Consider the following 72,089-nt stretch of genomic DNA (forward strand, 5'->3'; position numbering starts at 1 on the left):
ATGATCCATAATCGACCCCTAGACATGCCACCTTCGGATGACGGAGGACAGACTCATTCTGTGAGAGCATGATGGTTCTACTAATGAACCCGAACCTGTATCTGGCAGCAACATTCAAGTCCTTTTTCTTGATCGGTGCACCTACCTCAATCCATCTCGAAGTGGCATCAGAGAGTAGAGGTGTCAGCCAACCCTTAAGTTCCTCTAGGGTCTTCTTCTTGACCAAGTTGGGGTAATCATGCATGAAATACCGAGAACACCCAAGTAATGCATTTATGTCTAAGCTCTGCATTTCACCTTTCGAACTTAAACCATCACCTCATCCACCGACTTGAACATGCTGGCCTTCTTCTTCTCTTTAGGGACAAGCTTTTCGTATGTTGCATAAAACTCCCGGACCCAAGAAGGAATATAAGGGCCTAGGGGTTTTGTAAACACCTCAAATTTGTGGAACTTCAAGGTGTTCCATACCTCAGGATATCTGTCGACCACACCGTCAGTAGACAACCGCTTCTCTTCTAAGATGGTCCTCGAACCCTCGACCTTTTGTCTATTGAGTGACCAGAAAGGTGGACCCAGAACTGGTGGTGCCTGGACCACTGGCAGGAGGAGGAGGCGTATGAGGCATTGGGATCCTAGATAGATCATTCATCGACTTGGAGCGTAACTCCGCTCTCCACGCCTTCAGGAGATGGTCATTTTGCGGCTCAGAGATTGAAGCCGGAAAACTATCCTTAGACTGACTCTCACTGCCGGAGGGAGTGAGGTATGTAGAGTAGATACCCTCACTATTAGAGCTCTCCTCCACATGTGTCAGTTGCACAGGGTCCTTTGCCCTTGCCCTTTCCTCCTTTTGGAGGAAGTTTAGTTTTCAGGGACCGGGAAGCAACAACTTCCTCATTTATAATTATTCCTCGTGCTCGCTTCCTGAGCAATTGATTTCTACCATCGACTTTTGGTCTAGCCATACCTGCAAAACAATGTGGAAAATGTTAGATGTAGTTAAGAAATATTTCAGGGAAACAATTGTAGGAAGACTCACCGAACACCTTTGGCAAGCCAAGTCGGGCTGGCCGAAGCTTCCAGAAAGAAATGTGTAAAAATGCAGGACAAGTCAGCGATGTCCAGGGCCATTTAACGGATCACCAACAACTTTTAGCAAACTAGAAGTAGCTCGCTGAAAGTTACAGAACAATATTAGGAATTAGGGGCGCAGAAGGGCGATCAAAAAAGACTTTCGGCGAGTCACCAGTGAACTAGGCATTTCACCAAAAGTTACAGAACTTAAACCATTAAAAGAGAGAAATAAAAGGTGATCAAGAGGGACTTAGGTGAAACGCCAAACCACTCGGTGAGCTCAACCCAACTCGCCGAATAGTCCAACCTGCCAATTTTTCACCCCAAACTTCAAAATCTAACCTACTAATACGCTCAAATTACACCTCCCTAAAGAAGTATAAACGATCGTCGTTAAATAAAGAACCCAACTTGTAGGTTGGGGTCGATTCCATGAGGAATATGGTTCAGACTTAAATTTAACTCACTATAATATCCGTTTAGTCAAACTATTTCTGAGACAAGTAATTAAAGGGGGGGTTGTGTAAGCAAATAACCATTTTTTGATCAAGTAACAGGTGAGCAAGATTAAAACTTTTGATTATCAATATGAGAGAGAAACTAGGGTGTATGTGTTCCCCACAAGATTTTGACGCGGTAATCGTAATAATAGTAATCCTTTCATAGTGTTTTACATGCAAAGTTTGTAAGATAGGTATCCCTAAGTGATTGGTCCTCCAAGTAGGGAATTTCACTATGCACCTTCATCCGGCTACGAGTGTATACTTTACTAATCCTTACCTTTACCTCAGATTAGACATCACATCAATGTATGGCTTAGTTTTCACCCTCGCACCAATTGACATTAGACTATTAGATAGCATCCACTAAATGTCTGTTGTTAATTCTTTTCTCATTAACTACCTCCTTGGTCCAGCAAGTAGCAACGAGGCGAGTTCTAATGCGTCCACTCGTTAAAAAGAATTGTAAGTGAAAGAGTTACCAATACATGCATAAACACTATTCAAGAGATACTTAATTCATACGTTGTTAATTGTTCATGGTTCCCACAACCCTAGTTGTAGATTTAGCTACTCATGCTTGAAAGAACACAATTCATGTTTTAATAAAGAGAATTCACGAACTTACGATTAGAGTAGAAGATACCCAAAATTTCCAATTGAATTTCAAAGTCAAAATCTTGTAAAACGAAATTTGGAAATCAAATTGCCAAAGTTGCAAGGTAATTCAATAAAATACCAAGAACTAAAAGTAAACAATAATGTCTAACCCCAAAAAATGAGGTTTAAATACCCTATTTTTTGAAAAACATGTCCTAAACATAAAGGAAACAAAGTAAGGAAATAAACAGTCTGGACGCAATTTATGTCGATGACACGACCTACGGACCGTGGGTCGACCTATGGTCCATAGGTCACCTCGTGGTTCAACACTTAGCAAATTTTCAGCAGGTACATGAACCTTCACTCTCAGATCATCAACGACGGACGTGCAGGACGGACCGTAAGTCGACCTACGGTCTGTCAGCCCTCTTTCGTGGGTCCACACTTAGGATTTTTTCATCAGGTACTAGAACTTCAACTCTCTGAACCCATTCGACGGATGTGTAGGACGGCTCGTGGGTCGACCTACAGTTTGTTAGTAACTTGGTAGTTCCACACTTGGTCAGAATTCCCTAATACCATAGGCTTGCCCTTATTTTCACCGATTAAACTCTCCAAACTAGTTGCTAGGATCACTATAGGACTTTAAGTACAGTTAGTGCTCAATACCATAGGCTTGCCCTTATTTTCACTGCTTAGACTCTCCAAACTAGCTGCTAGGATCACTATAGGACTTTATTAGCTTGTAACGTAGGCTCAGGGTCAGGTATGGTAGATTTGGGTACTTTTTAGTGACTTTCTGCCCTCCTTGACATTACATTGGCATTTTACCTCTTTTCTCAACCTATTTTTGATATCTTTTCATTGTATTTTCTTTCCCTTGATTTTCTTCAGCACAAATGTGACTTTTGATTTTGTTGCTCTTATTTTTCACTTTCTTTTTTTTCTCACTTTATTTTTCTTTATTTTTTTCAGCACTTTTGGTTTTTTCATCTTTTTGCTTCTTTTGCACATAGTCACATCCTTTTCTTTTCTATTTCTCTCTTAAACATAAAACTCTTTTCATACCCTTTTTTTTGGGTTTCCTATTTCATTGCGACCCTCAACTTATGTGTTTAGCATGAGTTGATGTGCACAATATGCGTTGTCGGACTAGGGCCAAGATCAAGGTAACTTTTGAATTAGCCACCCTTAACTTAGGCTTTTGGCCTAAGTCAAGGTGCACATGTCCAAGGAGGGACCAGGGCCAAAACAATTATTTTAGGGAAGGTGAGTTAGGTGAATTGAAAGAAGTGGTCTATATTAGGCTTAAACATTTGGATCAAAGGGAACATTGATTTCATTTGGTTGGATCATTTTAGGCTTGAGTGGACTTGTTTGAACAAGGGCCTATGATCATTTCCTAACTTCTATCCTAGATTATCTCAGCAGGAGCAATAAGGCAAGTTCTAGATTGGCAGACACTATATGAACATTCAAGCTTTCCTCACACACACTTGGCACATTGTTTCATTATCAGATTATTCGATTACCCAGTTCATACTTTAGCTTAATTCATAAGGTCAAATCGGTTCCTTATCATGTCACATTGAGATCCAACACAATCATCTTATCAAACCTAATGATATAGCACACTTCACACTTTTTTGGACGGGGATCATTCTTTTTTCATGCTTTTTATGCCATCATGCTTCCATTTTTCAAGTTACTTATACACATACATTCCTAAACATGCCGGTTCAACAGAAATTAAAACAGTTTCTTGGGGGAAAAGAACACAGGCAAGAAAACCCCAAGAGAGGATTATGAGTTGGGTTACTCAGCCTTCACCCTATCACTCACAATCCATATACCCCACCCCAACAAAATAAAGTGCAATTGTCCCCAATGCACAAATACAAAGATGAAACAGAGAGTGAAGCAAAACTGTGGCGCATATGCACCGAAGATATCTCAAGAAGCGGGTGAGTCCGGTTTCCCGGAGCCTGCTGGATCAACACTAGGAATGCCATTAGTAGCCTCCCATCAACTATCTCAGCACCCTCAGTAGTGCTCACACTAGTGGATGGGACAACACCTATCTCCTTGCCCGCTGCTGTCTCATCTCTTTCTCTAATAACGATGCCCTTGTAGCCTCTTCTAACTGCTGACACTTTTTTTCCCTCAATCTCTGAGCCTCAGAATCATCAGAAATATGACCGGAGCGGGGGCGCTTCCCAGCAGCACGGGAAAAGTGCGCTGGTGGTATAGAATTACTAAATAGGGCTGACATCACTGCAATAGCATCCTCCACTATAGGGGCAGCCTCTGGTGCTGACTCGAGAGGTGCTAAGAGGGCATTAACATCAACACAAAAGCTGGCGAACTCCGTATGGAATGTAGCCAAATCATTAGTCAGGGCTAGCCTCTCTAAGACTCGCAACTGTAATGTATCCAGGCGGTCATGAATGATCTGATTCTTCTGGTCTATCAATTGCTCCATCCTTGCCTCAGACTACTCAATAGAAAGGTGCATCCACGACATATATACTGAAACAGTGTGGCCATCAGTGTCTCCAGTTTTAGAACTTAAGCTAGATGAACGGGAGTGGACCCTAAAGGGGGAGTGGCTTAAGACGAGCTAGGGGCCTGACTAGTGGCCGAAGACTGAAGAGCCTGGGCATCCGCTGTAGGGGCTGGAGGGGCAGTATCATCAACCTGCATCTGCTCCATATCCACAACAAGATCATCTCCTAATAATGGGACCTCAACCTGTGGCTCCCTGTGAGATGTAGCTACATTGGCATCATCCCGAATAAGCACGATATCCAGAGTCTTGGTTGCATTAAGCAACCAGTCACAGTGCCAAATGGGGACAGAGGCATCCTTATAGAACTCGAAGATGAGGCATGGGAAGGGCAGGGTGGTGGTGTCCTTGAAGGCCCTCTCATGGATCTTTGCAATCAATATGCGGGCAAAGTCTATCTCAAGCCCCGCTACCATAGCTGCAACCATCTCTGCTTGGTCCCATATGACCACATTGTCCGCCTGAGTAGGGGACACACGATTCCGCACTAGCAACCAAAATAATTTTGTAGTGAAGCTCAGTGTAGCCTTCTTGATACCCAAGCTAGGAGTCTGGACCCACTCAGCTCGCTCTCCATCCATAGCAAGATGTCATGCTAGCCACCTCAAAAGTGACTCCCTCTGATCGGTATTCCTCTGAAATGCCCCACTCTGACAAAGTATTGGCTGAGACATAAATGAACCTACGGAGGGTGGTCTCAGAGATGTCAATTGTGCAACCCCGTACTAGTGTGGCCTCAAGTGGAGGCTGAGCTACGGGCTTGGCCCGTTTGTTGATGGAGTTTCTCACGGTGGCTGCATAGGAACCATAAAACTCCCAGACTATCTCCTCACTTTAGGACCCTGGGCTCCGTGCCATCTATTCACATCTGTGCCTCTGGAAAAACTTGTGGATGACTGGAGCAGTGTGGAGGCTTCCTGTGAGAACACGACGCTCCTCAGTGACAAGTTGGGCCATCGTATCGTGCTAATTCTGCATGCGAGCATTGGTGTAGATCTTGTATTAGCCCTCTACGCACCATCGGTTTAGCTCCATAGAAACTGTTGGAGATTCAGAATAAGGGGTACTCATGTATCCCTTGTGCTATCAGACTCGGATGAAGACGGGGTGCTGCCGCTGGAGCTGGAGCCAGATGGGGACCCTGAGTCAGCTTGTGACCATTGGGGGGCAGTGACCACATCGGAGTTCACCTACCAAGCTCTGTTTCGTGTAGTGCAGGAAGCAGTGGGGGAGGTCATGGTGGGAGGTGGAACATACTGCCCATTTGTATCCTCATCGATCAACCGCATAGAAGGTGCTACCGACTTGGATTTGCCCTTCGCGGCATATGTGGGAGTTTGCTTAGGAGCCATGATACCTGTGGGAGCTTAGTTAGTACCAAAACAAGCCAATAAAACACATGGAAAAATTTTAGGACAAGAAATGAACCAAAACAAAAAACTAAAAAAAATCTGGATAGTAGCTGAACTGTCGACCCACGGTGGGCACCTACAGTCCATCGATGGAACAACGGTCTGTGAGTCCCCTCCGTGGGTTAGATGGTTGAAAATCAGGTCCCAGATATGGGAACCACGGATGTGCAAATTGGTACGTTGATGGAATGACGGACCATAGTCCACACCGTGGTTCGACACTTAGTGAGAAGTTTGTGTGCAATTGAACCACAGACTCGACCTACGATTCGTAGAGTGACCTATGGTATGTGGACGGGGGGTCGTGGGTTAGTTCTGTGCTAGGTTTCCAAACTTGACTCAGTTTCAACCCATACCATAGGTCACTTTACGAATCGTGTCAAGCTAATCATGCATTTCAACACAATATATGGTAGTTTGTCATTCTTATTGTTCTGATTACACATAAATCAACTTTTTAACATATCGAAACATACGAACCCTAAGTTAAAACTTCCAATTCGACCTTTTATTTGAGTTAGTTGGTTTTAATTAACTACACACTCACATACAATCATACCAAGGGTTTTTCTAACTTATAACTCAACATTCAATCATAAAAGGGCGTCTGAGTCGGGTCAGGTAAACCCTAATTTTGGAACCATGAGACCCCATCGATGGTCGGTGGGTTGACTTATGGACCGTAGATCAGTCTAACACTTAGAAAATTTAGAAAACATACCTCAGATCTACAGACGCCAGACACGGTCCGTGGATTGACCAACGGACCATCGATGGGTGATATACCGTGAGTTTACGATATTTTTAATACATTTCACTTAAGAGTTGTGTGCGTCTAGGGCCTTTTTGTATTGGTTTTTATGTGTTTTTATCATGTTTTGTAGGAAAGATGTTTAGGCGCGGAAGTAAAGAGACAACTGAAAGAAATGCAGAAAACTACATCTATGGAGGTGATCTATGTACCGTAGGTCCATTGACGCTCCGTAGATGGTGATCGTAGATCAGCATGCAAGGCATGGAAGGCAAATCTGACCAAGTGTAGAACCACGGTGGCCATTGACGGTCCGTATATTGATCTACAGACCGTACTGTTGATCCGTAGAATGATACTGCGAGGGTTCTAGTACCTGATTTTTGAAGATTCTAAGTGTGGAGCTACGAAGAGGGATTGACGGATCGTAGATCGATATACGATCGATACTGCAGTTCTGTCGTTTGCTTCAGAGAAGCTGATTTTTGGAAGCTGAAATATTTTCTAAGTCCTGGCTGACGGAAGGGACTCACAGACCGTAGATCCATTGACGGTCTGTGAGTCAGTCTTGTGGAATGAAGACGCGTGCCTGAACAAACTTTCCTTATTTTATTGCCCTTTTAATTTAGGACTTGTTTTCTATAAATAGGGCATGTAAACCTCATTTTTAGGGGTTAGACTTTATTACTTTTATTCTAGTTCTTGACTTGGGAGATTAACTTGCAACTTTAGCAATTCTTAATTTCCTAAGTTCGTTTTGAAGACTTTAGTGTTGCAATTCAAGTTGAATTTCTGGGTTTATTATTCCTCTTACGTAAGTTCATAATTCTTTCATCTAAATAATGAATTGTGTTCATATGATTATGGGTAACTAAACTCCACAACTAGGGTTGTGGTAACCATGAGCGATTAACAAAGTATGAATAGTAACTAAGAAATTCTCGAATAGTTGTTGCATGCATTGATAATTCTTTCGTTTAGAAGTCTTTTTAACAAGTGCACGCGTTAGAACTCGTCTTGTTGCTACTTGCCGGACCAAGGAGGTAATCAACAAGAAAAGAATTATCAACATAGATTTAATTTGATACTGTCTAATAGGCTAGTGTCGGTTGGTGCAAAGTAATAACTAAGACAAACATCGATGTGATGTCTAATATGAGGTAAAGGTAAGGGTTAGTAAATTATACACACGTAGCCAGACCAAGGTGCGGGCTGAAATTCTCTAGATGCCGGACCAAGGATTTAGAGATACCTGACTTATCACTTTGCATGTAGTACACTAAGAAAGGATTGCTATTAATAGGATTATTGCGTTATGAGCTTGTGGGGAACACGTATAACCTAGTTAATTCTCTCATCTTGATAACAATCAAAATTGAGTTTTGTTTACTTATTACTTAATGACTTCTTACAATTTGTTTCACGAATTCCTCCCGTTTAAATTACTTGTTTCTGGAAGTAATTTGACTAAATGGACATAATTGTTGGTTAAAGTGGTCTAAACTATTTTTCTCGTGACCCCAACCTGCAAGTTGGGTTCTTTACTTGATAACGATCGCTTATGCTTCTTTAGGGAGGTGTAATTTTAGCGTATTAAATTTTGGCGCTGCTGCTGGGGAATTTGGCTTTTAGATTTATTTTAACTACATTATGGAACTTTAGTCAAATATTTCTTAATTTTGTTTTCGTCTCTCTCAGTTTTTGACTCTAGTGTATGCCAAGTACATAGAGCCAGGGTGAACCACTTACTCTTTACGATCCAGAGTTGAACCGAACTTTGCGAAGAATGAACAATCCAGGAATTCAAGTTAATCATATTGGAGGCAATCTATGTGATGAAGTTGAGTTTCCACCTCTGAGGGTAGTTGGTGGGGACAACCAGGTTCCAGATGGCAATCAATTGGGAGATGCATTGAGGGTGCATGGTTCACTAGGCCCACGACTGCTTGAACACTATAAGGGCAATGTCAATATTGCTGACTCTGATGGACCTCTTGTCCTACTCCCTTTGCCTCTGGGGCACACAATTGTAGTGACAAGTAGCTTGATGCAGATGCTTACAGCGTGGGGCTTGTTCTTGGGATCGCCATCGGAGGACCCACATGCTCACATACCGAAGCTAAGGGTGGTTTACAAAAGCTGTGTAGGTCAACCAGACTTAGATATGGATGTCATCGGATTGCGAGTGTTCCCTCTATCACTGATAGGCGATGCTGCTGTATGGTTCACTGAGCTCCCTTATAACTCAATCTACACAAGGGACCAACTAAAAGATGTGTTCTTAGCAAGATATTATCCAGTGTCCAAGAAGCTCAATCACAAAGATAAGGTTAACAATTTTGTGGCATTACCTGGAGAGTCTGTGAGTAGCTCTTGGGACAAATTCACTGCCTTCGTAAGAGGTGTTCCAAATCACCGTATTGATGATGAGTCGCTGAAGGAATATTTCTATCGAGGTCAGGATGACAATAATAAAGCAGTGCTTGATGCTATTGCTGGAGGTTGATATGGTGAGTGAACATATGCACAGATTGCAGAAAAACTGGAGAAGATCTCTCGCAACAATAAATCATAGAGCACTAAGAGGTCGGATGCTGGGAGAAACACATTTACCATTCATGCTACAAACAACCATTTTGCGGATGAGATTCTTGAAGAGATGGCTCAGATGAGGACCGAGTTAGGGTTGGTATTGAAGCATGTGAACGGAGGTGCGGAAAAGGTAAATGCTGTGAACTACTTGTCTAGAACTCCACCACCAGTTGAAGAGTGTTACTATGAAGAAGATACTTATGCGGTGAATGATCAGATGGGGGGTTTCTGACCAAACGTCCAAGGATCCAACACGGAAAATTGGCACCAAGGTCAGGGAAATCAAGGTCAGAACTATGGCAATTACAATCGGGATAGGAATTTCAATCGCGATAACAACTACAATCGGAACAACTATGGCAGCAGAAACAATCAGGTTGGACCTTATGTTCCCCCTCAAAATCGAGAATCTGGTACTAGGGAAGTTGGAGGCAATATGGCGCGTATTGAAGATGTGATGCAGAAGATGATGAGAAGGTTTGATGCAACTGATGAGAATGTGAAGGAGATGAGAAACGACTTGTCTGGTATTGGTCAAAAGGTTGATGCCCATGCAGTGTCAATAAAGCATCTAGAGCAGCGGATGACTCAATTGTCCACTACAGTGAACCCACGTCAACCTGACACTCTTCCTAGCAACACCATCCAGAATCCAAAGAATGATGGTCATTGTATGGCAGTTACTACTCGAGGGGGTAAGCAAACCATAGATCCACCTATGCCGTCTGTGGTGGATGGTGAGATTAGAAAAGAAGATGATGTGGTAGAAGTTAGAGAAGAGTCTGACAATGCGATAGAGAAAGAAACGGAGATATCTCAGAAAGTGGTCCCCATACCTAGACCTCCACCACCTTTTCCACAGAGGTTAGTGAAGAAGACTGAAGATGGTAAATACCGCAGGTTTATTACTATGTTGAAGCAGCTTTCCATCAATGCTCCTTTGATAGAAGCTTCGGAGAAAATGCCTTGGTATGTGAAGTTTATGAAAGATATGGTGACAAAGAAAAGGTCTGTGAGTTTTGAAGATGATGATAGATTGCAACATTGTAGCGCTATTGCTACAAGGTCTCTTGTGCAGAAGAAGGAAGACCCTGGTGCTTTCATTATCCTATGTACTATAGGGTTGTTACACTTTGCTAAGACATTGTGTGATCTTGGTGATAACATCAACCTTATGCCATTGTCTATATATAAGAAGTTGGGTCTAGGGGATCCGAAGCCTACTACAATACGGTTACTTATGGCCGATCGATCCGTGAAAAGGCCCATTGGTGTACTCTATGATGTGCTAGTAAAAGTGGAGTCGTTCATCTTTTCGGCAGATTTTGTGATTCTTGACTGTGAGGTTGATTTTGAGGTTCCCATCATCCTTTGCCACATGGCGTGCATTGGTTGATATGGAGAAGGGGCACATGAAGTTCAGACTCAACAATGAAGAAGCAACTTTCAGTATTTGTAGGTCCATGAAGCAGAGTAATGAGCTCCAAACGGTATCTGCTATAACTTATAGAGTTGAGAGTGGAACAGAAGTGCAAATTGAAGAGAGACTTGGTGTTGAGGCACTAGGAGCAGTTATGATGAATTTCGATAGTGATAGAATTGAAGAGTACAATGAGTTGGTGGCTTCACTCGACATGTGCGAATATCAATCAAAACCAAAGAAGTATGAGTTAGACATGAAGAATTGTAAGTCTCCACCCGCAAGACCATCTATTGTGGAGGCACCGAAATTGGAGCTCAAGGCTCTACCACCGCATTTGAGGTATGTACTCTTGGGTAGAGATAATACTTTGCCAGTCATCATTGTGGCAGATTTAAATGCAGGACAAGTAGAGTGCTTGGTGACTGTGTTAAAGAGGTTCAAGCGAGCTATTGGGTGGACTATTGGGGATTTATTGGGATTCCTCCCTGTATTTGTTCCCAAAAAATCCAACTCATGCTAGATCACAAACCTAGTATTGAGCACCAAAGAAGATTAAATCCACCTATGCAAGAGGTAGTTAAAAAGGAGATCATTAAGTGGTTGGATGCTGGAGTTATCTATCCCATTGCAGATAATAGTTGGGTATGTCCTGTTCAATGTTTTCCTAAGAAAGGTGGGATTACTGTGGTTCCTAATGAGAGAAACGAGCTTATTCCAATGCGGCTTGTGACTGGATGGAGAGTCTGCATGTACTACCGGAAGCTAAATGCTTGGACAGAAAAAGACCATTTCCCTATGCCATTCATGGATCAGATGTTGGATAGACATGCTGGTAAGGGTTGGTATTGTTTTCTTGATGGTTATTCGGGCTACAATCAGATATCTATAGCTCCGAAAGACCAAGAGAAGACCACCTTCACTTACCCTTATGGGACTTTCGCATTCAAACGCATGCCCTTTGGGTTGTGCAATGCTCCAGCGACCTTCCAACGTTGTATGATGTCGATATTTCTGATATGGTGGAGGACACTATTGAAGTATTCATGGATGATTTCTCTGTGGTAGGTGACTCTTTTGATCGATGTTTGCATCATTTGGCTGAGGTGATTAAAAGTGTGAAGATTGCAATCTGGTGCTAAATTGGGAGAAGTGCCACTTTATGGTGAAAGAAGGGATAGTTCTAGGTCATCAGATTTTTGAGAAGGGCATTGAGGTAGATAAAGTGAAAGTTGAGGTAATAGAAAAACTTCCTCCACCTATCTCTGTAAAAGGTGTTCGAAGTTTTCTTAGGCATGCAGGTTTCTATAGGAGGTTCATCAAAGATTTCTCTAAAATTGCACATCCATTGTGCAAACTGCTCTAAAAGGAGTATAAGTTTGATTTTGATAATGCTTGTCTGAGAGCATTTGGAGTGGTTGAGCTTGAGAACAGTGAAGGAACAAGGTTCATTATTAAATGGAAAATGATCAAGATCTATCTGGGAAACGCAGAAAGTGTGCAAGAAGTTGTTGAGGCCTATCATCTTGATGAAGTCTGAGTAATCAAGAGGCCTGCGTTGTGCCGTGACGTTAAATCAAGCACTGCTTGGGAGGCAACCCATGATATAAAATCTAGCCAATAATAGGTTTTTGTTTTCCGTTTAGTAGTTTTCTTTGTTTAGTTGCTTCTCTGTACTCATTTAGATAGTTGTTTTCACTTTTTTTTAGTGTTGGCTAGACATAGCATATGGTCCGTGTCTAAAAAGTATCCAGAAAATGTAAAAAGAACGTGCTAATGGTTGCTACATGTGCATGGGCGAATAGTATAATCTGTAGAAAAAAGGTCTGGTGTAGTGGTCTACGGACACCATCGATGGTCCGGGTTCCTTCCATGGACTGTCAATAATGTCCATAGATCTTAGGTAAGGTTTTTGAATTTTTAAGTGCAAGTCTGATCTACGGACCCCTTCTACGGACCGTAGATCGACCTACGGACTGTAGACGGGGTCTCATGGGTCCAAAACCCTAAATGCTGCCTGACCCGACCCAGACCAATTCTATTTAAAATCCCCCAATTTTAAATCATTCCCACTTCCGTCCATTTACCACCAAACTGTTTCTAAACTTCCCAAATTCCTTAAATCACTCCATAACTCCCTATTAAATCTTTCCTTTCCTCTCCAACCTCCACTCATCCAAGAAATTCCCCAATCTCTCTCAACTGCTTTCTCCAGAACTTCGGTGTTCAGGTTCGACACAACTAGGCGGTTAGTGTGGTCTTGCAAAGCTTAGTGTCATCACACAATCACCCCACTCCTCATTGCTTGTAAGGTAATAGACTTTCCCCTCACTTTGAATTTTGGTTGATAGATTGAATATAGAAAGTTGGGAGTCAGGTCTTGACCTTGGGTAGTTAAGTGTATGTAATTGCATGCTAAAATTTAAGTACTAAAACCCTTGGGAAGATAGATTGTGATTGTGTTGCCTTGATAGTGTGTTAAACCTGTCTAAATTCTAGTATATATGTAAGTTTCGACTTAGTGTTCCAAATCTTGTATGAAATAATTATCAAATTAAGTAATTGGAACCCTTAGAATGAGGAACTAGCATGATTAAATGTTGAAATGCATGGTTAGACTAGGATATTGTTGAAAATAGTCAAAGATGTGGGCTTGAAAATAAAGAATGGCTGAATCTTGGCACAGATCACGTCCATGATACCCCGTCTATGGACCGTAGATCAATCTACGGACCATGGATTAGGTTCGTGGTTGGATACACTTGAAAATTTCACCAACTGTGAAACCATGGATGTGGACTACGGTCCGTAGATCAATCTACGGACCGTTCTATACATCCGTGGTTTCCATCTGCAACCAATATTATTGGTCCTCTGATCCACTGAAAGGTTCCATGGACCGTAGATCCCCACTGTGGATAACCACTGTAGCCACTGTCTGAAATTTTTTTGGGTCTTTGTTGTTGTTCGTTTTTAATTTTAATTTTTTTTCGAGTATATTTGTAGGTAGTGTTGGCACTAATAATGCTTCCACATGTACTATGGCACCCAAGAAGCTAGTCACCTATGCAAAACAGCGCAAGTTAAAATCTTTTTCCCCTAGCTTCAGGTTAATCGATGAAGATATGGACACAGAAAAGGATGCAACATATGTTCCACCGGCCACGAGGACATCCCCTACTACACCTCAGGCTACCCAGAATGCATCCCGACAGGTGGTTACCGACGTAGTCACTGTCTCCCAGTCTGATGAGGAGAACATACTGATTGGGTCACCGGCTGGTTCTACTTCCGGTTCTGAGGTTGGTTTCGCTTTTGGTTCTGAGGCTGGTTCTACTTCCGGATCCAGTTCTAGATTTGCCACAAACTCAGGATCACATGACAAAGCTGCCTCGTCTGATGAGGCCACCATATCGGGAGAAGTCCAGGTGTCACGAAGCTATGACCCTGATCCGGTGGCTGGGGAGCTAAACAGATGGTGTGTTGAGGGGCAATGACAAATCTACCGGGATGCCATAATGCTAAATGAGAAAGAGAATATGGCCCAACTTATTACTGAAGAGCGCAGAGTCCTTACGTGGGGCTTACACACTATTCACGACATTCACTGGCTTCTTCAGCTTCACAAGTGCGACTGGATGGCTCGTGACCCTGGGACTTATAGCGAGGAAATTGTGCGAGAGTTTAATGCTTCCTATGCTGCCACTCTCTGAGGCTCGATTGACAAGAGGTCCAAGCCCACAGCCCAAGACCCTATCACCTCTACTATGGTCTGAGGTTTTCCAGTGGATATATCACATGCCACCATCAGCTGATTCCTCTATGGCCCTGGTCCTGATCACGATCACACTTGGGCTCTCAACACGGCCAAATTTGATTACATATGGGATGTTGTGAGCCATCATGGTTGTAACATTAGTAGTAGGATTGGAGATTGACTTTGCCCGCATGCTGTTGGCTTGATTCGAGATGAGGCGAATGTGGCAGCACCTCACAGAGGGCCACAGATTGATGTGCCATTGGGTACTAATTTAGTAGATACTGTGGAGCAGATGCAGGGTGATGAGCCTGCCCCTCTAGCCCACACTGATGATGCCCCAACCTCCTCTTCTCAGGCCGCTAGTCAGGCCCCCAGCTCATCTTGAGCCACCCCGCCTTTGGGAGCCAATGTTATACCACTGGTCTGAGTCTAGAAGTTAGAGGCTCAGATGGCCACCTTGCTGCACCATATTAAGCCATGGATGCAGAAGTTGATTGCTGAGTACGAAGTGAGAGTAGTAGAAAGGATGTAGGCGAAAACAGACCATAAGGTCCAAACAGTTCATAAGCGGCTCGATGTCTTCAAGTTGAGAGTTCTAGAGAGGCCAGCTCCTACTACTGATATGTCCTCTTTTCAGATCAAACTAGCTAGTCTCCAGGCCGACGTTGACGCCATCTTGGCCACACCAGCTGTTGAGCCACATGCTGCATCCTTTGCATTAGACAATGATACAGTCCTGGGTGCACTATTCAGTGGAGATGATGCGGAGGAGCAGCCCTAGCCTGCACGTGCCCGCGGTAAGAGACACTGATCTAGTCACAAAAATGAGCTCACGGAGGAGGAAAAGACTAGCAAAAGGCAGGGCATACAGGAGAAGAAGGCACGAAAAGCTTCCATAATAGATGAGCAGCTGAGGTAGCAGAGGGCTCGTGAGATGATTGCTGGGGCGTTGAGTTCTATGCCCGTGAGGATTGATGTGAGCACCACTTTGGGTGCAATTAGAGTGACAAATAACACTACTGATGGTGCTGTCCTTGTTGATACGGGCACTACCGAGGGTGACCCGAGTGTTGATTTAGCGGGCTTCGGGAAATCGGACCCACCCGCTTATTGATGAGTCTTTGGCGCTATGCGCCACAGGTTTGCTTTACCCAATCCATTATCTTTTACTGTTTTTGTATGCATTGGGGACAATCACAACTATTTTTGTTGGGGGTGGGGTAAATGGATTGTGAGTGATAGGGAGAAGTCTGAGTAACCCAACTAATAATCCTCTCTTAGGGTTTTCTTGCCTGTGTTCTTTTCCCTCGAGAGACTGTTTAATTTGTGTTGAACCGACATGTGCTAGGATCGTATGTGTAGAAGCATGAAAAAGAATGAAGCATGATGGCTTATGAAAAATGATACTCGTCCAAATTTTGTAATGTGTGCTAGAATTTGTAGGCTAAGATAAGTTGAATGTGTTGGCTCTGAGTATGACATGATAATGAACGAACTTGATGGCATGACTTAAGCTAAAACTTGAACTGAGTAATCTGATAAAGAAACTATGTGCTAAGAGTGTGTGAGAATAGTTGATTGTTCAAACAGTTTTGTGCCAATCAAGAACTTGCCCTGTTAGTCCTTCTAAGACAATTTACTCTAGAGGCTAGGAAGTGATCATAGGCACTTGTTATGATACCTTGTTCTGATAAGTCCACAAATTCCTAAAAGAAGAATCCAACCAAATGAAATAAATGCTCAATTTGATCCAAATGCTTTGAGCCTAAATTAGACCATTTCTTTCTAAACCCCTAACTCGCCTTCCCATAATCTACTCTATTGGCCCCAGTCCCTCCTTAGACATGTGCACCTCGACTTAGGCCAAAAGCCTAAGTTGAGGGTGGCTAATGTAAAGGGTAACCTCAATCTTGGCCCTGACCTCAACCAATGGAAAATCCATAAGTTGAGGGTGCCTATGAAAGAGGAAACCGAAAGAAAAATGGGTATGAAAAGAGTTTGATGTTGAAAAAGAAAAAGAAAAATAAAAGAAAAAAGAGAGTAAAGGATGTGACTTGTTGAAAGCTAAAGAAAAGAATAAAATGCAAGAAAAAAAGATGAAAGTGAAAAATAAAGAGCTACAAAGCCTAAAGTTACATCCATGGTTGAAGAAAATCAAGGGAAAGAAGGTAAAACGGTAGGATGTCAAAAATAGGGCAAAAAGAGGTTGAAAGCCTAGTGTAATGTCAAGGAGGGCAGAAAGTCACTAAGAATTACCCAAATGTACCACACCTGACCCTGAGCCTACGTTACAAGCCAAGAAAGTCCTATAGTGATCCTAGAATCTAGTTTAGAGAGTCTAAGCAGTGAAAATAAGGGTAAGCCTATGGTATTGAGTACTAACTGTACTTGAAGTTACTTCTGAGTTTGAGTGTTGAATGAATCCTTGGACTCAAATTCATATTCATTGTGTGAAAAAGGGATTTCGTTTGAAGTAAGGGAACTCGTTACATTGTCGGAAAGTTAGTACCTTGGTGATAGTAAAACAATGTATGTTGTGTGTTGGTTGGTCGATCTTTGTCATTTTTTGATCTGCATGAATTAGCTTGTCGAGTCTAAAAGAACAAATTTTGCACCAGAAAAGAGAGTTGAGATAGAGAGCCATATGATTGCTTGTGCTTAAATTGCTTGCTTCTATACAAGTGTCGTTTAGAGTCTTAGTGCGGCGCTTAAGGACAAACAATGAATTTAAGTTGAGGGTGTTGATATACCGTGAGTTTACGGTATATTTTAATACATTTCACTTAAGAGTTGTGTGTGTCTAGGGCCTTTTTGTATTGGTTTTTATGTGTTTTTATCATGTTTTGCAGGAAAGATGTTTAGGCGCGGAAGTAAAGAGACAACTAAAAGAAATGTAGAAAACGACATCTACGGAAGTGATCTACGGACCGTAGGTCCATTGACGCTCCGTAGATGGCGACCGTAGATCAGCAGGCAAGGCAAATCAGGGAAATCTGACCAAATGTGGAACCACAGTGGACATTGACGGTCCGTAGATTGATCTACGGACCGTACTGCTGATCCGTTGAATGATACTGCGAGGGTTCCAGTTGTTTGAAGATTCTAAGTGTGGAGCTACGAAGAGGGATTAACGGACTGTAGATCGATCTACGGTCCGTACTGCAGTTTCGTCGTTTGATTCAGATAAGCTAATTTTTGGAAGCTGAAATATTTTCTAAGTCCTGGCTGACGGAAGGGACTCACAGACTGTAGATCCATTGACGGTCTGTGAGTCAGTCTCGTGGAATGAAGACGCGTGCCTAAGCAAACTTTCCTTATTTTGTTGCCCTTTTAATTAAGGACTCGTTTTTCTATAAATAGGGCATGCAAACCTCGTTTTTAGGGGTTAGACTTTATTACTTTTATTCTAGTTCTTGACTTGGGAGATTAACTTGCGACTTTAGCAATTCTTAATTTCCTAAGTTCGTTTTGAAGACTTTGGTGTTGCAATTCAAGTTGAATTTCTGGGTTTATTATTCCTCCTACGTAAGTTCATAATTCTTTCGTCTAAAACAATGGATTGTGTTCATATGATTATGGGTAACTAAACTCCACAACTAGGGTTGTGGTAACCATGAGCGATTAACAAAGTATGAATAGTAGCTAAGAAATTCTCAAATAGTGTTTTTGCATGCATTGATAATTCTTTCATTTAGAAGTCTTTTTAACGAGTGCACATATTAGAACTTACCTTGTTGCTACTTGCCGGACAAAAGAGGTAATCAACAAGAAAAGAATTATCAACATAGATTTAGTGTGATGCTATCTAATAGGCTAGTGTTGGTTGGTGCGAAGTAATAACTAAGCCAAACATCGATGTGATGTCTAATATGAGGTAAAGGTAAGGGTTAGTAAATTATACACACGTAGCTAGACCAAGGTACGGGCTGAAATTCTCTAGATGCCGGACCAAAGATTTAGAGATACCTAACTTATCACTTTGCATGTAGTACACTAGGAAAGGATTGCTATTACTAGGATTGTTGCGTTATGAACTTGTGGGGAACACGTATACCCTAGTTAATTCTCTCATTTTGATAACAACCGAAATTGACTTTTGTTTACTGATTACTTATTGACTTCTTACAATTTTTTTCACAAATCCCCCCCTTTTTAATTACTTGTTTCTGGAAGTAATTTGACTAAACAGACATAATTGTTGGTTAAAGTGAAGTCTAAACCATTTTCCTCGTGGGATCGACCCCAACCTACAAGTTGGGTTCTTTATTTGATAACAATCGCTTATGCTTCTTTAGGGAGGTGTAGTTTGAGCGTATCAATGGGGTTCGTAGACCACTGCACAACTATTTTTTTTTGATGATTTTGCCTTTCATACCTACACATGTAGAAACCATTAGTACTATCTTTTTACATTTTCTGGACACATTTTGGACACAGACCCTATTCTATATCTAGCCAACACTATTACGAAAATAAAACACCTATCAAAAGAGCTACAAAAATCAAAATAAAAGAAAAAAAACTCCTATATCGAAAAGAAGAACTTATAGTTAGCTAGATTGTACATCTTGGGTTGCCTCCCAAGTAGCACTTGATTTAACGTCGCGACACGATGCAGACCCCTTGATTACTCAGACTTCATCAAGATAATAGGTCTCAATCACTTCTTGCACACTCTCCAATTTCCCTATGTAGACCTTGATCTTCTTCCCGTTCATTTTGAACCTTGTTCCCTCTTTGTTCTCGCTCGACCGCTCCATGTGGAAATACTTGAGTGACGTTGAATGGCCCAGTCCACTTGGACTTGAGCTTGCCAGGAAACAAGTGCAACCTTGAGTTGAATAGAAGCACCATATCATCCACAACAAATTCACGCTTTTCAATCTTTTGATCATGATACTTCTTTATCTTCACCTTGTATAATGCTGAACTGTCATAAACTTTTAGGAGAAACTCATAAAGTCATTCATGTCATTTACTCTTTAAATCGATGCGGTGCCCCAATCCAAATTCAACTTCTTTAGCGCCTACATGGCCTTGTGCTCTAGCTCTACCGGTAAATGGCATGAATTCCCATAAACAAGTTGGTAGGGGGACATACCTATGGGAGTCTTGAATGCGGTGCGATAGGCCCATAGGGCATCATCAAGCCTTCTTGACCAATCCGTTCTATTGGCGTTCACAATCTTTGCAAGGATTTGCTTTATCTCTCTGTTTGACACTTCAACTTGCCCACTAGACTGCGGATGGTAAGGAGTAGCTACATTGTGTCGAACTCCATATTTCTCTAGCAACGCCTTGAACAACTTATTACAAAAGTGAGAACGTCCATCACTAATAATCGCCCTAGGTGTACCAAATTTTGAGAATATACTCTTTTTCAGTAATGTAGTGACACTCTTACCCTTATTGTATGAAAGCTCAATTGCTTCCACCCATTTCGATACATAGTCTACCGCAAAAATAATATATTTCATCCCCTGTGAACTCACAAATGGACCCATGAAGTCAAGGCCCCAAACATCAAATAACTCAATCACCAATATCGGATTCAGAGGTAGCTCTTGCCTCTTTTAAATTCCTCCTTCTCTTTGGCAACAATCACAAGACTTGGCGAAATCATGAGCATCTTGGTGGATGGTAGGCCAGTAATACCCACACTGCAAGGTTTTATGAGCATCCCAAATACCACTATTATGCCCACCAACAGGTGATGAATGACACACGTCTAATATACTCATCATCTCAATCTCGGGCACACAACGACGAATAATCCCATTAGAACAAATATGAAACAAGTAGGGCACATTCCAAAAGAACTTCTTCACATCATGCATAAACTTTTTCCTTTGGTGAAATGATAATCCGATGGAACCAAATCACTTGCCAAGTAGTTAGAAAAATCTGCGAACCAAGGGATAAGATCAAAGGAAGCAGCCAATACCTACTCGTCTAGGAAAACATCATTAATTTCAGCCCTATCTCCTAACTTGAGCATAACTTCCTCCTCTAATCTGGACAAATGTTCGTCAACTTGATTTTCTGTCCCTTTTGTATCTTTCACCTCAAAATCAAACTCTTATAGCAACAATACACATCTGATCAACCTCGATTTTGCATCCTTTTTAGCCATCAGATTCCTCAATGCAGAATGGTCAGTATGCACTATGACCTTAGTACTAAGCAAGTAGGATCAAAATTTTTTGAATGCGAAAACCACAACAAGGAGTTCCTATTCAGTTACCGTATAGTTCTTTTTAGCCACATTTAGAGCTTTGCTTGCATAGTAAATCAGATTAAGAATGTTCTCTCGCCTCTGTCCCAATACCACACCAAACGCCACTCCACTTGCATCACACATCACTTAAAATGGTTACCCCAAATCCAATGAAATAATGATAGGTGCGGAAACTAGCCTTGCTTTAAACTCTCTAAATGCTCTCAGAAAAGCATCATCAAAATCAATCTGACACTTCTTTTCGAGCAGTTTGCACAATGGGTGTGCAATTTTGGAGAAATCCTTGGTAAACCTCCTATAAAAGCCTGCATGCCCAAGAAAACTTCTAACACTTTTAATAGAGATAGGTGGTGGAATATAATCTATTACCTCAACTTTAGCTCTATCAACCTCAATACCCTTCTCAGAAATCCGATGACCCGGAACTATCCCCTCTTTCACCATGAAGTGGCACGTTTCCCAATTGAGCACAAGATTGCACTCTTCACACTGTTTCAGTACCTCGGCCAGATGCATCAGACAACCATCAAACGAGTCACCTACCACAGAGAAATCATCCATAAATACCTCAATAGTGTCCTCCATCATATTTGAAAATATTGATATCATGTAACGCTGGAAGGTCGCTGGAGCATTACACAACCCAAATGTCATCCTTTTGAAGGCAAAAGTCCCATAAGGACAAGTGAAGGTGGTCTTCTCTTGGTCTTCCAGAGCTATGAAGATCTGATTGTAGCCCGAATACCCATTAAGAAAGAAATACCAACCCTTACTAGCAAGAAGATCCAGTATCTGATCCATGAATGACATCGGGAATTGATCCTTTTGTGTCCAAGCATTCTATTTGCGGTTGTCTATGCATACTCTCTATCCAGTCACTGGACACATCGGAACAAGCTCATTTTTCATATTAGGAACCACAATAATCCCATGTTTCTTAGGTACACACTGAACAGGGTAGACCCAACTACTATCTGCAATGGGGTATATGACTCCAGCATCCAACCATTTGATGATTTCCTTTTCCACGACTTCTTGCATAGTTGGATTTAGTCTCCTTTGGTGCTCTATACTTGGCTTGCTGTCCAGCATGAGTTGTATTTTATGAGAACAAATGCCAGGAGGAATCCCAACAATGTCCTCAATAGTCGATCCAATAGCCTGCTTAAACCTCTTCAACACAGAAACCAATGCTTCTACTTGTACCTCACTCAAATTGGCCGTAATGATTACCGGTAAAGTGCCATCTCTTCCCAAGAATACGCCCCTCAAATGCGATGGTAGAGCCTTGAGCTCTAATTTTGGAGCTTCATCCACATATGGTTTTGCGGGTGGAGAGTCGTGATTCTTCATGTCTAGCTCCAATTTCTTTGGTTTGGAACGAAATTCGAACCTATCAAGTGGGGCAACTAATTCATCATAGTCTTCAATACCATAACCCTCAAAATTCATCATTACCGCTGTCAGTGCATCAACACCCAACCTCTCTTCAATAGACACTTCAGAACCTCACTCCACAATATGATTCACCACTGATACTGACTTGAGATCGCTTTCCTGCTTCATAGACCTACATATATTGAAAGTTACCTCTTCATTATTCAATTGAAACTTCATTTGCCCTCTCTTCATATCGACGAGGGTGCGCCAGTAGCAAGGAATGACCTCACTAAGTTGATGGAAACCTCAAAATAAACCTCACAATCAAGTATCACAAAATCCGCAAGAAAAATGAATGACTCAACTTTCACAAGGACATCTTGGAGAACACCGATGGCCTTCTTCACAGTTCTATCGACCATGAATAGTTGCGTCACAGCCGGTTTTGGATCCCTTAAACCCAACTTCTTATAGATAGACAATAGCATCAGATTAATGCTAGCACCCAAATCACACAACGCCTTCGCAAAATGCAACAACCCAATGGTACAAGGAATAGTACAAGCACCAGGATCCACCTTCTTCTGCACAAGTGACCTAGTATCAATAGTACTGCAATGTTGCAACCTCTCATCATTCTTAAAACTGATGGCTCTCTTTTTGGTCACTGAATCCTTCATAAACTTTGCATACCCAGGCATTTTCTCCAAAGATTCTATCAACGGAACATTGATGGAAAGTTGTTTCAATATAGTTATGAACCTATGATATTTTCCTTCTTCGATTTTCTTTACCAATCTCTGTGGGAATGGCAGTGGAGGTTGAGGCATGGGAACACATTTTTGGGTCACCTTCGCTTCCTTCTCTGTAGCATTCTTAGACTCTGCAATAATGTCAATCTCATCATCATCTCTTTCTACCACAATTTCAACCTCAAACGACATGGGGGGATCAATGGTCTGTTTACCTCCTCGAGTAGTGACTCCCATACAATGCCCATCATTCTTCGGATTCTGGATGATGTTGCTAGGAAGTGTGTCAGGCTGACGTGGGTTCACAGTAGTGGACAATTGATTAAACTGTTGCTCAAGTTGCTTGATCGACACTGCATGGGCATTAACTTTTTGACCTATTCCAGACAAGTCGTTTCGCATCTCTTTCACATTCTCATCAGTCGCATCAAACCTCTTCAGCATCTTCTACATCATATCCTCAATATATGACATACTACCCCTAGCTTTTTTTTGCCAGATTCCTAATTTGCAGGTAGAACAGAAGGCCCAACTTTCTCGTTTCTGTTGCCATAGTTGTTCCGGATGTAGTTGTTGTTGCGATTGTAGTTCCTATCTAGGGCATAGTTTCCCTCTCGATTGTAGTTTCCATAGTTCCGACCTTGGTTTCCTTGACCTTGGCACCAATTATCCGAGTTGGAACCTTGGGCGTTAGTTTGGAAACCCCCCGTCTGATCATTCACCAAATAAGCATCCTTCTCATAGTAACATTCGTCAACTGGTGGTGGTGGAGTTCTAGTTAGATAGTTTACCACATTCACTTTCTCTGCACCTCCACTCATATGCTTTAATACCAACCCAAGTTCTGTCCTTATCTGAGCCATCTCCTCACGAATGTCATCACTAGATTGATCTGGTACGACTTGAACAACGAATGTGCTTCTTCCAGTATTAGCTTTTCTAGTGCTCCATGCCTTATTATTCCTGGAAATCTTCTCCAAATTTTCAGCGATCTCCTCAAACGAGCACTCACCATATGATCCTCCAGCGATAGTATCTAGCACAACCTTTCCATTGTCATCCTGCCCTCTGTAGAAACATTCCTTCAATGACTCGTTATCTATGCGATGATTTGGAACACATCTGGTGAACGCAGTGAACCCATCCCAAGAACTACTCACAGACTCTCCAGGTAGTGCCACAAAATTATTCAACTTGTCCTTGTGGTTAATTTTCTTAGACACTGGGAAATACTTTGCCATGAACACTCAATCTAATTGGTCCCATGTATGAATTGAATTATATGGAAGCTCAGCAGACCACACTGCATTATCACCGATCAATGACAGAGGGAAGACTCTCAAACCTATGACATCCATATTCAACTCCGGTCGCCCCACACAACTCTTACATACATTTCTCAATTTAGCCATGAGACCATGTGGATCTACCTAAGCTAGACCAGAAAACAACTCTCTTGCTGTGAGAACTTGCATCAGACTGCTCGTTACCATAAATGTATGCCCTAGAGGTAGACGAGGGAGAATAATAGGTCCTTCTGATTCAACTGTACTGAAGTAGACCCTGTAGTTATCACGTAACCTTGGTTCTGGCGGATTCTGTACCCTCAAAGCATCTCCGAGTAGATTACCACCATGATCCTGAGCGTGCACATTAACAACCTAAGGAGGCTGCAATTCAACTCCATCACCTAGATTTTCTCCAATTGGATTGATTTGGACCCCTTGATTATTCATTTTTCTCAAAGTTTTGCTCAACTCTGGATCGTAGGGGGTCAATGGTTCGCCTCGACTCCGTGTACTTGGCATACACTAGAGTAGAAACCTATAGAAAACAAAATAAATGAAAATGTAAAATCAGGAAAGAATTGACTAAAGTTCAATAATGTAGTTAAACTTAATCCAAAAGCTTTATTCCGGCATTGGCACCATAATTTGATACGCTCAAATTACACCTCCCTAAAGAAGTATAAGCGGTCGTCATCAAATAAAGAACCCAACTTATAGGTTGGGGTCAATCCCACGAGGAATATGGTTTTGACTTAAATTTAACTCACTATTATATCCGTTTAGTCAAACTATTTTCGAGACAAGTAATTAAAGGGGGGGAGTTTTGTGTAAGCAAATAACTGATTATTGATCAAGTAACAGGTGAGCAGGATTTAAACTTTTGATTATCAATATGAGAGAGAAACTAGGGTGTATGTGTTCCCCACAAGCTTTTAATGCAGTAATCCTAATAATAGTAATCCATTCCTAGTGTTTTACATGCAAAGTTGGTAAGATAGGTATCCCTAAGTGATTGGTCCTCCAAGTAGGGAATTTCACTATGCACCTTGGTCCGGCTACGAGTGTATACTTTACTAACCCTTACCTTTACCTCATATTAGACATCACATCAATGAATGAATTAGTTTTCACCCTCGCACCAATTGACATTAAACTATTAGATAGCATCCACTAAATCTCTGCTGTTAGTTCTTTTCTCATTAACTACCTCTTTGTTCCGGCAAGTAGCAAAGAGGCGAGTTCTAATGCGTGCCCTTGTTAAAAATACTTCTAAGCAAAAGAATTACCAATACATGCATAAACACTATTCAAGAATTACTTAATTATTATTCATATGTTGTTAATTGCTTATGGTTCCCACAACCCTAATTGTGGATTTAGCTACTCATGCTTGAAAGAACACAATTCATGTTTCGATAAAGAGAATTCATGAACTTACGATTAGAGTAGGAGAAACCCAAAATCTCCAATTGAATTTCAAAGTTAAAATCTCGTAAAACAAAATCCGAAAATCAAATTACCAAAGTTGCAAGTTAATCCCCCAAAATACCAAGAACTAAAAGTAAACAATAATGTCTTACCCCCAAAAACGAGGTTTGCATACCCTATTTATAAAAAAACATGTCCTAAACAAAAAGGAAATAAATAGTCTGGACGCGGTTTCTATTGATGACACGACCTACGGTCTGTAGGTCACCCTCCGTGGTTCAACACTTAGCAAATTTTCAGTAGGTATTGGAACCTTCACACTCAGATTATCAATGACACACGTGCATGACGTATCGTGGATCGACCTACGGTCCGTCAGTCCTCTTTCGTGGCTCCACACTTAGGATTTTTTATTAGGTACTGGAACTTCAACTCTCTGAACCCATTCGACGGATGTGCAGGACTGCCCGTGGGTCAACCTACGATCTGTCAGTCACTTCGTAGTTCCAGACTTGGTAAGAATTCCCTGATGCTCGACCTATGCCTACCCAACGACGGACTGCCAAAGGACCTATGGTCCGTGGGTCACTCCGTGGGTTGCTCATTCTGCAAAAATTCAGTTGTCATCTCCATCAACTGCATTCCAGGCTTATTTCCTGCAAACATGATACAAAACACATTATTTCTAATACAATATAGCCCTAGACACACACAACTTCTAAGTGAAATGCATCAAAGATACCGTAAAATGATGGTACATCACCTGCAACCCATGAAAACAAAATTAAACACTCATATCATGCAATTTAACTAAGACCCAGAAGACCCATGCCTACGAGGTACTCAGACTTTCCCCGATTTGGCCAAAATTGGCCAATTGACATCTTTTGCCCTTAAGAATGATGTCAACTACTCTATCATTGGACAAAATTTGGTAATTAGCACAATTAGGGGTTACCGAGTTCACCCCACTAGAGCCACAACCATTTCAACACAACCCAATAATTTTAACAATCAATGACACATAAATCTACTATTTAAGGCCAAATAATCACGATTTCAACTAAATGCAGGCAAACAAAGTACCAGAAGATACACAAATCAATACCAAGCATAGATAACAACCACAAAATGACAATGCATCGATTATAACCAATTTTTATAGCGAGGTTCGAAAAAGCAACCTTAGATGCCAAAAATTTGTCAAGCTAGCTAGTAATGAAATCCAAAAGTCCACCCCGAGCAAATGATCCCAAGTAAAAGTAAGAACAATAGTATGAAAACAAAAATATAAGCGGTTGCGAGAGTATGGAAGTTGAAAAGTATGAAAATGAAGAGATTTTGAATTTAAAATGGTTGCCTTTAAAAACTCTTCAGTTCGCGCTCTAGTCAGTGACCACGAATTACGCGCCGATCCTCTCGGTGATGCACCTAGTGTTACTTTAGCCCACCAAGTTTTACAGAACCTCTAGCAAGCTAGGTCGTTCCAACAACGATCCAAGTCAGGCTCACTGACTTGTTTAGCGAGTCATCGATTGAACCTTTGGCTTGCCTAGCTGCCATTTTCCAAAATTTCAACTTTTCAACCTGCTCATTCAACACCTGTTATTGAAACAACAGGTAATAAATGCATTAAAGCTTGGGTTGCCTCACAAGAAGCGCCTTATTTAACATCGTGGCACTACGTGGATACGCTTTCAAGGTTCAATTTTTAGGTTAGCCAAGGTTTCACTTGATAGACCTCCTTTTGGCCTTGGGTTCAAATGTCATGACTCAGGGGTACACCCTAGATGTAACATGACATACTAGACTCCAAAAGGCCTAACACAAGCCACTTAGAATATCATAACAAAAAGTAAATAGAAATGATGTGGAAATTTTAAAACTTTTCTTTACAATCAAAGTCTTTTATAAATGCAATCGGAAGTCTAGACTTGTCTCAATATAGCCATCTATTACAATAGTTCAAATGAAAAGGGACACAACCCATACAATATAATCCTAAAAGAAATACTAGAAATGAAACTCAAAGTGAAACATCCGTCCTCGACTTATGAGGACTCACCACAAGCTAGGAGAATAGTCAAATCCAAGCTTGAACCAAATGATGATCGCCTTAAGAACCGGACCCTACACTTGGGAAAAGTATAGGAAAATATGGGTTAGTACAAAAAATGCACTAAGTATGATAGCCATGCATAAAAACCTTGAAAACATGCTAAAAGGGACATTTTATTTGAATGTATGCAATTTGCTAAGTTAAACCATTATTTTGAAGATAGTGTAAAAACACAAGTCATAAGCATATGAGACATCATAATAAGACATAGACTATAAGTATAAGAGATAACAACATAGTCATAGACATAATCCATACATAAGTCATCTTAACATAACATAAGAGAAACACATCATAAGTCACCTCAGGTACAAGCTTGTGCAATGCATGGATAAGATCCCATAATCCTACCCATGCTAAACATGTCACTTTAGGTCCTCATTCATACTCCTCATTCTTTAAGTCTCATCCTTAACTTACTTCTTATAGACAAGGGAGCATTCACCTTTACTCACACATGTATTGGAAGGGACTTCAAGCTACAATCCCAATTAAGTATACATCATTATATAGACCATCATAACATAAGAGGGACGTACCATAACTACCCTCAAAGCATACTTGTGCAATGCATGAATAAGATCCCATAATTTCACCCATACTAAGTAAAACTTCTTGAGTAGCCATAGTTCATAATTCATATTCAATCATAGTGGGAATAAGCCTTAACCGACATAGACTACGTGAGCATAACATGGAATCCGGTGTCTCCCAAACCAAAAAGGATTGTCCTACTTGCCTAAGGTAGAACCATTATCTTAGCTTAGTGTATCCATTAGCTAAATATCCTACGTGGGCATGTAGTTTATGGGATAAGGAGATTATTACTAGATACTCGGCCTCAACTCACGTGAGGGCATCCATCTCAAGAGATTTCTCCTCGAAACCCGGCCTCAACTCACGTGAGGGCTTTCATCTCATATCAATATCCACTCGGTGGTTAGCATTAATCCCACAGAGTACTTGTGAAGTCATAACCTCTTTCATTAGGATAGCTCATTAGATCATGAGTTAGAATGACCTTTCACCATCTATGTCTACATATAACATTAGATTCAATTCAGTGAGAATAGCCTTTCAACCTTAGAATCATAATATTGTGAGAAAACCTTTCACAACATGCCATATTCATACATAGGTGTGTAATTGAGAATAGCCTTTCAATAACACACAACAAGATCATAATCATAATATGGAGTTTCATGGGTTATTGGGAGGATTCAACATCAAAACCATAGGAAATACTTAATTCATACATAATATATCATAAATCAATCATTAGAAACATTTTTGAAAGGAACCCATGAGTTTGAAGTCAAATCCTAACTTTTGGGGAAATCACTAGTTTTGAAATTGAATTTGAAGGGACTACATGGATGAAGATTATCCATGAATGAAGGACTACCATACCTTAGCTATGAATCTCCAAATAAATTGAGTAGAGAACCTTGCTTCTTCAAACCCTATCCCGAACTTCCTTCTTCTTCTTCCTTGAAGTTTTAGAGAGAGAATATTTTTGGAGAAGATGAACTCTTTGGGATTTGATTAGGGTTTTGAGAAAGAATGAGTGAATGGGTGTATTTTCACTTTAAAATGACTTATATAGGTGTATAAAAATAAGGCAAAACGAATCCACTTTTATAGGGCTTAAAAAGGAAATACCCAAAACACCCCTCACTTTAAGTGAGTTGCCAAGGACCACGTGGGCATCCATGAGCCGTGGTCCCATCCGTGGTCTTGAGGAAGTGGTTAGGCATCTTGTGCCTTTATCCCACAAGCCTAAGGCACCTTCACGAGGGGATCCATGAGCCGTGGTCCCTCTCGTGGGCCTTGAGGCAGTGGCTTGCCACTTCCTCACAATGCTCACACCACCAAGGCATGACCAAGGCCCACGAGCCATTTCATGGCTTGTGTGGAGGGCCACTTTTGGGGAAGCCTAAAGGAGGCTACTACCTCCACCTCCACGAGTGGCACCACGACTCGTGGTGGCCACCACTGGTCGTGAATGCCCTCATGGTCATGGGGCAGTTCCTTGGCAAGGCTTGGGCAGCCTCTGCCCTTTCCCCTTTGCCCTTGGCCCTAACCCTTTTCCTTGATGTTAACCCTCACATTTAGCTCTAGTTTAGCCTACTAGTTTCTATGGTGTTACGATATCTCCCCCTTGGGAACATTCGTCCTCGAGTGACGATCTAAACACCTTTGAACGAGAATGGACCACATACGTCCACAAAGTTCCGAATATGATCATGGGGATCCTCATGAGCCAGCTCTCCATATAATCCTTTCATTTGCAAGAGTTGCAACATTGTGCTAGTGACATGGAAGACATCATTCCCTACAGCCGGAGGTAAACGTATAACACCAACGCCACCCAATTTAATTAGGTTATTGACATCATTCAGATTTTTGATATCATCTTGGTGGCCAAGTTGGCTACCATTGCTCCTATTCACACTTATCTCGTCCTCTGTTAAAAAACAACAAACAATAAACACAAAACAAAGTGAGTCGATTCAACTGCAACACAAGAAGATCTTAATATTAACTTCAATAAAAGAATTCTAAACACCACTCCCCGACAACAACACCATTTTTGATAAACTCTCAATTACACCTCATGCAATAATAGGTGTAGACGATCGTAATCTAGTAAAAAACCCAACAAATGAGTTGGGGTCGAACCCACAAGGAGGGGGTACAAGTTTGAATTCAATTACAAATATATAAATGTGGTCTAATCGGTAATAGTAATAGAAATTATTGATTACATTTTGATAAATTGAAGGGGTTGACAACGAATGTCAGATGGGGGGATTGGTTGTCAATTTGCAAATAGAACAATTACCAAAATAGGATATCAACAAGTAAAGAGGAATTCTCGGGAATGTAATTGATTATAGGCTAATTTAGCTATATGGGTAATTGGAATTTACTAACAATTGCTAAATCTTAGTAGGTAGGCTAGACTAGAGATGTAATAGCTAACTCGAACAACTATTATGATTCAAGCGAGTTCTCTCGAAATTCGACAAGCTTAACACTAAAAACAGCCCAAAATCTTAATTTATCTACTCTCCCCAACTAGATAGGTAGAATTGAGTTTAGAATTTACTCTCTAGAGCTGAACCTACATCAAACCAATAACTACAATCATGAATCGAAAACCTTGGCTCTCAAACCTCTTTCTCAAGCAATCCTAGAACACTAAGTTAGAATTGCATTTGCAACTACAATCCATAGATTAATACACATCTATCGATTAAAACCACTTCAATTAAGCATTTAAATCAGTAAAAAACAATACTCATAAGCTAATTAAGTCAATAATCACATGATCACACCCCAAGAATTGAGGTTTTAGCCACACATCATAAAAAGGAAGAAATAATTACCAATTATGTTAGCCATGAACTGGGTAATGGTACCCAAGTCTCTACATTGCTTCAAATCAACTTAATTCAAAAAATCAAATTGCAATTCCTCAAAACCAAGTCTCAAAAGCTCTAAGTTCTACAATGGAAAATCCAGAAAAACTGGATGGGACTCGACTCAGATTCTACAATGCTTGGATATCTTTTCTACTTTTCAAATTTGAATTTATAGTTTCCCAAATTTTGACCTTCATGACCATTAGGCAAAGTAAGTTGAGCACCGCCGACCAAGTCCGCAACGCGCCCTTTGTTTCATTCCACCACTGGTTTGCCTTGAATCTTTATCCTCAGGGTTCTATGACTTAAGGTGATCAGGGTCGAAGTCGCTTATCCATTCAGCGGTCCGCTGACTGTCCATTTCCATCGCCAAGTAGGTTCTTCCCATGGCTGGCATGCTGGAATTTTAGGCGAGCTAAAGAGTCACTCACCGAGTGGTCTTGGTGATCACCAGGATTACCTTCCTTCAATTTCTTCAGCCTTTTTGCTCCTTTTTGCCCTATAATGTCCTTTCCTTGTTTCTCAGCCTTCATTGCTATAAATCAACACTTTAACATCAATTTAGAGCATAAATTAGGCATCGAGGACACTTAAACTATGAAAACAAAGCCCTAAAATTTTAGACTCATCAGCTACCATTTGAGTTATGATGCTATCATATTGTACAACTGTGTGTTGTGAAGGGTACTGATCAGACATGCCATACTCTACAACATTTGGTTCAATGTGCACAAAATGACCTAGTAATGTTCTTTTCCCAAGAACTTTCTTCCATATGTCGAAGAATTCACCCATAATATAGTGTGATGTTTATCATGAGGAAATCGGTAGATACTCAATCTGTAAAAGAAATAAACATCATGTGAGGCCAACATGTTCATAATAGAAACTGTTTGAATTTGTGTTGTACCATTGCAATGCAATGCCAATGTGGAGAAAAGTACTAGAAAGTTATAATACGTTCTAAGATATTTCATAAAACTCTATATGGATCCTTACTCACCAATCCTTGGATGAATGAGGGTTGTGCTCGAGAGGCTATGAATCTATTGGACCTGTCAATCGAATTGCCCACAAATATCTACAAATATTGACTTAATTCTTATCCATCCCATCATACCTTCGTCTTTTTCATCTCTACTTCTTTTAAGGTGAAAATAAGTAGGAATCAATGTACTTCATCTAGTCACATCAGTGTCTCAAGTAAACATATGTTTATGTGAGAATCTTTTAGCATTAAAAATGACAAAAGATGTAATTATATTTTTTTAGGTGAAGCGAAATAAATGAATTTCTATTCATTCAACATAAAAAGCATAAAAGATCATAATATATCAATGTTTTAAAAAAGTCTTAGCAACATAACAAGAATTCAACTGAGAATAATATCTAAAAGTAATTCATACCTCCAGAATTATTTCCCTCGAGTTCTTAGAGTTTATTGGAACAAATTTTCCCACTCCTAGCCTGAAGTCACCAAGTCGAGACTGAAATCCCTATATGGGACAAATATTTAAATGAGTATTACGAAGTAGTGCTCTGTTAGTTCTTTTCTCGAATTCTGAAATACAAACCAAAGAAGTGCAAATAGTGGTAAGTATCAAAATTATCATCTACAAATCACCATAGAGAACATACGATTTTTACCAACAATATATAATGTTTTTGTTATTGTAAGAAAATTCTTGATCAGTTCAATGAATGAGTTGTTGGTAGGAAAAGTCCAACTGGATGACACAATTCTATAAGAATTGAAGCCATATTTTATGACTGATTGACAATTAGATGAACTAATATTTAGTATGTTATCATCTAGAAGTTCTTCAATCTTCACATTTTTATAAGGTAATAGTAATATTAATGTGGAGATGTTCTTTAATTTTCTTAAAATATTGAAGCACAATACATGCAGATACTATCACTTATGGACTCTTCAATTTACAAAGTCAAAATTGTGGATAGTACTATATCAATTAATCATCATCCCATAGTAAGAACAATAGTCATTAGCAAATCTCACTAATATAAACTTCAAAAATTAAGTGAAACCCTTATTTTCTAAGACTGCAAGGTCTCCATTATCATCTGAATAGATGACTCTGCTTCGACGATCAATCGTTGCCCTCTAATTAGCATAAAATACTTGTTGGGTTGTTCTTGAAGTGAAATCCCCAAATAGTTTTGGGGAAACTCCGATGCATTTTCTTGTTCTATTAATAAAAAAAATCACCCCACTATCAAATCTCTTACATGAACGGAAAAGTACTTTTAAAAAGTCAACTTTACAACGAATCGAGAGGAGAGCAAAGATCTATCCTTTATGTTGTGTTTACAGACATATGGTGTAGTGGAATACCTTTGAGTATAGGCTTATAAAATCTATGAGTATTTTCCATGTTCCATCTTTAACACCACTAATGCTCTCAGCACAGTGAAATACTTCTGTCAGTATTTGAGTGTTGATTGTTGTGCCTGCATTTGGCATCCAGTACAAAATTCTAACAACAAACAAATTAATAAATTAAACACATAAACATACACATCAAAATATATAAATAAAGTTATGTTTCTAGTAAATTTAAAATCGTTACCATTTGATTGGCATGATGTTTATTGCAAATAAAGTTTCCTTTTTCTCTTAGTGAAATATTCACTTGAAAATATATGAAAGTATTCACCTTTATTTATAGCAGGACAAGTACCTTGAACATAAACCAATCAATTAACTTCATGTCGTATATATTAATTTTGTTACTAAAATTTCAACAAACTTACCTTTTTTTCCCACTTATATTCATTAGGTAATTAAATTAATATTTTTCTTCTAATTTGCCTCAAAGATACTAATAGAAAAATATAAATACTAATCCTAAAATGTAGTTCTAGATATTATTTCTCGGGATTGTATCTATTCTATAAAAATATTTCTCTTAATTAATATACCTATTTTATAAGAGAAAAATCTTTGCTTAAAAGATTAAAAAACAAGTCAAAAATTTCATGCACAAATAATTTTTTTATTAAAGTAAATTAAGGACTATCTTTATTCCATCTTATATGATACATTATATTTTTGTTATACTTATTAGGTAATTAATAATAATATTTTCCTTCTAATTATTGTTGAATCAAGAGTTTCTCCCAATCTCCCTCGAAGATAGAAATAGAATAATAATAAATTCTTAAATATAGTTCTCAATGAGATTTTCTTAGAATGGTATCTAGTCTACACATTTTTTCTATTCATTAATATACCTTTTCTATATGAGAAAAATCTACACTTGAAGGATTAAACAAGTCAAAACTTTCATGCACAAATATGAATCATTTTAATTTGAATTAAATCTATCCTATCTTTATTTCATCATAAAGTGCCAATCCTAATGTAGGAGTCAAATAAGTTTTATGCAAAAATTCTTATCTAGCTTAGGTATTTTCAATTATAAATTTTTTGACTTATGTTACTTTTTTTTTTAAAAAAATAAATATATTTTTTATAAAGATGGTACAGATAAAAATTGTCAACACCACCAAACTATAAAAATTTATATAAAAGCCAAGAAATTAATTGATTTTCCCACATCACCTATCATATACAGAGTGTTATATTGTGTTTTTATATTTAAAAGAATTTACTAATGTAAATATTTATTTATAAAAAGTTCTTAATTCTTGCTAGTGAAAGATCAATCAGGCAGGACAAAATGTAGACCAACTTTTATATGATCATTCAAGTTCAAAATAATACGAAAGACCCATTTAGACCAACTAATTTTAACTTAGTAACATATAAGTTCAGGTATGATATTAAATTTTATAAATAAATCATTTACAAGATTTGATAGAGGTGATGGAACTGATAATAAGCATTTGATGTATTTGAAGAAAATATTGATTAGTTGTTCTCTTACTAAAATACCCTAAAAATTGTTGAAAATTATATTTTAAAACTAATGGAAATCTACTTAATTACACAAAAATTCCTTCCATATTTACTAATTCTTCCTATAGTTCAAAATAATTACATATTGTTTCACTAATTAATAATTTTATAACAGATTCCATATCCGATACACGTACATACACATATTTTGTCTCCAGATATACAGTCCTTAGACCCAAAGTTCAAGTCCATAGACCCCAAGTTCAAGTCCAAAAATTCACTAAGTCTGTATCCTTTCTATGGAAGCCATCTACGTCCCGTCCGATTTCCTAGGGCTTGTCTTGGCTACTCGTAGGTCAAACATCAGAAACTTAATTTTTTCAAAAACTTAACTCAACTCTACGACTTCCCTTCTATGTCTCATAGAACTTCCTATGGTCCATCGACAAGACTCGTAGTTATTGCCTCAACAAATTTTCTACACTTTTCCTTTCCAACTTGACTTTCCAAATTCTAAGGTTTTATACGGTGCATCCGATGTTCCATGTTTGATTGTTAAAGAAGTGTATTGGTAATCTGACTTCAGTTGTACCATTGGAATGTGTTGGTGTGAAATAGAGTCTTTCTAATGATGATATTTTGATTGAAATTCAGGTTTGTCAAGTGCGGAAGTTGAGGAATAAAGAAGTTACTTCTGTGAAAGTACTTTGGAGGAATCATTTAGTTGAGGGTGCTACCTTGAAAAACCTCGAAATCAAGAAACCTAGCAAATAGAGTCAAGTGGGAGGTCACGTGTAACGACCGGGTTCCGTCGTTATAGAAAATCTAACGGGGAAACATTTTGGGCTGAATTTTTTTTTGAAATCACTTGAGATTTCCCAACCTAGTCCAGATTTGGACAAAATCGCAGTCTATGAGGTATAGGGAAATTTGGTAGAAATTGGGTGATCTAATTATGAATTTGATCACACGAGTAGATAGATAAGTCATTAAGGAACCCGTATGACGTTACAAAATTAAATTCGGGTGAGTAGAACTCCCGAAATTGAACTTAGTGTGAATAGGTAGTTTATGAGTGTCGTTGGTTGAAGGTGTGTTGTGAAAGAGGGTCTTGGAATTATTAATTTTGCTTACTGGTTCCGTGCAAGCCGCTGTGACAGAATTATTCCGGCTAGGGCGGGGCCGCTGTGGAGGGCTGGGCGCCACCTTAGTGGGACAGTCGTGATTTAAGTTGGAAATAAACCCCAAAACGTCTTTATTCTGCAACTCTCAAACTTGAGAGCTAAGAAACGAACCCAACGGTTTTCTTGACTGTTTTCCATCATTCTTGAGGCTGAAGGTAAGATTTTCACTCCCCGAATCCATTTTTTGATCCGTAGAATGTAGTCTAATGGGTAATTATCAATGGGGGAGGGTTTTGATCCAGTAATTATGGTGGGAAAAGCTCTAATTTGGACATTGGGATCATGGGTATGATCTAGGGTTGATAGAATTGCTAGTAATTCAGGTAATTAGCTATTGTTTATTGATTCACGTGTTAAATTAATTGTTTCTAGACCAACAACAAGTGGAACGAATCCGAAAAGGGAAGAATCAAGTTTCTTAGGGAATTCAATCTTGTTTCGAGGTATGTGATGGTTGTGATTTCATGTTATGTGAAATATGTTCATTCTTGCTTCATTATACTACGTGTATGTATGCGAATGTTGCATTATTGATCACACTAGTTGTAAATGAGATAGATGAATGATGAATGCCATGAATGATTACTTGATTGTATGCTTATGAGAATATACTTGTGATTGTGATTGTGGCTTATTGAATGGATCGGGTGTTGCGTTCTGACACACTAACTTAGATCGGTTTCCACGTTCCATCATAATTATGTGATCGGTTGCCACGTTTCGGCATAAACATTGGATTGGGTACCACGTTCTGGTATGCTAACAGTTTGGGTTTCGGTTCCATGAGAGAACCATTGACTTGACATAAATGTGTATCTTAAAAAATGTGAAATTGTACGTTATTCATAAATGATGATGATATGGTATATGTTCAGTGTATGCATGTTATTATTACATTGTGATGACTTATATATGTTGCACTTAGTGGGATAGCCGCATGATCCTACCAGTAAATTATGGTTGTGTACTAATACTGCACTTGCTCTCTCTTTGTTGAGTACAGGGCAACTTCAGGCAGCTATTGAAAGGCCTCGCTTAGAAGATCAGTGATCGATTCGAATTCAAGGGTGAGCCAGTTCTTCCGGGTAGCCATGAGTTCTCTTTTCTGTCTAGGTCCACATTTCAGACTTAGACTAGTACTTTAGTTAGTCTTATATTTAGTTTGGGGTTTACCCATTTTCCTTTAGACTGTTGGTTCATTGTCAGAGTTTTGGAACATTGACTTTCAGGTTTTAGGCATTAATTACCGCAATTCGTTGTTAGATCTTTTGGAAGTTTATGGAAACTTCAGTATTTAGTGATTTAAACTTGCTTTCGTAAATTTAAGTGCTTTAGTATGTTGATTAAGTTGGTTAGCTAATTAGTATAAATGGTTCTCCCACCGGAGGGTTAGTGTGGGTGCCAATCATGATGGTCTGGGTCGTGAAAAAGTTGGTATCAGAGACTAGGTTTGTTGATCTTGATGTACCGAAATGAGTCTAGTAGAGTCTTGTGGAATGGTACGGAGACGTCTGTACTTTTTTTTGAGAGGCTATAGGACTTTAGAAAATCTCTCGATTCAAATTGGTATCTAGCCTCCTTCACTCTTTTTTCCGCAGATGGTTAACACTAGATTCAACGACGTCAGGCCCATAGCTCCCGTCAATGCTCCAGCTGAGGAATCTGCAGTGAGAGGTCGCATTCGAGGCAGGGGTAGAGGAAGATCTAGGGGTATAGATCTAGGAAGAGTGGCGCCTACTAGGGATGGAGCACCAGTTGATAATTATCCCAGAAATAAGGCCCCTCTTGCGCATCATGAAGAGGTAGAAGAGAATATCGAGGTTGAAATTATTGAAGAGGTTGGACAAGAGGAAGAGGTGCAGGCTGAGACAACATGTATTCCTCCCATAGACCCTGTGTTAGCTCAACAAATCATGTCATTCTTGAAAGGGTTGGTTGGTCCTGGAGTGCTTCCCTCTGTTCAAGCAACTCAAGCTCCCTCCAATCCTCCTAATGCTATCACTGTCCCCAAGGTAGGAGGGAATGTAGGTAATGATGCTTTCTTCCGTCCTTTATTGGGTCCTGTTATGACTGGTAATGAACATGAGATGTTGACCAAGTTTTTGAAGTTGAAACAACATGTGTTCCATGGTTCTAAGAGTGAGGATGCATATTAGTTAATCCTAGATTGCTAAGAGAAGCTTCATAAGTTGGGAATTCTCCATCAGCACGAGGTTGAGTTCGTGACTTTTAGACTTTAAGGCGAGGCTAAGCAGTGGTGGAGAGCTTATATGGAATGCAGATCTTCAGCTTTACCTCCACTTACTTGGACCCAATTTCATGCTCTGTTTCTGGAGAAATATGTGCCTAGGACTTTGAGAGATCGCAAGAAGGATGAGTTCATGGCCTTGGAGCAAGGTGGTATGCCCGTGGCTGCTTATGACGCCAAGTTCCATGCCTTGTCAAGATATGCTACTCAATTGGTGACTACTGAGGAAGAGAGGATCCGTGTATTTATTAAGGGACTAAATTCTGAGTTGCATGTATTATCTGTTCATATGACCTTTGCAGGGAGGAGCTGTATTGAGGTAACAAACTTTGTTAAGAAATTGAAATGGGTGAGGCGAGACGGTCAGGCAAAGGCATTGGCTAAGAAAGCCAAAAATTCAGGCAACACTTAGGAATCTTATTCCAGAGGTTTAGGGAGGCCAACACTTGCAGCCAGGCCAATTCAGTCCGCTATGCTCGCCTCTACATGTAATTACTCGGGAAATCCACCTAATAATTTGATTCAGGATAGCCAGGGAGTAGTGTCTTTGACGGGCATCATGCCATCTTTTGATCGTACTTGCTATAATTGTGTAGAACCTGGGCATATAATGAGATATTGTCAACACCCACGTATGACGATTTCCGCGCAGCAGCAGACTAGAGTAGTGGTACCCGCAGGAAATGGTAATAATAATCGAGGGCGTCCACAAGGTGGGTGAGGAGGAAATCAATGAGGCTGCGGAGGTAAGGGAAATGGTAATGCAGGCAGAGGAATAGTGCAACTAGGCAGAGAAGTCTCCCGTCATGATGATAGGGTTCAGTGTTATGCTTTTTTGGTAAAGAATGAGGCAGATGTGTCCGACGCAGTAATCACAGGTACTATTCTTGTCTGTGATCGGATGGCTAATGTGTTATTTGATCCGGGTTCTAATTATTCTTATGTGTCCGTGCAATTTTCCGCAACATTTGCTATGATTTGTGATATACTTGATGCCCCCATCCATGTTTCTACCCTAGTTGGAAAGTCTATCATAGTCACCCATGTCTATCGTGCTTGTCCTATTTTGTTTATAGGTTTTCAGACTTGGGCTGATTTGGTGATTTTGGATATGACTGACTTTGATATAATCTTAGGCATGACTTGGTTGTCCCCCTATTATGTGGTGCGTAATTGTAACACTAAGTCTGTAACTCTAGAAATTCCAGGAAGGGAAAAGTTAGAGTGGGAAGGGGTGTACAAGCTTAAGCAAGCTAAGAACATATCCTCCATTTGGGCTAGGAAACTGGTAGGGCAGGGTTGTCTGGCTTATTTGGCTCATATACAGAATTTTTAGGTTGAGTCTCCATCTATTGAGTCTATTCCTGTGGTGTCAGAATTTAGAGAAGTGTTTCTTACTGATTTTCCTGGTATGCCTTCGGATAGGGATATAGATTTCTGCATTGATTTAGAACCTGGTACCCGCCCCATTTCTATCCCTCCATATCGAATGGCTCCGACGGAATTAAGAGAGCTTAAGGCTCAAATCCAAGAGCTTTTTGATAAAAGATTTATTCATCCTAGTGCTTCTCCATGGGGTTCTCTAGTTTTGTTTATTAAGAAAAAAAATGGTAGTATGAGAAAGTGTATAGATTACCGACAATTGAAGAGGATCACTATTTGAAACAAGTACCCTTTCCCTCGAATAGATGATCTATTTTACCAATTGCAAGGTGCATCTGTTTTCTCCAAGATTGATCTAAGGTCTGGCTACCATCAGTTGAAAATTAGGCCGGAGGATGTGCCCAAGACATCGTTCAGAACCCGCTATGGGCACTATAAGTTTCTAGTTATGTCTTTTGGTTTGACTAATACACCTGCAGCATTCATGAGTTGAATGAATGGTGTGTTCAAGCCATTTCTTGATTCATTTGTCAGTCTTTATTGATGATATTTTGGCCTATTCGAAAAATGAGGAAGAGCATGCCGATCATCTTCGTATTATTCTGGGTGTTCTTGGGGAAAAAAGGTTGTATGCTAAATTTTCTAAGTGTGACTTTTGGTTGACTTCTGTTGCATTTTTGGGACATGTAGTTTCAAAAGAAGGGGTAATGGTAGATCCCCAAAAGATTGAGGCGGTTAAGAATTGGGTTCGGCCTAGCTATGTGACGGAAGTTAGGAGTTTTGTGGGGCTCGCTCGATACTATTGTCGATTTGTGAAGAACTTTGCTTCTATTGCCACTCACTTGACTGATTTGACCAAAAAGGAGATACCCTTCAAATGGACTGAAAAATGTGAGGAGAGCTTCCAAAAGCTCAAGACTCTCTTGACTATCGCACCTATTCTAGAATTAACGGTTGAAGGTAAGGATTTTATTGTTTATTGAGATGCTTCATATTCTGGTTTAGGTGCTATGTTGATGTAGGATAAGACTGTTATAGCTTATGGATCGCGTCAATTGAAGGTATATGAGAGGAATAATGCGACACATGATTTGGAGTTAGCAGTGGTAGTGTTCTCTCTTAAGATCTGGCGGCATGACCTCTATAGGGTTAATTGTGAAGTGTTTACTGATCATCGTAGTTTGCAACATGTGTTCATTTTAAAGGATCTGAATTTGAGACAACGAAGGTGGATGGAGTTACTTACAGATTATGATGTCACCATTCAATACTATCTGGGTAAGGCTAATGTAGTGTCAGACGCTTTGAGTCGAAAAGCGGTGAGTATGGGTAGTCTAGCTTGCTTGAGTGTCACTAAGCGACCTTTGGCTAACGAGATTCAGATCTTGGAGTCTAAATTCATGCAATTGGATATCTCAGAAAAAGGTGGGGTGTTAGATAGCATTGAAGTAAGGGCCACATTTATGGAAGAGATCAAGGCCAAGCAATTCAAGGATGAAAATTTAAATGAACTCAAGAATAAGACTGTGATTGGTAAGGTACAAGAGACCACTCTCGATGCGCAAGGTGTGCTCAGTTTTAAAGGAAGAATTTGTGTTCTTCGAGATGATGAAATTGTTGATAGAATCTCATGATTCGCGATATTCCATTCATCTGGGTGTGACCAAGATGTCCGAGATTTGAAGCGAATTTATTGGTGGCCGGGTATGAAGAAGGATATAGCGGAGTTTGTGGCTAAGTGTCAAAATTGGCAACAAGTAAAATATGAGCATCAAAGGCTTGCAGGTTTGCTTCAAAGAATGCCAATTTCAGAATGAAAGTTGGAGAGGATAGCCATGGATTTTGTGGTTGGTCTTCCCAAAACTTTAGGGAAGTTTGATTCTATTTGGGTAGTGGTTGATAGATTGACTAAATCAACCCATTTTATTCCGGTTAGAATAGATTATAATGCTGAACACTTGGATAAGCTTTATGTGAAAGAGATAGTGAGGTTGCATGGGGTGCCCCTTTCTATCATCTCAAACCGTTGTACCCAATTCACATCTAAGTTTTGGAGGAAGTTACATGATGAATTGGGCACACAACTCACTTTTAGTACCGCTTTCCAATCACAGATGGACGGACAGTCAAAGAGGACTATTCAAGTATTAGAAGACATGTTGAGGGCATGTGTGATTGATTTTGGAGGGCATAGGGATAAGTTCTTACCTTTGTGTGAGTTCTCTTATAATAATTGTTATCACTCCAGCATTGATATGGCATCGTTTGAGGAATTATATGGGAGGGGATGTAGATCACCCATAGATTGGTTCGAGGCTGGAGATGTGAAACCATTGGAGGTTAATTTAGTGAAGGATTCTCAAGATAAGGTGAGGAGTATTCAAGCTAATCTTCTAGCGGCCCAGAGTAGACAGAAGAGGTATACAGACCATAAGGTAAGAGACATGACATTTCATACTGGTGAGAATGTTTTTCTTAAGGTATCACCCATGAAAGGGGTGATGAGATTTGGCAAGAAAGGTAAGCTAATTCCGCGATACATTGGTCCCTTTGAGGTTCTTGAATGTATAGGTCTAGTGGCTTATAGATTGGCTTTACCTCCTAACCTATCAGGAGTTCATTCGGTATTTCATATGTCCATGTTGAAGACATATCATGGTGACAGAGATTATATCATTAAGTGGGACTCAATTGTGTTAGACAAAGACCTCGAATATAAGGAGAAACTGATTGCAATTCTCGATCGTGATGTCCAGAAGCTGAGGACTAAGGAGATTAAGTCCGTGAAAGTTCAATGAAAGCATCGTCCAGTCGAGAAAGCTACTTGTCAATTCAAGATCGACATACGAGACAAGTATCCCCAATTGTTCGTCGATTCAGGTACTACTCCATTCCTTCTTTAGCCTATTTTCCTAAGTTTTTCACTCGGAGATGAGTGATGGGTAAATTGGTATCGATTGTAATGACCGGGTTCTGTCGTTATAGAAAATCCAACGGGGAAATTTTTTGGGCCGAGAAACTTTTTTGAAATCACTTGAGATTTCCCAACCTAGTCCAGATTTGGACGAAATCCAAGTCTATGAGGTCTAAGGAATCCGATAGAAATTGGGTGATCTAATTATGAATTTGATCAAATGAGTAGATAAATAAGTCGTAAAGGAAACCGTACGACGTTACAGAATTGAATTCGGGCGAGTACAACACCCGAAATTGATCTTAATATGAATAGGTAGTTTCTATGTGTCGTTAGTTGAAAGTGTATTGTGAAATGGAGTCTTCCAATTATTAATTTTGCTCACTGGTTCTGTGCAAGCCGCTGTGGAGGAATTATTCCCACCAGGTTGGGGCCTCCATAGCAGGACAGTCGCGATTTAAGTCGAAAATAAACCCCAAAACAACTTTATTTTGCAACTTTTGAACTTGAGAGCTATGGAACGAACCCAGGGGTTTTCTTGATCGTTTTCCACCATTCTTGATGCTAAGGGCAAGATTTTCTTTCCTCGAATCTGTTTTTTGATCCGTAGAATGTAATCTAATGGGTAATTATCAATGAGGGAGGGTTTTGATCTAGGAATTATGGTGGGAAAAGCCCTAGTTTGGACATTGGGATCATGATTATGATCTTGGGTTGATAGAATTGTTAGTAATTAGGGTAATTAGCTATTGATTATTGATTCCCGTGTTAAATTAATTGTTTGTAGACCAAGAACAAACGGAACGAATCCGGAAATGGAAGAATCAAGTTTCTTAGGGAATTCAAGCTTGTTTTGAGGTAGGTGGTGGTTGTGATTTCATGTTGTGTGATGTATGTTCGTTCTTGCTTCATTATAATAAGTGTATGTATGCGAATGTTGTATTATTGATCACACTAGTTGTAAATGAGATATATGAATAATTGCCATGAGTTATGACTTGATTGTACGATTATGAGAATATACTTGTGATTGTGATTGTGGCTTGTTGAATGGATTGGGTGTTGCGATCCGACACACTAACTTAGATCGGTTTCCACGTTCCGGCATAATTAAGGCATCAGTTGCCACGTTTCGGCATAATCATTGAATCGGGTACCACGTTCCAGTATGGTAATAATTTGAGTTTGGGTTCCATGAGAGAACCATTGACTTGACATAAATGCGTATCTTAAGAAATGTGAAATTGTACATTATTAGTAAATGATGATGATATGGTATATGTTCGGTGTATGCATGTTATTATTATGCTGTGATGACTTATATATGTTGCACTTAGTGGGATAGCAGCGTGATCCTACCAGTACACTGTGGTTGTGTACTGATACTGCACTTGCTCTTTCTGTGTTAAGTCTTAGGCATCTTCAAGCAGCTATTGACAGACCTCACTTAGAAGATCAGTGATCAATTCAAATTCAAGGGTGAACTAGTTTTTTTGGGTTGCCATAAGTTCTCTTATCTGTCTAGGTCCACATTTCAGACATAGACTAGTACTTTAGTTAGTCTTATGTTTAGTTTGGGATTGTACCAATTTTCCTTTAGACTGTTGGTTCATTTTTAGAGTTTTGGAATATTGACTTTCGTAACTTTAAATGGTTTAGTATGTTGATTATGTTGGTTAGCTAATTAGTTTAAATAGTTCTCCCACCGGAGGGTTAGTGTGGGTGCCAGTCATGATGGTCTGGGTTGTGACATCACCAGCCCTCCACTGAGCCAAGGCACCCATCATGGAGACCGTCAAGGGCCATGAAGGACACCACGGCTCGTGGTGGTTCTTGTGGGGGCTTAGGCAGTGGTTGGCTAGGATGGCCTCCCCTCCCATGAGCCCTTAGAAGCCTCGTGTACGACCCAGGGGTACCCCTTAGATGTAACATGGCGTATAGGACCCCGAGAGACCCCATACAAGCTGCTTAACATTCATAACATAAGAAATAGAACAAAGAAAGTAAAGACAATCGTTCAAGTTCAATAGTTTTATAAAAGTAAAATGGAAGTCTAAAAGTCTCTATCTCAATAGCCATATAATACATTAGAATGAAATTTGGCCTAGCCCATACATCATGTCCAAAGCTGAAAAAAAGAAAGAAACTAAGAATGATGAGAATACGTCCTCGAAGCATGATGACTTAGCAAAGCTCGGGAACCTCGCATACAACCACTAACCAAAAAACTGAGAAACCTGACCGTCGGACCCTTTATTTGTTGAAATGTAGGCATGAGTATGTGTTAGTACAAAAAAATTTCCAAGTATGATAGCTATGCATAAATTTTTTAAATCATGCTAAAATAGGACATTTCATGACATGCAATTGACCAAGCTAAAACATGATATAAAAGGGTTAGAAACATAAGTTATAAAACATGGTCAATGCAAGCTAACATCATTTGAAACCTTTGAACACATATGAGATACTTCTTGAAGTAACTTTAGTTCATTATATAATGATGGAATAAACATTAACCGATATAGAGACAATGTGAGCTATAACATGATCCCCCGGTGTCTCCCACACCAAAAAGGGTTGTCCTACTTGCCAAAGTAATGACCATGAACTTCTAGCTTAGGTGGATCCACTAGCTAATGTCTATCTAGACAATCATCCTATGGGGTCACATAGGTAACGAATAAGAAGATTGCTTCTAGAAACCCGATATCTACTAATGGGAGTGCTTCCATCTCAATATCCTCTCGGTGATAAGCATAAATCTCGTGGAATAGTCATTTCTTACTTTTTCTTATTATCCATGGAAGGGAACATCATCTTTCCAATCCAAGCTAGGTCATTATCCATGGAGAGGTATCATTCAATAACCAATCTAAGTTAGATTTCATTAGGATAGCTCTTAATCATTGATTCAATTAGGTGAGAAGACCTTTCAACCTTAGATTCCTTATTATGTGAGAAAAACTCACATAATGCTTTCTTGTGTATATGAGAAAAATCCTTTCAACAACACAACAATAACATCATCATTGATACTTACTCTCAAAGCATTCTTAAAACATTTGCATAGATTTCATCAAAACATACATAATTCAATAATTTACCTTTCAAGGTACAAAACCCACGTTCAATCATCAACATTTAGAACACATGAGTTAGATATGGATTTCATCATAAATTCATGTAATTCTATCAAGACATGCTTAATTTAATAAAACTCTTCCTTCATAATCAAAATCCCACATTATATGAGCATAACTTGAAAACAACATGGCATGGGTTCATGGGGAAATCATCATAAAATCATATTATTTCATCAATTCATGCATAAGAGTTCATAATTTAATCATTCAAATCAATAATGAAGAGAACCCATGGCAATTGAAGAAAACTACTCAATTGGGGATTTCTAACATTGAAAATTGGAGGATTTGGGACCTCCATGAATGGAAGGAATCCATGAATGAAAACTATCATACCATAAAGCCAATTGCTAATCTTTAATGCAGGAATTGAGACTTGACTTGGAACCCTAGGTTGAATCCTTCTTCTTCAAGCTTTCTAGAGAGAAATATTAAAGAAATTAGTAAAAGACCCAACTACCTCTAAACTTAACTGTCAGACCACAACTCACGACCACGATCGACGGACCGTGGATAGGATGACGGTCGTCCTGCCCGATCGTCATTTGTGGTCAGGAACATGTGTTTGGGGGGTCTGGACAATGGACCCTCGACCACGGACCATGGTCCCACCAATGGTCTGTTGGTTTCGGCCGTGGTTCCAACCTTGTGAAGCCCTTTTTGGGTGCCATCCACGGACCACACCTACGATCCTTGGTGCCATCTACAGGCTGTGTGTGGCCTCCGTTGGTTGGATTCTACAACTTCTGAAAAATGTTGTATTACCCTCTTTTGGATTTGGGGTATTACAATATCTCCCCCTTGGAATCATTCGTCCTCGAATGAGATTCAAGCTAGTAAGAAAAGAGCAGGGGAGGAACTAACAACCCAACCATCAATTCAACTTCATCTACAATCATATAACCAAGGATGAACTATCAACTCCAAGTTAGGACCTAATTAAAACATCATAAGAGGGGTGGAACTAAATCTAACAGCCCATCATGCATGCAGTACACATACCTGAGGAGGAAACATCAACTCCAAGATAACATCCAAGGAGGGAACATTAAGTCCAAGCTAAAAACATCCTCAAAACATAATATCATGTAGTTTATATGCAATTCATACTCATATACACATAAACAAGTAGAAATCATTCAAATTGACTCATTTTCTCAAAATTTAAACTTTTCATAAATCATGCATAGTAAGGAAACCATGGAAGCATTTAAGACACATGACTCCCAAACAAAAAAAAAACCATGAGGAACTTATTACCTCAAGCTAGAGTAGGAGTAGAAGGAAAGATATGAGGATATTGGGATATCATATCTGAGATGACCCAAAAGGTTCTTAAAAATGTGCTTTGGAAGTTACCGGAAACATGTTTAGCTATATAAAAAAAAATCCGTTTCATTTTTCGAAAATACAACTTCATATTCTTGTTTAGGGGGTCAAATTGAGTGGGAAATGGGTCTAACCCAAATTTTAGAGCAACCGTATCAAATCCGAAATTTTCAAGTGAAGCCTTTTTCGAGGGTCTACTTTGGAGGGTCATATCTCCTAGAACACAAATAATTGGGTGGCCCATAACATATCCATGGAAAGCCCTTGGAGTTAGCTACCTAACGCACTTCGTTTCACTTCATTTGGAGTTCAGACGAAGAAGTTATGCCCATTTTCGTAAAATTTGTCCGGCAGGAAATGCAATTTCCATTGAGCGTTTTTACTGTTCACCCTCCTCATTTTTTTTTCTAAGTGTTGGACCATTTTTCCAAAGGGCATATGTTATTTCCTATATACCATTAGTTCAGTTCCCATCTCTAAAACATTTCCCAAAACACCTCTCCCATACTTAGACACATTTTCTCTCAAGTTCTCTCAAGAACCCTAATCCAAAACCTTCCTCAAGATTGAAGAGATTCTTGCTCCAAGTTCCAAGCTTCCATTGAAGACACTCTCAAGACCTTCATAAGAACTCAAGGTATGTGGTGTTGAACTCATGGGTCCTTCCACCCATAGTTCCTAGACTCTATTCTACTCACTAATTCATGGTTTAAGTTAAGATTCATAAATTAGTCTTGTTCTTTGTAATAATTTCCTGCACATTAAATTTTAAACATGAAAAGTGATTGTTTTGAGCATGTTGTGACTCTAGAACTTGAAACTAAATTTGGAATGGATGTGGAGATTTTCATGTGGTATTGTGGGTGTTAAAAGGTGTTGTTGTAGGTTGTTCACTGGTTTGGCTGCATAATTATTACCCTATTTTCCATGCTCTTTGATTCCATTACATGCCTTCAAGGTGTTTGACAAAATGTCCAACTATGGAGAATTGATGAATCGATGCTTTAAAGCTTGAGTTATGAGATGTATGGCAATCCAGAGATGTGTTGATGACAAACTAAGCTTGTGTATATGTTCATTCCATACGTGAGATTGCATTAGAGCCTAATGGGAAATTCCTATATAAAGTGTTGCATGACCATGCCCGGTCCGGGGGAAAAGAACCGGACAACCATGTGAGAGGTTTATATCTCACCACCTAGGATGCTTGGGGTGTGACCAACATCAACCATGTGAGAGGTTTATATCTCACCACCTAGGATGCTTGGGGTGTGAGCAACATCAACCATGTGAGGGGTTTATACCTTGCCACCAGGGTGCCCGGGTGTGAACGGCATCCCACATCCTAAGTTGGGGTTATAGATTGATTGGATCATGCATACACATATGATATTTACTATTAGTATAGATTTACTTAAACATGTTTTGACTTCACTTTGATCATGCATCCTCATATTGTTATTCATAATGCCTATGAAACTATTTCTTGTATTTCGATTGTGTCCTTGTCTATTGTTGTGTTGCACCCCGCATACTTAGTACATTCCAAGTACTAACGCATATTTTGCCTACATGATGTCACCATGTAGAGACCGGAGCTACTCTTGATCCTTCTCTCCATTCACGTGGCTAGTACGGTGCTTATCCGAGTTTGTTGGTGAGTCCTCAATGATTTGAGGGCTATGTTATGTTTCCTACTCCTATGTTTTGAGACTTTAGCTTGCAATTGTATTTTGATTATGAGGGGATCCGGTAGTATGTCATGGCCCCCGTCCTTTCTATGTATGTAGAGGTGTGCGTTGGACAAGTATTTTGTAAATGAGCTTGACTCTTGTTCTATGATGGCATTTTGAAATGGTTTTCCCTTAGTCCCTATTTCCGGATAATTAATGTTGATTGTACTTCTGCGACCGATGAAGTGTGATGACAAGTTTGAGAGGCTTGTTTGGGGTTCCTTCGGGTTCCTCATTCGCCATGTCAAGTCTAGGCCCTAGGCTTGGGTCGTGACAAGCTTGGTATCAGAGCACTAGGTTGTTAAATCCTCGGAGTCCAACACACCGCGTTGAGTAGAGTCTTAATCATGGTTGTGAAGCGCGCCACGACTATGAATGGGAGGCTACAAACGCTTTAGGAAAGGTTTCCCTTCTTCATGTTCTATGTCGTGCTTAGAGTACGATAAGGTGATTCCCCCCTAACGGGCCCGATCACCGGAAGAGCCACCCACCAATGGTGAGCTCCGTGATGCACTCACCATGCTTGCACAAGTGGTAGCTAACCAAGTGCAACAAGGAGCCCAAGCTCCTCCAACTACCACCCCGGGGGAAAGGGTGAGAGATTTCATGAGGATGAACCCTCCGGTCTTTCATGGTTCAAAGGTGGATGAGGACACGCAAGAGTTCATCGATGAGGTATGCAAAATCTTGATCATTATGGATGTTGGTGCTTGTGAGAAGGCGGAATTGGCGGCCTACCAACTCAAGGGGGTTGCTCAAATTTGGTTTGATCAATAGAAGGGTGAGAAAGGTAATGGCTATGTGGTGTTGTGGGAGGAGTTTAAACCTGCTTTCCTTAATAGGTTCTTCCCTCTTGAGCTTAGGGAGGCAAAGTTGGTGGAGTTCATGAACTTGAAGCAAGGAGCTATGAGTGTGAGGGAGTATGCCCTCAAATTTGTCCAACTCTCCAAGTATGCACCTCACTTGGTGGCCGACTCTAGGTCGAGGATGAACAAATTTGTGATGGGTGTATTCGACTTGGTTAGCAAGGAGTGTCGGTCCGCTATACTCATTGGAGATATGGATTTGTCTAGGTTGATGACTTATGCCGAGCAAATGGAGGAGGAGAAATTGAGGAAGTGAAGGGGGCACGAGGCCAAGAGGGCCCGATTGGAGAATAGGTTCCCTAAGGGTGCTAGATTTCATCAATGCCGAGGAAACCCTCATGTCAACCGGGGATTTGCTATCAATGTTCCTAGACCTCAAGGGGGAGGTGAAATGGGTTCTATGGATGTATGCCCTAAGTGTGGGAGGAAGCATGGTGGTCCTTGCATGAAGGGTTCGGGTTCTTGCTTCGAATGTGGAGAAGTGGGTCATAAGAGGTTTGAATGTCCCAAGATCCCCAACAAGGTCCGAAGTGCTAACACTACTCCTTTGGGTAGAGGTGCTTCTCAAAGTGGTGCCCTAAGGGACAATCGATTTTATGCTTTGCATGGTAGACAAGGTGTTAATGAGACTCCGGATGTGGTGACCGGTATGTTGCAAATCTTTGATCTTGATGTTTATACTTTGATTGATCCGGGTGCCACCCTTTCCTTTGTTACCCCCTTAGTTGCTAGAAAACTTCATGTCGAGTCGGAATTGTTGCATGAGTCATATGAAGTATCCACTCCCATTGGTGTCTCTATTGTTGCTAGAAAAGTGTATAGAAATTGTCCGGTTTGCATATTAAATAAGTTGTTACCTTGTGATCTTGTTGAGTTGAACATGGTGGATTTTGATGTTATTCTTGGGATGGATTGGTTGCATGCATATTATGCTTCTATTGATTGTAGGACTCGTAAAGTCAAGTTCCGATTTCCTAATGAACCCGTCCTTGAGTGGGAGAGCCGGGATGTTGTGGTGAAGGGAAAATTCATTTCTTGCATTAAAGCCCATAGGTTGATTTCCAAAGGGTGCTTGTACCATTTTGTGAGAGTCAATGATGTGGAGTCTAAAGTCCCTTCTATTGAGTCTATTCCGGTTGTTAATGAGTTTCTAGATGTCTTCCCAGAAGACCTTCCCGGTGTCCCTCCCGAAAGGGAGATAGATCTTGGTATAGACTTCCTTCCCGATACTCAACCTATTTCTATCCTCCCTTACCGTATGGCCCCAGCGGAGTTGAAAGGGTTGAAAGAGCAATTAAAAGATTTGTTAGAGAAGGGGTTTATTAGACCTAGTCATTCTCCCTGGGGTGCTCCAATTTTGTTTGTGAAGAAGAAAGATGGGTCTCTTAGAATGTGTATTGATTATCGACAACTTAATAGGGTCACCGTCAAGAATAGGTATCCTCTTCCAAGGATTGACGATTTATTTGACCAATTGCATGGGGCTAGTCACTTCTCTAAGATTGATCTTCAGTCAGGGTATCATCAAGTGAAGGTGAGGGAGTGTGATATTCTCAAGACGGCCTTTCGTACTAAGTATGGGCACTATGAGTTTGTGGTGATGTCTTTCGGGTTGACTAATGCTCCGGCTCTCTTTATGGATTTGATGAATAGGGTTTTCAAACCCTACCTTGATTCTTTTGTGGTGGTGTTTATAGATGACATCTTGATCTATTCTCGGGGTGAGGAAGAGCACAAGGGTCACTTGAGGGTTGTACTCCAAAGATTGAGGGAAGAGAAGTTGTACGCTAAATATGAAAAGTGTGAGTTTTGGTTGAAGGAAGTTGCTTTCCTAGGCCATGTGGTGTCGGGGGATGGTATTAAGGTGGATCCTAAGAAGACCAATGTTATTAGGAATTGGCCTAGACCTTTGACCCCGTCGGATATAAGGAGTTTCTTGGGTTTAGCGGGTTATTATAGGAGATTTGTGGAAGGGTTTTCTTCTCTAGCTTCTCCTATGACTAAGTTGACTCAAAAGAAGGCTAAATTTGTGTGGTCGGATGAGTATGAGGAAAGCTTCCAAACTTTGAAAGAAAGGCTTGTGTCCGCTCCTATTTTGTCACTTCCGGATGGGTTACAAGGTTTTGTTGTTTATTGTGATGCTTCCCGCATTGGTTTGGGTTGTGTGTTGATGCAAAGTGGTAAGGTTATAGCCTATGCTTCTAGGTAACTTAAGGTTCATGAAAAAAATTACCCAACCCATGATCTTGAATTGGCCGCCGTGGTTTTTTCTTTAAAGATTTGGCGTCATTATTTGTATGGGGTGCATGTTGATATCTTCACCGACCATAAGAATCTCCAATATGTGTTCACGCAAAAAGATCTTAACTTGAGACAAAGGAGGTGGTTAGAATTCCTTAAGGATTATGATATGAGTGTTCACTATCATCCGGGGAAAGCTAATGTGGTGGCGGATGCATTAAGTAGAGTGTCCATGGGTAGCTTGGCTCATGTGGAGGAAGGTAGTAAAGAGTTGGCTAAGGAGGTCCATCGGTTGGCCAAATTGGGAGTTAGGTTAGAAGGGGTGGATAGTGGAGGAATAGTTGTTGTTGATGGTTCAAGGTCTTCCTTGGTTGATGAGGTGATAGTCAAGCAAGATCTTGATCCTTCTTTGGTAGAATTAAAGGCTTCGGTGAGTAGTGGTAAGGTGGAGGTTTTCTCCCAAGGGGGAGATGGTGCCCTTAGGTACCAAGGTAGATTATGTGTTCCTTGTGTGGATGGTGTGAGGGAATGAATCCTTGATGAGGCTCATAATTCTTTTTATTCTATTCATCCGGGGTCAACAAAGAGGTATAGAGACTTGAGGGATGTGTATTGGTGGGGCGGTATGAAGAAGGACATTGCAAAATTTGTTTCGGGTTGCCATAGTTGTCAACAAGTCAAGGCCGAACTTCAAAGGCCGGGTGGCCTAACTCAAGACATTGAGATACCTACTTGGAAGTGGGAAGAAATCAACATTGATTTTGTAGTGGGCTTACCCAAGGCTAGAAGAGGCTTTGATTCGGTTTGGGTGGTGGTTGATCGGATGACAAAGTCGGCTCATTTCCTACCGGTTAAAACTACTTTCGGGGCTGAAAAGTATGCCAAGTTGTACATTCATGAATTGGTAAGGTTGCATGGGATTCCTTTGTCTATCATCTCGGATCGTGGTGCCCAATTCACTTCTCACTTTTGGAAGTCATTCCAAAGGGGTCTTGGTACAAAGGTAAAGCTTAGCACGGCCTTCCACCTCAAACGGATGGCCAAGCCGAAAGAACAATTCAAACCTTGGAGGATATGCTCAGAGCTTGTGTATTGGAGTTGAAAGGTAGTTGGGATGATCATCTTCCTTTGATTGAATTTGCATACAACAATAGTTATCATTCTAGTATTGGTATGGCTCCTTTTGAGGCACTTTATGGTAGACGGTGTAGGTCACCGGTTGGGTGGTTTGAAGTTGGAGAGGTGGCCTTGTTGGGTCCGGATCTGGTCATGGATGCTCTTGAGAAGGTAAGGATGATTAGGGAGAGGTTGAAAACAGCCCAAAGTCGTCAAAAGTCTTATGCCAATGTGAGGAGACGGGATCTTGAATTCAAAGTGAGTGATTGGGTTTATTTGAAAGTTTCTCCAATGAAAGGTGTGGTTCATTTTAGTAAGAAGGGGAAATTAAGTCCTAGGTATGTTGGTCCTTATGAGATAATAAGAAGGGTTGGTAAAGTAGCCTATGAGTTGGGGTTGCCCAAGGAGATGGAATTAGTTCATCCGGTATTCCATGTATCGATGTTGAGGAAATGTGTTGGTGATCCTAATGCTATTGTACCTCTTGAGGTTGTGGGTGTTGTAGAAGATAATTTGACGTATGAAGAAGTCCCGGTTCAGATCTTAGATAGACAAGTTAAAAGGTTGAGGAACAAAGAATGGCGTCCGTTAAGGTGCTTTGGAGAAATCAACAAGTGGAGAGTGCTACTTGGGAGGCCGAAGCGGACATGCAAAGACGTTATCCTTATCTATTCAACTCCACTCAAGCCTAAGGTATTAAATCAAGTCCTTTGTACTCCATTGGGTCTTACATTTCAGCCCCTGAATCATTAATGTGCATATATGTTTAAATTGATGAGTTATGGATGCTTTACACTAAGTTTTGAAATCTTGAAGTGATGTTTAAATAAAATTTTTGCATTCATGTTGGGGCTGATATGTTCTTACTAAGTCTTGCCTTGTACGTCTCTTCCACATTCGGGGACGAATGTTCCCAAGGGGGAGATATTGAAATGACCCAAAAAGTTCTTAAAAATGTGCTTGGAAGTTACCGGAAACTTGTTTAGCTATATCAAAAAAATCCATTTCGTTTTTCAAAAATCCGACTTCATATTTTTGTTTAGGGGGTCAAATTGAGTGGGAAATGGGTCTAACCCAAATTTTAGAGCAACCGTATCAAAATCCGAAATTTCCAAGTGAAGCCTTTTTCGAGGGTCTACTTTGGAGGGTCATATCTCCTAGCACACAAATAATTGGGTGGCCCATAACATATCCATGGAAAGCCCTTGGAGTTAGCTACCTAACGCACTTCATTTCACTTCATTCGGAGTTCGGACGAAGAAGTTATGCCCATTTTCGTAAAATCTGTCCGGCAGGAAATGCAATTTCCAGTGAGCGTTTTTACTGTTCACCCGCCTCATTTTTTTTTCTAAGTGTTGGACCATTTTTTCAAAGGGCATATGTTATTTCCTATATACCATTAGTTCAATTCCCATCTCTAAAAAATTTCCCAAAACACCTCTCCCATACTTAGACACATTTTCTCTCAAGTTCTCTCAAGAACCCTAATCCAAAACCTTCCTCAAGATTGAAGAGACTCTTGCTCCAAGTTCCAAGCTTCCATTGAAGACACTCTCAAGACCTTCATAAGAACTCAAGGTATGTGGTGTTGAACTCATGGGTCCTTCCACCCATAGTGCCTAGACTCTATTCTACTCACTAATTCATGGTTTAAGTTAAGATTCATAAATTAGTCTTGTTCTTTGTAATAATTTCCTGCACATTGAATTTTAAACATGAAAAGTGATTGTTTTGAGCATGTTGTGACTCTAGAACTTGAATCTAAATTTGGAATGGATGTGGAGATTTTCATGTGGTATTGTGGGTGTTAAAAGGTGTTGTTGTAGGTTGTTCACTGGTTTGGCTGCATAATTATTACCCTATTTTCCATGCTCTTTGATTCCATTACATGCCTTCAAGGTGTTTGACAAAATGTCCAACTATGGAGAATTGATGAATCGATGCTTTAAAGCTTGAGTTATGAGATGTATGGCAATCCAGAGATGCGTTGATGACAAACTAAGCTTGTGTATATATTTATTCCATACGTGAGATTGCATTAGAGCCTAATGGGAATTTCCTATATAAAGTGTTGCATGACCATGCCCGGTCCGGGGGAAAAGAACCGGACAACCATGTGAGAGGTTTATATCTCACCACCTAGGATGCTTGGGGTGTGACCAACATCAACCATGTGAGAGGTTTATATCTCACCACCTAGGATGCTTGGGGTGTGACCAACATCAACCATGTTAGGGGTTTATACCTTGCCACTAGGGTGTCCGGGTGTGAACGACATCCCCCATCCTAAGTTGGGGTTATAGATTGGTTGGATCATGCATACACATATGATATCTACTATTAGTATAGATTTACTTAAACATGTTTTGACTTCACTTTGATCATGCATCCTCATATTGTTATTCATAATGCCTATGAAACTATTTCTTGTATTTCGATTGTGTCCTTGTCTATTGTTGTGTTGCACCCCGCATACTTAGTACATTCCAAGTACTAACACATATTTTGCCTACATGATGTCACCATGTAGGGACCGGAGCTACTCTTGATCCTTCTCTCCATTCACGTGGCTAGTACGGTGCTTATCCGAGTTTGTTGGTGAGTCCTCAATGAGTCGAGGGCTATGTTATGTTTCCTACTCCTATGTTTTGAGACTTTAGCTTGCAATTGTATTTTGACTATGAGGGGTGCCAGTAGTATGTCATGGCCCCCGTCCTATCTATGTATGTAGAGGTGTGCGTTGGACAAGTATTTTGTAAATGAGCTTGACTCTTGTTCTATGATGTCATTTTGAAATGGTTTGCCCTTAGTCCCTATTTCCCGTTAATTAATGTTGATTGTACTTCCGCGACCGATGAAGTGTGATGACAAGTTTGAGAGGCTTGTTTGGGGTTCCTTCGGGTTCCTCATTCGCCATGTCGCGTCTAGGCTCTAGGCTTGGGTCGTGACAATATCGGCCTCGGCCTCCTAAGTAGCACCCTCAACTAATTGATTCCTCCACAACACTTTCACATAAGATACTTCTTTATTTCTCAACTTCTTGACCTGCCGGTCTAAAATCTCATCCGGAATATCTTCATAAGAAAGATTCTCCTTAACTCCCAAAACTTCTAAGGAAACTATAAATGTCGGATCACCAACACATTTCTTCAACATAGAGGCATGGGAAATTGGATGCACCGATGCCAACTCATTTGGCAAATCTAGTTCATAAGCAATCTTACCAACACGTCTCAAAATCTGATATGGGCCTACATATTGGGGACTAAGCTTCCCTTTCTTACCAAAACTCATTACACCTTTCATGGATGAGATTTTCAAGTAAACCCAATCATGAACATCAAACTCAAGATCTCTTCTTCTCACATTGGCATATGACTTTTGCTGACTCTGAGCTATTTTCAATCTTTCTCTAATAAGTTGAACTTTTTCTATGGCCTCATGTACCAACTCGAGACCTATTAGGGCAACTTAACTAACCTCAAACCATTCTATAGGAGATCTACACCTCCTACCATATAATGCCTCAAATGGAGCCATATCAATACTCAGGTGATAGATATTGTTATATGCAAACTTAATCAATGGCAAATGGTCATCCCAATTACCCTTAAAATCAGTCACATAAGCTCTTAACATGTCTTCCAATGTTTGGATAGTACACTCCGCTTGCTCATCAGTTTGGGGATGAAATACTGTACTAAGCTTAACTCGAGTACCAGGACCCTTTTGGAAAGACTTCCAAAACTAAGAAGTGAATTGGGTACCACGATCGGAAATAATGGAAAAAGGCACTCCATGGAACTTTACTATTTCTTTCAAGTACAACTTGGCATAGTCTTTTGCCGAATAGAAAACCTTGACGAGAAGAAAATGAAGGGCACCACGGCTCGTTGTGGTGCCCGTGGTGAAGTGGACAGTGTCCTCCCCAAGGCAAGCTCCTCTCACGAACCCCTAGACAGCTCTTGAAGAGCCAAATGGCTCGTCAAGGTAGGCGTGGAGGGGCAAGGCCACAAGGAACTTTCCCCCAAGCCACTGGTCAAGGACCACAGATGCCACCACGGACTGTGATGTCCTTGATGACTCGTGTGGGCCTCTATCTGGAGGTTCACGTTAGGTGTAAGTCGGGTCTTTTCCTAATTATTTTATCTTAATACTATGACATATTTCCCTTACCTAGAACCCTATATAAGTTATTCTAACCCCAAAACTTACCCATTCAAGTAATTCTCTTAAATTTACCAAAGATGATCAAGTTCTTCCTCTCAAATATATTTCTCTCTCTAGAAACTTGAAGAAGAAGGGTTCAACCTAGGGTTTCAAGGCAAGTCTTCAATTCCACCATTCAAGTCATTCTCTTAAATTTACCAAAGATGATCAAGTTCTTCCTCTCATCAATGGAATTTTTACATTCATGGAGTTCCCAAATTCTCCTATTTTCAAAGTTAGAAATCCCCAATTGAGTTAGGGTTTTTCTTTTATATTATGGGTTCTCTTCATTATTGATTTAATTAATTAAATTATGATCTCTTGTACATGAATTGATGAAAATATATGGTTTTATGACGATTCACCATGAACCCATGTAATTCCCATGTTTTTCATATTATGATGATATGATGTGGGTATTGGATTATGAATGAAAAGTTTATGAAATTAAGCATGTTCTTATGGGATTTATGTAAATGTTTTAAGGATGCTTTGAGAGTGAAGTATCAATGATAATGTTGTTGTTGTGTTGTTGAAAGGATTTTCTTATATACACATAAAAGTATGATTGTGAAAGGTTTTTTCACATAGTAAGGATTATAAGGTTGAAATGTCTTCTCACCTAAATGAATCAAAGATAAGAAAATATCCTAATGAAACCTAGCTTAGATTGGTTATTGAATGATGCCATTCCATGGATAACTTATGACCTATCTTGGATTGGCAAGATTATGTGCCCTTCCATGGATACTGAGAACAAGTAAGAGAATGACTATTTTGTGGGATTTATGCTTAGCATCGAGAGGTTTATTGACATGGAAGCTCTCCCGTGCGTAGAGGCTCGGTTTATAGTAGCAATCTCCTTATCCCTTACCTATGTTTCCCCCAAAGGATGATTGTCTTAGATAGACATTAGCTAGTGGATACACAATAGCTAGAATTTCATAGTCCTTACCTTGGCAAGTAGGACAACACTTTTCGGTGTTGGAGACATAGGGGGATCATGTTATAGTTCACATAGTCTCTATGTTGGTTAAGGGTACTTCCAATAATTATAATGAACTAAGGTTACTTCAAGAAGTATCTCACATGTGTTCAAAGAACTTAAAGATGTTAGCTTGCATTGACCATATTTTATGTCTCATGTTTTCTAACCCTTTTATGTCATGTTTTAGCTTAGTCATTGAATGTCATGAAATGTCCTATTTTAGCATGATTTGAATGTTTATATGCATGTATATCATACTTGGTACATGTTTGTACTAACACATACTCTATCCTACATTTCCCCAAATGTATGGTCTGACAGTCACTGTTCTCAGTTTCGTGGCTAGAGGTTGATTTGAGAGATTTCGAGCTTTGGTGACTCCTCATGCATCGAGGATGGATTTTTATTATTTTCTTTTTTCTTTCTTTCTTTCAGCTTTTGGACATGATGTATGAGCTAGGCCCAATTTCATTCTTATGTACTAGTTGGGGACATGATGTATGAGCTGGGCCCAATTTCATTCTTATGTACTAGATGGCTAATGTTACAAGTGTTTAGACTTACGCTTTACTTTTATAAAACTTTTGGGACTTGAAAGGTTCTTTTTTTATCTCTTTTGTTCTATTTCTTATGTTATGAGTGCTAAGTGACTTGTATGACGCCTCTCGGGGTCCTATACACCATGTTACGCCTAGGGGGTACCTTGGGTCGTGACATACCTAGGAGGCTGAAGTAGATATGCTGTCTGAGTACCCCCAACACTTTCCCTCCGCTTCAATTTCAGCTTGAGGTATTAGATTCTTATGTTTACTCTTATGGATCCATGAATTTGAGCTATTCTCATGTTTCTATATGTATACATAATCATGAACTCAATCTTAAGGTTCATATCTTAGCTCGAGGTCGATTACTCCTTGGTTTTATGCATTTTGATGTGATTTTCATTTATAATGGACTGTTAGATCTCTTTCCCTACTCTGTTCATGCTAACTTGAGTCCTATTCGAGGATGAATATTCCCAATGGGGAGATATTGTAACACCTCAGAAGTTGGAAAGCTGATTTGGTAAGAACCGTAGAAAACTATTTTTTCACAACTCAAAAGATAACGCTCATCCTTGTTCGCCATTTGTTGCAAGAGGAAAAGGCTGTAACAACTCAGGACCTGCTCAAGAAAATTGAAGACGTCTATAGGTTCTAAGTTGTTAAGTGTATGTATTTCGTTCTTATCATTGTAAACGTACTCTTCATTGTTGAAGCCATTTGTTGTTGGTCTATTTGTGTACCTTATTTGTTGAAGTGATTACCTGTCAGCTAGAATTAGCAGAGTTAGTTGTTGTTTGCAATAGAAGTATTGTAATAGAGCTTACAATAAAGTTGTTGTAAGGGGAATGTATTAAGAGTTTAACTCGTAGATTGCAAGAGATTGTAATGTGAAACTTTGCTCTTGTTTTAGTGAATTTGTTGAAGAAATTTCATCTGGTAGGTCGTGCCTTTTCCTTCCTTGAGCAAGAAGGTTTCCACAAAAACATCTTGTATTCTTTACTTTCTTATTTGTGGTATTTTTCTTTCTTTTCTTAGTTGTTTTCAATTAAGGACCTAGTCCCATAACTCTTAGTGAATTCTTAGAAGTTATCAATATACATCATAATCATTTGAAAATTGTGACGTTTAGTTGAAAAAAACATAATTCAAATGCTAATGATTTAGGGAAAATCATTTTCTTAAAATAAATCTAATGTCACGACCCGAGAGCATCCCCAAGTCGTAACATGCGTATTCGACCTCTCGAAGGTCTCATACAAGCCCTTAGCATTCATCACATTAGATATGTAAAATAGTGCGGAATTAAAAACTCTTTAAATAAAATCCCATAAGACTCAAATGTCACTTTTAAAAGCATCATTCAAAAGTACACAAAATCACTTTTAAAAACATTCATATATAAAATCAAGCTTTCATGACACAAGACAAGATACTCAAGTCTAGCATATGAGCTACAACATCATCTTACAAAGACTCATCATAGTCCATCATCACCACATATCATCATTTCAAGAGAAACATGATTAGCATACTAACACTTTATACAATATCACATTAATACCATTAGAACATCTTCACATTATACCTTCACACAAACTTTACATATAGCTTCATATGTGTATAATAATACAACACTATAACAGCACTCATATAATGCCCTTCATGGCCTCAATTTACAATAATACGATATTCCAATATTATACAAGAACTTCACCAATGCCTTCATGGCTACAATTCACAATAATACCACACAAGAATATGATATAACACTTCCACCAAAGGTGGATTCAACCTACCAACAACAAGCAATTTAATAAAGAGAGTTCAAGCTTTCTTACCATAATCCAAAGCCATAGCCAAAATCACCAAAATCCAAACAATCACCAATATTTCACCCATAAGGCTTACCACCCTTATTAACAATTAATCATGAATAAACATTAAACAACCCAAGAGATATCAATACAATTCACTTTACACCTAATTCCATCAATTTTAAATTTATAGAAAAAGACCCACTTCATAAGCAAATTTAGGAGTTTAGGGAAATCATGGGTTCTTCAAGGAATTCCATATGAAATCATCTTTAAAACATTAATCAAACATTAATTTATCAATATAATGGCTTAGAAAACGTTTTGCCAATGAACCCATGCTTAGATTAGAATTTGAGATTTTTGTTCTTTGAAACATTTTTTTTGAAACTCTTTTGATTGGACTCCTTGAAAGAAAGATTGATCAAGGATCAAGGGTCACCATACCTCTAAGTTGAAAACCCACGAAGATTGAAGAAGAAAGAACTCGAAATCTTCAACCCTAGCTCCAACTTGACCTTGACCTTCAATGGTTTCTAGAGAGAACCCTTTTTTTTTTTGAAAGATGAATTAGAACAATACCTTTTTAAAAGTTTTAATACCATATATAGTTATTAGAAATAAAATAAAATATACCCACTTCTTAATTTAACTAAAATTAATATTTACGAAAACGCCTCTTGCCTACATGGACCTACCAAATAAAACTAAGGCAAAGTCCAATTTTTTTTTGAAAGATTTCATAACTCCAATTTATGCTTAAACTTTAAAAATTCTTACGTTAGGCTCTAGTTTCACCTATCTATTTTTAGGGTCACTACATCTAAGGACTAGATTTTGATCGCACTACTAAAAATAACGACTTTTCCTCTGCGAATCAATGATAACTTTGTATTATAAGATATAATTTTCCAAACATTTTCCACTGAACAAGCTCTTTGAAGAAACCACTCTTTAGGAAACAAATTCTCATTGAAATACTGAGAGAGTTGCAACATTTTCTGTGTGAAAAATCAATAAAAAATTTTCTCACTGATTCACTCAAAGTATATATAAAAATAGCCATGGCGCATTTTTCAATTAAAAAATTTAGTGGAAAAATAGTGATTTTTTAAGAGTGATTAATACTCATTTTAAATTCCATATATTCTTTTCAATTCAAAGTGCAATGTTCTGAAAGTTCAATTTTGAAATTTTTTATAAAAATTAATGTTTTACCCCTCTCGATAGCTACCCTGAGTCATTTTTGATCAATTTGTGAAGTTGGTTTTGAAATTTGATTGATAAGTTATGATTTTTAAAAATTTTAAAAGTTGAAAGTTCTAAAGTGGTATTTGGTAGGACTCAGAGTTTCGAGTCTCGGAATGAAATTCTGTTAGTTTCATCAATTCCAGAATGTGGACTTTGCTCTAGGAGAATCATCGGTTCAAAGTTTGGGGTTTTTTGTGGATTTGAGGCCTTGAGTTGGAAGTTTGAGTGATTTTAGACTATGGGTTGAGTTTGGTCAACATTCGTAGTCAAATGCTTGGATCCAATTTCTGACGATGCCATTGAATTTGGGGATGATTTTAGGAACAGTTGAGGTCTCGATTGATTTTTTGGAGATTCTGAGGGAAGTTTAATCTTTTTGAGCATTATGTTAGGTTGTTTCGACTTTAACGGGTTTTGGATCAAGAGGACCTCAGGTTCGTCTTTTGATGATCCCATTGAGTCCAAAACATTGAGTTTAGTTGGGTAGTATATACGGTTTGTGTACTCAATGATTCAAATGAATTCCGAGGGTTTGGGATTTTTGATGTCTTGTGTGAATTGCTAATTTTCTATAATCTGGTACAATGTAGTTTGTGCATCCTGATCGCTTGACTAACTCTCACGATCGTGTGGAGTCTTTTTTGTGTGCATCCTGATTGTGTGAATCCTGCCATGATCGCATAGGCTTGATTTTCCGTTCATGAAAGTCATGTGAAGCCCATCATGATCGCGATGGTGAAATTAAATGAGGACCCTTTTAACCCATCGTGATCGAGAAGCTTTGGTCATTGCGATTGCGGAGAGTAAATTTTACCTGGAAGATTATTTTCTCCAAATCAGGGTTCCAACCTCATTTCACTATTTTTGAATATATAGTGCTCGGTTTTGGCGATTTCAAAAGTAATTTTCAAGATTTATCGATTGGATAACAATTTAGAACTCCCTAACTCCTTTACTGTAATGCCCGTGAAACTAGTGAACTAAACTAGAGAGAGTTCTAGAGCTTTTGTGAGAGTTTTAGAGTTAGAAATGAGGGTTAAAATTATAAAAAAAATGATTGCCGTACTTAGAATGAGGGTTTTAGGGTTAGGGCGTTAGGGTACGCCCCCCCAAGGAGTCCTTGAGGAGGACCTCAAAACAGCCCCAAAAGCTGTCAAAATGCAGCCACCTACAAAGCTATCTACGACCTGTAGATGGACCCACGCCCCATGGGTTGGGCTCGTGGGTCAAGGCCTGCAACTGCCTGCAATTTTTAGCCACAGTCCTCCACTTACGGAGGTGCAGCACAGACTGTAGACCCACCCACGGTCTTTGGGTGGGGGTTTTGTAGGTAGGGTCAAATTTTAAGTTTTAGTTTTTTAGTTAGGGGCTTAGGGGTTAATTAGTAATTAGTCAGGGGTTAGGGGAGGTCGTTTAGTTAGTTATTAAACCACCTATATAATCCTAATAGACCCCCATACTAAGTCAATTAATTCATTTTTCAAAGAACCCAAATTCCCTCCAAATTATTCTCTCTAGGAGTGAAGAAGAATAAGAAGAAATAAAGTTAGGGAAGATTTTCATCCATTAATGAAAGCTTGGTTAGGGCTTTGAATCAAGGTATGTTAGATTAATCATCTATGGGTTCTTCCACCCATAGAGCCCCCTAGGTTTTCCCCCAATTGTGAAGTCAAAATCCAACTCTAGCTAGGGTTTCTTTCTACATTGTCGGTAGTGTTTAGGTATGATTCCAATCTAGTGTATAATACCTAATTATGATTGTATTAGCATTGAATTATGATATTATGATGAATTTATGTGAAATCCATGGTAAACCCTAGTTTATTTGATGAATTTGATATTTTATGGGTTTATGCCATTAGAGGTGAAATTGAAGGTTCATATGTGATCTTCTTAAATCAATGTCATGTGTAGTAATTGCTCAAGATTAGGAATACATAGACATTAATTGAACTAGACTGTAATATATATGGTGGATCTTGACTTATAAAGTTGAAGTTGAATATTTAGGATGAATTGTGGCTAGAATCACCTAGTAATGGAGAATGTGTTTGAATGCCTTGTAATCTTGGTTTATAAGATGCTTCTATGGTGTAGAGTTATTAAGAATGAAGACTCATAGTTGTGAATGTTGATCACTAGGGATTTAGAGTGAAGCTTTTATGATTAACTATATATGCTAAGGCTTTGAGAGTAAAATCTACATGTGAATAGAAGGCTAATGAATAGTATTGTGATGAAAGATCTTTACCTACCTAATTCACCTTAGGAATGATAGATGGTAGGAAGTGATATAATCACTTGAGTCATGATGATATACTTTTCTAATGTAGGATTCTAGACATCATATTAGGCATGAATATGTACTTAATATGAAAGAGTTGTCACATAGTAATGGTTATAGGGTTGAAGGGCCTCTCTTACCTAATTGAACCTAAGGCTATAGGGCCTTTATACCTAGGTCATGGATTGTGATAGTATCTCACACATGGTCTAAAGAGGTATTAGCATGGATTGGTTGTCAATGACATCTTTCCATAAACTTGAGTCAAAGTCGAGACTTAATGATTATCTTGTGGGATTAAGGCCTAGCACTGAGTGGAAATTGAAATGAGATGGATGTTCCTAGTTGAGTTTGGGCTTCCATGGAGATTCCCAACTAGTTGAGTTTGGGCTTCCAACATGGGATCTCTCACATAGAAGAGCCCGGATTTTCCAAAGTGTGTCTCATGAGATGGAAGCCTTCAACTAGTGGAGTTTTGGGTTTCTAGTAGCAATCACCATATCCCATAACTATGTGCCCCGTAGGAAAGTTAGCTAGTGGATCCAACTGAGCTAACAAACCGGTTCTACCTTAGGCAAGTGGACCAACCCTTGATGGTGTGGGTAACACCATAAGAGATCATGTGATAACTCATATGTTCTCATATTGGTTAAGGCTATATCCCAATTCAAACAAGATTAGTAATGAACTAAGATTATGCTTAATATAGCATCTCCTAGAGTTCAAAACTCATGGTCTAAGATTATGCTTGAGAAAGCATCTCCTAGAGTCCAACACAATTAATGGTCTAAGATTGTGCTTGAAGAGGCATGTCCTAGAGATCAAACTTAATGAACTAAGATTATGCTTGTTGAAGCATATCCTAAGGTTCAACCTTAGTGAACTAAGATTATGTTTTAAGTAGCATCTCCTAGAGTTCAAGCTTGATGAACTAAGATGTACTTAATGTAGTATATCCTAGGGTTCAAAATAATGAGGAACTAAGATAGGCTTAGTGAAGTACCTCATAGTGTTCAAGAGTATAAATGGACTTAGACACGCTTAAGGTAGTATCTCATAGGATCCATGTTAACAATGAACCTAGACATGCTAAAAGAAGTATCTCATAAGGTTCAACCTAATAATGAACTAAGATGTGCTTAAGGGAGTAACTCATAGTGTTCTAAGGTTTAAAGAGAGGAACTAGGTTCCAAACCAAGAAACATTAGAGTGAGGACCTAAAAGTAGTACTTAGTATGAGTAGTATTATGGGATGCTATTCTTGCATCACACAAGTATGACTTAGGGTTATTTAAGAGAGTGTTCTTTTATATGATGTATGCTTTGATGGATTGTTTCTATAATTGTCTTCCATGATATGATTGGCTAAAGGTGATAATTCCCTTGGTTATGAGAAGTAAGCTAATAATGAGACCAAAAGAGGGTAATTATGATTATGTTGACTTCAAGGTTATGCTTAGTGTGAATGGTATTATGGGATGCCTTTCATACATTGCACAAGTGTGGTTTGAGGTTACTTAGGAGTATGGAGTCCTTATGGTAGAAAAGCTTAAAGACTTGACCATGTATATAGACTATGATTAAGATGACTAAAAATGGATACTTAGCTTGGATGGTATTATGGGATGCTATTTAGGCATTGAACAAGTATGCTTTGGAGGTTACTTGAGAATAGTTCTATTATGCTATATATGACTAAATAGTTGAATAAATGCTTATATGATGCTTATGTTGGAGACTTAGCTTATTATTATGATATTGTTTCTTATGCTTATAGTTTATGTTTCATGAAGTATTTCATATGGTTTTGGATTATGTCTTATGTTGACTAACCCTTATCTTATGCTCTTATGATTATGCTAGCTAACATATTTAGTACATTTTGTACTAACGCATACTTAGCCTACATTTTCATCAAATATAGGGTTCGGAGATTGAGTTCTACTCTTGGAGATAGGTTTCTAGAAGTTGCAAGGAGTTGAAGATTTGGTGAGTCCTCATTGCTTCGAGGACAACACCCATTATTTCCTTTATGTCTTTTATTTTCATGTTGAGACTATTGTATGGGTTGTGTCCCAAGAGTTCAATTTTAAAGTTGTATTAGATGGTTTGAGACAAAAGTGTCGTAAAGACTTCCACTTGTTTTTATGAAAATGACTTCGATTATATGAATAAATTTTTTTAAATTTTCTGTACTTTTCTATTATCTTATGTTATGATATGCTAAGGGCTTGTATGAGACCCCTTCGGGGTTAAGTACACCATGTTACATCTAGGGTGTATCCCTGGGTCCTGACATTTACCCATTAATTTATTCATGATTTTGATGAATAAACATGAGTTTAGATCCCAACTTTGAAGGTTTTTGAAAAGGCTTAAGGTCTTTGATAAATTGATGATTTAAAACTTGATTGAACTGTGTTTTCAAAATAGTTTTCAACGATTGTCTTCAAATTCTATGGGTAACACAATTTTGTATAAATATTCATATTTAAATCTCATCTTTTGAATTGGGTCTTTGGGGAAGATTTGACCCCATTTTCCAAAATTATTGATATGAGTGTTGTTAGATTCAATTTCTTGATATGCTTACTTATTTGAATACATTGCATTGATTTTTAGACCCAACAAAAATGTAAATCTCAAGTCCCAGAGTGATTGATTGATTGATTGATTGAGGCAAGTGAACTTATTAAACCTTTGTTAAGTATATATAATCTCATTTTTCCTTATTGTATGTGTTGGGAAATAGTGTGATTTGGTGATGGGGGCTTAACTTGTTCGCATTTGATGATTCAATGATGAAACCATGGAAATAAAAAGGCAATATGATGGTATATTGGTGTGTGATGTGTTGTGGATTATTGGAATGATTATATGATCTTATATTGATGAAATTTCATGATTATCTTTGATTGATTGTTGGCATTGGGATATACTTATTTCCTTATGTATTTGTACATGCCTATTTGCATAGGTTATGAGACATTGATTATGGTAAGTTTCATGTGATCAGAGGAAGAATAAGGAACCAAACAAGATGTACCAATTCGAGGGATGTCTTATACGCTGCAACATATATTATATTTCGAGGATCATGTCACATGTCATGATAGATGGATGAAGTGATAAGTCCTCTATGAGTCTCAGAATGAGAGAGCGTTTGTGTATCATTAGGATATACATACACTATCTTACTTGGCATTTCATTTCATTGCAGTGCCCATTATTACCATTTGTGAACTTGTGATTTCATTTGTGGAACTTGTAATTGATGATCTTGATGTTTGTGTTGATGATCTTTAAAAGCTTACATGTAGTTATTGAGCTATGTTCTATGTAAAATGTGAACTGTTAGGTTTGGTTGATTTTTTGGTTGTTGTATCTGTAGAGGTTCAGTTGGACTGTTAGTAATATCCATATTCTATATTACTTTACTTTGTATTTAGTGGTTTTCTTGCCGAGTACTGTGCCGTTTGGTACCCACTCCTTACTTCTACACTTGTGTTGGTTATGAGCCCAAATTTTCATGATTATCCTTCCTCTATACTTCTTCTAAGGCTTAACTGTGGCCTTAGCATGTGTAACACCTCGGAAATTAGTAGGCTAAACTCGAGCCTTAAGCTAGGGTTTTAGAGTTTGATGTTGAGGGGTTAGAATCATAGATAAGACTTCCCGTACTTAGAATGATGGGTTTAGGGGTTAAATGTCAAGGTACGTGTTAGACCCTGTAGTTTAGTAGACCATCTAGGGTGCAATTGAGGGTTGCAAGGGCAAGTGCCAAGGAAAAAGGGGCAAAGCCTAAGCGAAAGGCCAAGGCTTTCCTGACCTTGGCCAAGCACTACCCAAAGTCCATGACCACCTTCAAGAGCAGTGGTCTTGACCATGGTTCATGAAGGGTCTCGTGAAGACCCCTTAGGATTGTGGGAGGCAAGGCCTTGAGGCCTAGCTACTGCCTAAAGACCACGACCAGTGGTCTTGACCACGGATCGTGGGATGTCTCGTAGTCAAGCCTTCAATTTGTGGAGGCCAAGAACCCAAGCCTTAGCCACTGCCCAAGGACCACGACTCGTGAGGTCCTCTCGTGGTGCTGGGAGTGGGCTGCCTAGGGAGGGTCTTTTCAGTAAATTCCAAATTAATGGGGTTAATTTATATTGTTTTATTTCACATATATAAATAATTTTAAGTCATTAAACACCCCATTTACTTCATTATTCCCAAAAACACAAAACAATTCATCTTCTCCAAAATTTCTCTCACTAGAAGTTCCCAAAACAAAAGAAGAACAACTGAAGTCTAGGGCTTGAAGAACCAAGGTCTTTCTTCTCAAATTAAGGGGAAAACTCCATTAAGGTATGGTGGCTTTTCATCTATGGGTAGCTTTCACCCATAGAGTCCCTTCAAAACTTGATTTCAAAGCTTCTAATTTCCCCAAAAGTTAGGGTTTTAATCTAAGTCATGGGTTCTCTTTTAAAATGTTTTCAATGGTTGATTTATGATGGATTATGATTGAATTGATTTTTAGTTGTTGATTTATAATGAAATCTCCTCAAGAGCCCATGAATTTCCTATATTACTAAATTGTGACTTCATGATGTGGGTTGATTGATTTTGGAAGTATGTGAATAGAATATGTCTATATTGATTAAGTTTATTGGATCATGATATTATACATGCCTAATTTTAGTTATTTTAGATGTGTTGGTGAATTATGTTCATGGTCCTTGAAGGGAAAATTATGAAGATTGTGGTATAATCATGATGCTTATGTACATGCTTTGTGATTTCAATGAAAGTAATGTGATTATGACTATAATGTAATTGTTGTATTGTTGAAAGTTTATTCTCAATTATACACTTGTGAATGATGTTGACATGTTGTGAAAGGTTTTTTCAATGTAATGTTATACCTTGAATAGGTAGGCTTAGGGCATCCTCTTCTTCTGTAATAGAAAGTGATCTTGATTGATGTACCTTGAATTGGTAGGCTTAGGGCATCCTTTTAATGTATGTAATAATGAACTATGAATCTATAGACCAATGGCATTCATTTCATAAGTGGCTAATAAAGTAATCTAAAGCTGTGTCTTGAACCGATAGGCCAGAGGCATTCCTTTCATGAGTGATTAATGATCAACCTTGAATAGATAGGCCAAAGGCATTCCCTTCATGATGAGTCAATGAACTAATGTAATGATGAACCATGAATCGATAGGCCAATGGAATTCCTTTCATGAGGATTCAATGAGCTATCCTAATAATGTACCTTGAATCGATAGGTCAATGGCATTCCTTTCTTGTGGGTAATAATGTACCTTGAGTTAATAGAATGATGACATTCCTCTCATGTGTAATAATGTTAAATAAGAATGAACTACTCTATGAGAGTGTAATGCTTAGCACCAAGTGGATATTGTAAGGTGGAAGCTCTCTCCACGTTTGGCCGGGTTTCTATGAACACCTTCCTTATCCCATAACTATGTGCCCTCATAGGTTATAGCTAGTGGATCCACCTAAGCTAAATTACCGGTTCTACCTTAGACAAGTAGACAAACTCTTTTCGGTGTGAGACATGACACCGGATTCCATGGTTTGCTCACATGGTCTATGTCGGTTTGGGCTTATTCTTATCATGTGAGCTATGTTCTATGGTTACTCAAGAGGTTCTATGAAGTGTGGGTGGTACTATGGGATTCCATCCATGCATTGCACAAGTAGGATTTGAGAGTGACTATGGTGTATTTCTCGAATGTCATAATGTCTAATGAAATGAATGTGGTCATGATGATGCTAATGAGAATGTTGAACTAAAGGCTTAATGTGATAATGCATGCTTAACTTGGATTGTTATTATGAGTTGCTTTCCTTGTCATGACTTATTGAATATGAATGTTCCTTTTCTATGCTGGTCTTAAAGGGGTACTTAGTATAAATGGTATTATGGGATACCATTCATACATTGCATAAGTATAACTTAGGGTTGCCTAAGATGATTGTTCTAGTATGTTATAATGATTTATATGATGATTATGCTTGTGACTTGTGTTAACACTAAAAGTACATGATGATTCTCAAACTTGCCAAATGCTTAGTTTGAACTAAAATGTCCTTTTTAAGCATGGTTTTTGCATGGCTATCATACTTATTGCATTCTTGTACTAACCCATTCTTTCTACATTTTTCAAATGAATGTAGGTTCCGGTTCTTAAGGTGACCTTCCTTCTTGACTAAGCTTGGATTGACTATTCTCCAAAGCTAGTGGTGAGTCCTCAAGATTCGAGGACATATGAGTCTTTAGTAGTTTCCTTTATTTTCACTTTATGTTTCAAACTACGTTGAAGGGCTGTGACCCTATTATTGATTCCACTATTGTATTAGATGGCTAAATGAGAAAAATAGACTTTTGCTTGCTTTTAAATAAAGACTTCGATTGTATGGTTAAAAGTTTTAAATTTCGCACCATTTTTCTTATGTCTAATGTTATGAATTCTATGAGGCTTGTATGAGGCTCTTCGGAATCTTGCACGTTGTGTCACGTCCGGGGTGTAGGCTCGGGTCATGACAACATGCCCTCTTGTTCCTTATGTATGTACCTTTTCTATTCTAGAAAAAATGACATTGAGACTTGTATTTTTATTCATTTCTATGGTAATTCATCAGATGCTTGTACACGTGACAATCATGTTTTGTTTTTTTTAAAAGTTAATTATGATTTCCAACATTATTATATGGTATTAGACCTTTATTATTGTTTATTTCCACATTTATTGTTATTATTTATGCTTTAGGATGACTTGTTTTAGTGGGATATGACGAGTTTCCGCAGGTGAATTTTTTGATCATGACAAATGGTATTAGAGCCCAAGTTCATAGGTCGCACTTGTATTCAAACAAATTCAAAGTAGAGCCTCGAGGATCAGTATGAAGACGTTTGTACTTATCTTCGAGATGCTTTGAAGACTATTAGGAAACATTCTTTTTGTTTATTGTTTCTTATCATGAGTGATTACTTTCACTAGTACTGAGTGTGGCATGTTCTCTTGGCGGATTGAGAGGTACAGATCTTCTACCGGTGGTAGTGTAGGAGAGTGATAACGCTCAACTACACTTCTAGATATTCAAACTGTAGGCGGTCACTAACAAGTATAAACCCAACGATGAGTAGGGGTCGATCCCACATGGAGTGATACGGTAAAAAATTCCAGTACAGAGTAAAGAAGTATTCTAATCTTTTCTAAACGAAAAAGGCTAAGCAACAAAAAATAAATAAAGAGTTCCAATTATCAATATCAAAAGTGGGGATTTAGTAATCAATTGCTATAAAAAACAATTAACATGAGATTTTAAAAATTAGAGAGAGGACCTTAGGAGTGTGAGCAATCGAATACTAATTTCGCTTAATGGGTAATTGTTAAATGCTTTAAGTTGTTGAATCTCAATGGGTAGGATATATTGTAATTAATATAGCCATTTGTTAATCAACTATCATGTTTCAGGCAAGTTCTTCCGAACCTTGACAAGCTTAACAATACAAAGCAACCCAATTCCTTTATTAAACCCACTTTCTTAAGCTGGGTTGTAATAATTCAAGTCAATACAACTAATTCTACTTTAAACTTCTTTCTCAAGAAAGCATAGAG

At 39.2% G+C, this 72,089-nt stretch overlaps 2 pseudogenes; one reads left to right on the forward strand and one right to left on the reverse strand.

Annotated features, from left to right (window-relative positions):
- Positions 1-30,076: 30,076 nt before the first annotated feature.
- On the reverse strand, positions 30,077-33,920 carry LOC125812814 (mediator of RNA polymerase II transcription subunit 20a-like; annotated as a pseudogene).
- Positions 33,921-36,602: 2,682 nt separating this feature from the next.
- Positions 36,603-42,916, forward strand: LOC125812815 (uncharacterized; annotated as a pseudogene).
- The last annotated feature ends 29,173 nt before the right edge of the window (positions 42,917-72,089 follow it).

The sequence above is a fragment of the Solanum verrucosum genome, unplaced genomic scaffold (assembly GCF_900185275.1).
Source record: "Solanum verrucosum unplaced genomic scaffold, falcon-dt-bn FXZP01000114.1, whole genome shotgun sequence".
NCBI lineage: Eukaryota > Viridiplantae > Streptophyta > Magnoliopsida > Solanales > Solanaceae > Solanum > Solanum verrucosum.